At 46.4% G+C, this 72089-nt stretch overlaps 3 protein-coding genes across 6 annotated transcripts in view; 2 read left to right on the top strand and 1 right to left on the bottom strand.

Annotated features, from left to right (window-relative positions):
* Positions 1 to 27804: 27804 nt before the first annotated feature.
* On the top strand, positions 27805 to 28933 carry LOC125552168. The gene has a single exon (XM_048715648.1). The coding sequence runs from the start codon at positions 27820 to 27822 to the stop codon at positions 28609 to 28611; it is 792 nt and encodes a 263-aa protein (XP_048571605.1). The 5' UTR covers positions 27805 to 27819; the 3' UTR covers positions 28612 to 28933.
* A 127-nt stretch (positions 28934 to 29060) lies between these two features.
* Positions 29061 to 32520, bottom strand: LOC125552166 (uncharacterized protein At1g76660-like). 3 transcript variants are annotated; one of them, XM_048715646.1, is made up of 5 exons: positions 32455 to 32520; positions 32103 to 32317; positions 29851 to 31102; positions 29367 to 29624; positions 29061 to 29314 (listed from the first exon to the last, which is right to left on the bottom strand). In XM_048715646.1, exons 2-4 carry the CDS (start codon positions 32235 to 32237, stop codon positions 29398 to 29400), a joined length of 1614 nt encoding a protein of 537 aa, XP_048571603.1. In that variant the 5' UTR covers positions 32238 to 32317; positions 32455 to 32520; the 3' UTR covers positions 29061 to 29314; positions 29367 to 29397. The 3 variants fall into 3 exon arrangements, with proteins under 3 accessions (XP_048571603.1, XP_048571602.1, XP_048571604.1); XM_048715645.1 differs by having other exon boundaries at positions 29061 to 29624; XM_048715647.1 differs by having other exon boundaries at positions 29061 to 29624; positions 29851 to 31099.
* Positions 32521 to 71204: 38684 nt separating this feature from the next.
* LOC125552165 (protein PSK SIMULATOR 2-like) overlaps positions 71205 to 72089 on the top strand; it is a 2044-nt gene continuing 1159 nt past the window's right edge. Inside the window, exons 1-2 of one of the 2 annotated variants that reach the window (XM_048715644.1) lie at positions 71205 to 71481; positions 71564 to 72089. The exon at positions 71564 to 72089 is cut by the window's right edge and continues 1159 nt beyond it. In XM_048715644.1, coding sequence (XP_048571601.1) covers positions 71678 to 72089 — 412 coding nt within the window. In that variant the 5' untranslated portion in view covers positions 71205 to 71481; positions 71564 to 71677. The remainder of the gene's footprint in view (positions 71482 to 71563) is intronic. The other variant, XM_048715643.1, reaches the window with a different exon arrangement.

The raw sequence follows: 72089 nt of genomic DNA, 5'->3' as shown, positions 1-72089 counted from the left end.
CGTATTGCAATGAACATGATCTAATCATATTCATGCTCAACGTAGACACCTGATAACATTTATCTAGGTTCAATACTAATCCCGAAGGCAGATGGAGCGTGCGATGGTGATCTCATCAACTTTGGAAACACTTCCAACACACATCGTCACCTCGCCCTTAGCCAGTCTCCGTTTAGTCCGTAGCTTTTGCTTCAAGTCACCAATAATAGTAACTGAACCGGTATCCAATACCCAGGTGCTACCAGGAGTACTAGCGAGGTACACATTAATAACACGTATATACTTTGTTGAAGTTGCCAGCCTTCTTATCTACCATGCATTTGGGGTAATTCCGCTACCAGTGATCGTTCCCCTTACAATAGAAGCACTTAGTCTCGGGTTTGGGTTCAACCTTGGGTTCCTTCACTGGAGCGGCAACTGGTTTGCCATCCATGAAGTTTCCCTTCTAGACCTTGCCCTTGTTGAAACCAGTGGTCTTGTTAAACCATCAACACTTGATGCTCCTTCTTGATTTCTACCTTTTGCGGTCTTAAGCACCGCGAACAGCTCCGGGATCAATTCCATCCCTTGCATGTCATAGTTCATCACGAAGATCTAGTAGCCCAGTGATAGTGGCTAGAGAACTCTATCAATCACTATCTTATCTGGAAGTTTTAACTCCCACTTGATTTAAGTGATTGTAGCACCCAGACATTCTGAGCACATGCTCACTAGCTGAGCTATTCTCCTCCATCTTGTTGGAAAAAGAACTTGTCAGAGGTCTCACACCTCTCAACACGGGCATGAGCCTGAAATCCCAATTTCAGCTCTTGGAACATCTCATATGTTCTATGGCGTTCAAAACGTCATTGGAATCCCGATTCTAAGCCGTAAAGTTTGGTGCACTAAACTATCAAGTAGTCATCAGGATGTGTCTGTCAGGTGTTCACAACATCCACAGATGACGTTGTAGGGGTTTGCACATCAAGCGGTGCATCAAAGACGTAAGCCTTCTGTGTAGCAGTGAGGACACTCCTCGGACTACGGACCCAGTCCGCATCATTGCTTACAATATCTTTCAACTTGGTATTTCTCTAGGAACGTATTGAAACAGGGAGCTACAACGTGAGCTATCTATCTACAACATATTTGCAAATACAATTTAGACTACGTTCATGATAATTAAGTTCATCTAATCAAATTATTTAATGAACTCCCACTCAGATAGACATCCCTCTAGTCATCTAAGTGAAACATGATCCAAGTCAACTAGGCCATGTCCGATCATCACGTGAGACGGACTAGTCAACACCGGTGAACATCTTCATGTTGATCGTATCTTTTATATGACTCATGCTCGACCTTTCGGTCTTCCGTGTTACGAGGCCATGTCTGTACATGCTAGGCTCGTCAAGTCAACCTAAGTGTATTGCGTGTGTAAATCTGGCTTACACCCGTTGTATTCGAATGTTAGAATCTATCACACCCGATCATCACGTGGTGCTTCGAAACAATGAACCTTTGCAACGGTGCACAGTTAGGGGGAACACTTTCTTGAAATTATTGCGAGGGATCATCTTATTTAAGCTACCGTCGTTCTAAGCAAATAAGATGTAAAACATGATAAACATCACATGCAATCAAATAGTGATATGATATGGCCAATATCATTTTGCTCCTTTTGATCTCCATCTTCGGGGCTCCATGACCATCGTTGTCACCGGCATGACACTATGATCTCCATCATCGTGTCTTCTTGAAGTTGTCTCGTCATCTATTACTTCTACTACTATGGCTAACGCTTTAGCAACAAAGTAAAGTAATTACATGACGTTTATGTTGACACGCGGGTCATAAATAAATTAAGACAACTCCTATGGCTCCTGTCGGTTGTCATACTCATCGACATGCAAGTCGTGATTCCTATTACAAGAACATGATCAATCTCATACATCACATATATCATTCATCACATCCTTTTGGCCATATCACATCACAAGGCATATGCTGCAAAAACAAGTTAGACGTCCTCTAATTGTTGTTGCAAGTTTTTACGTGGCTGCTATAGGTTTCTAGCAAGAACGTTTCTTACCTACGCCAAAACCACAATGTGATATGCCAATTTCTATTTACCCTTCATAAGGACCCTTTTCATCGAATCCGATCCGACTAAAGTGGGAGAGACAGACACCCGCTAGCCACCTTATGCAACTAGTGCATGTCAGTCGGTGGAACCAGTCTCACGTAAGAGTACGTGTAAGGTCGGTCCGGGCCGCTTCATCCCACGATGCCGCCGAATCAAGATAAGACTAGTAATGGCAAGTAAATTGACAAAATCGACGCCCACAACAACTTGTGTTCTACTCGTGCATAGAAACTACGCATAGACCTAGCTCATGATGCCACTGTTGGGGATCATAGCAGAAATTTAAAATTTTCTACGCATCACCAAGATCAATCTATGGAGTAATCTAGCAACGAGGGGAAGGAGAGTGCATCTACATACCCTTGTAGATCGCTAAGCGGAAGCGTTCAAGTGAACGGGGTTGATGGAGTCGTACTCGTCGTGATCCAAATCACCAATGATCCTAGCGCCGAACGGACGGCGCCTCCGCGTTCAACACATGTACGGTTGGGAGACGTCTCCTCCTTCTTGATCCAGCAAGGTGAGAGGAGAAGTTGAGGGAAAACTCCGACAGCACGACGGCGTGGTGGTGATGGAGCTCGTGGTTCTCCGGCAGGGCTTTGCCAAGCACTACGGAGGAGGATGAGGTGTTGGAGGAGGAAGAGGGCTACGCCAGGGGAAGGGTGCGGCTGCCCTCTCTCTCCCTCACTATATATAGGGGAAAGGGAGGAGGGGAGGCTCCCTAGGGTTCCCTAGGGGAGGGGCGGCGGCCACAGGGGAAACCCTAGATGGGTTTGGGCGCCCCCACCCCCTAGGAAACTTTCCCCCCCAAGCCGAGAGGGGCGGCTGCCCTAGGGGTGGCGCCCCCACCTCTCCTAGTTACGTGAGATGGGGTGGGAGGGGCGCTCAGCCCCTTAGTGGGCTGATGTGCCCTCTCCCCTTGGCCCATAAGGCCCCCCAATGCTTGCCGGGGCCTCCGAAACCCCTTTCGGACACGCTGGTCATCACCTGGTACCCCCGGAACAATTCCGGACTCCAATACCCTTCGTCCAATATACCGATCTTCACCTCCGGACCATTCCAGAGCTCCTCGTCATGTCCGGGATCTCATCCGGGACTCCGAAAAACCTTCGGTAACCACATACTATTTCCCATAACAACTCTAGCATCACCGAACCTTAAGTGTGTAGACCCTACGGGTTCGGGAACCATGCAGACATGACCGAGACAACTCTCCGGCCAATAACCAACAGCGGGATCTGGATACCCATGTTGGCTCCCACATGTTCCACGATGATCTCATCGGATGGACCACGATGTCGAGGATTCAATCAATCCCGTATACAATTCCCTTTGTCCAGCGATATTGTACTTGCCCGAGATTCGATTGTCGGTATCCGATACCTTGTTCAATCTCGTTACCGGCAAGTCTCTTTACTCGTTCCATAACACATCATCACATGATCAACTCCTTGGTCACATTGTGCACATTATGATGATGTCCTACCGAGTGGGCCCAGAGATACCTCTCCGTTTACACGGAGTGACAAATCCCAGTCTCGATTTGTGCCAACCCAACAGACACTTTCGGAGATACCTGTAGTGTAACTTTATAGCCACCCAGTTACGTTGTGACGTTTGGCACACCCAAAGCACTCCTACGGTATCCGGGAGTTGCACAATCTCATGGTCTAAGGAGATGATACTTGACATTAGAAAAGCTTTAGCAAACGAACTACACGATCTTATGCTAGGCTTAGGATTGGGTCTTGTCCATCACATCATTCTCCTAATGATGTGATCCCGTTATCAACGACATCCAATGTCCATGGTCAGGAAACCGTAACCATCTTATTGATCAACGAGCTAGTCAACTAGAGGCTTACTAGGGACATGGTGTTGTCTATGTATCCACACATGTATCTGAGTTTCCTATCAATACAATTCTAGCATGGATAATAAACGATTATCATGAACAAGGAAATATAATAATAACCAATTTATTATTGCCTCTAGGGCATATTTCCAACACTAGCTAGCATATTTATCTTTCTATTTATCTGTTTCTCCATCAACCTTCTTTCTCGCCCTCACTCTTGATTCCTATCACGCACACTACATATGTTTCTCTCTACATGCAGTCAAGTGCCCTCTCACACACATATATAACTTCACCCTTTGAACCACCCGACGGTCATCTCCAACACCCAAACTAGCGGATGTCCCTCTAGCTAGCATCTCCATCTCTGTATCTATCTGTAGTTTCTCCGTCAACATTTCTTTCTTTCACGGAGTCTTGCTTCCTATCACCCACACTATATATGTCTCTCCATACATATGCATTTATAGGTTGGTCTCTTTTGCACAATCCTTGCGCCTCACTCCCTCTGCTCGCCATAGATGCATGCTCCAGCCCACGCCACTATCTCTTAAAGACAAAAACACATGCTCAATTGTCGGGACTTCTTCCATGCATTCTCACATGCATGCATATTGTCATACCGATCCGTCTCTCCCATGGCGTTGATCTTATGACTTATGTCTTCTTTCTTTTATCTCGATCATGCGCGCGCGCACACACACACATCCCACATATACATGTATACCTCTCACACATGCACGTTCAAGGTCTCTATGTCTCCATACGTACTTAATTACCCTCAATCCTAACGCCACATCGAATCGTTCTCCTCTTTTGTGCACATAACTTCCGCCTAGATGGGTAAAACACACACTCACACTTAACAATCTCCTTCTAGCTACCCCCCCCCCCCCCCCCCCCCCCCCCCCCCCCCCCCCCCCCCCCCCCCCCCCGCCTCTCACTCTTCCCCTAGATCCCCGAAACCAATAAGACCATCCCTTAGTTTAATTCCCGCCTACATGCACCATCGATATATAGTAGTCTTCCTCGGTGTCTCTCAAACAAACACGTTCTCTCGAAGTCGACTGCTCTCATGCATATAGGTCCTAATGCGTTTTTCGAGGCTAACTTTGACCAAATGTTAGAGCAATAATATATGACATGCAACTTACACAAAATATAACTTTAATTTTGTATGTTAAAGGAGCTTCCAATAATATAATTTGCATAGTATACATCTCATGTGCTATTAATCTTGTCAATAGTCAAAGGCTGTCTTGAAAAACACATTAGGCCCTATATAGATGGAAGGAGGGAGTAGGTCCCATGCAAAAAATGAGAATAGAATTCAAACATCTGGGCATCGTGGCTCGGTCGATAACATTGAGAAACTTGGTTTTAAAATCATGAAACTTGGCATGGTGTCATGTCATGGTAGCACCATGCCGTGGTAAAAAAATTGGCCGAATAGGAACAAATTTTGGTATAAGCTTCTTGCAAATTGGAGCTTCTCTCAAGAAGGCTCGTGGTTCTGGGAGGGAACGTGTCACCTTTGTGTGTATAATTCAAATTTGAAATACAAGCACATGTTCCAGTGCACTAAAGTTGGTTGAAAAATCACATGTGTGTCCTCGGGTAAATTTCCAGGTTCCATGCAAGAAATGGGAATGAAATTCAAAATTTTGGGCATCGTGGCTGGGTTGGAAACATTGAGAAACTTAGTTTTTTAATTCCTATAAATCCAAAACACGCATGAAAATAATGAAACTTGGCTTGGTGCCATCACATGGCACCAACATGCTGTGGTAAATTTGCAGTCCGATTTGCGAAGGCGCACACATTAACAATCAACAAAGTCATTTTGGAAGAAGTGCTGTCACGTTACAATCGGAAACTTAAGTATTATTGAAACCGTGGGCGTTCTACTTACTAGTACCATTTATGTGCCGCCACGCATCCCCTTTTTTATTAGCTAGGAGGCGACGTGCAGGGTAGCTATTTGAGTACGAGAGGCGTGCGATCAAACCCCTGTGCGTGCTTATCGGGAGGAGAGCCCTTTGACCTCCATCTATCGTCCACCTCTCTCCCAAGGTCTCCATTAATGGTGCCCGAGCCTCTGTTTAATGGCATGGCTATGTCTCACTCGATTGAGATTTAAGAGAGAGAAAAGAAAATCTGAAAGCACGGATTTTGATGTAAGATCCGATGGACCTATATAGCATCTACTGCGACTTATAGCAAGACTGATGAATATATAAGGACGATTAAATTTTTTTTGATCAAAGAAGGGATTGCCCCTTCCGATTTTCATTACTGAAAACCACCACAATTCACAAGAAGTTCAGCACAACTCCAGCCTAACACGGAGGACTAAAAGCTACCAGATTGAAATCGTAACATCCCAAGAGGCCAACAAAGGCCAAACATCCGCGCTAGAACCCAACATTTCACAACCGACGACACAATCCACATCCTAAACCGATTATTACATCAAAAGAAACCAGGAAACTAGTCTCCGCAGCGAGCGGCAATGAGCTCTTTCGTGTCCTCAAGACGCTGCTTGAGAACATCCATGGATTCCTCCACCAGCCTTTGGCGCTCGTCGCGGAGCATGTCATTCTCGTCCATAAGTTTCTTCAACAAGGCACTAGTCTCCTCCTGCAGGTCTGCACTTCGGACGATCTTCTCCCTCAGCAGGTCGCGCTCGTCCTGGAGCCTCTCATTGCCCTCCCTTAGTTGCCGGATGACGCTGGTAGCCTGTTCAAATGAGGCTATCATGTCGTCCTGCAACCTCGCCGAGCGGGAGATATAATCCATCTGGCTATGGACGATCGCATGCATGCGCCTGTAACAGTCGTCGCGTGCCCGCGAGAAATTTTCCCAGCCGCCGTGGCACGGCAGGACATCTCTACTGCATTCATGGCGCGGCGGGACATCTCTACTGCTTCCGCGGCATGGCTGGACCAGTCCGCTGCATCGACGGCATGGCGGGACCTCCGTGCTGCTACTTCCGCGCGACGGGACATGTCGGCTGCTCTCACAGCGAGGCAGGACATCTCTTGTGCTTCCGCTTCCATGCTCACCTCTCCCTGGTGGCAATCTCTCGACCCAGAACTCACGCTGGCCATGGCAGACGCAAGGGAAGGATGCTGAATGACTTGTTTGTTTTTGTGGATGAGGAGTTGACGAGGAATGTGCAGTCATCTTGGCATACTAGTATTTATAACCGAGTACTAATACGCTCCTAAGTGGGAAACCGTTTAGGTTGTGATCGGTGTGAATAGGTTTGTAATTCAATATAGCATGGAGTAATTTGGAATATGACGAGACGCAAGCTCAAAATTTATTGACGGTTCTAGTTTCGAAGTGTGGCACTATTCCCGGATGGAGTACTTCTTTTTCTACTCCCTCCATTCCGGTTTTTTAGGGCTTATCTCAAAATTTTAGTTTTTCCATTTTACAAGGCTCAATTTGGTTGTCCCCAACACATGTTCAGATTCCAAGGTGCATTAAATCATTGCATGCAAGTATTAAGAGAAAATTGACCAATGCATGTACTTTATGCATGCATGCATTGCAATTAATGCATTAAACCTATCTCTCGGGACTTCTCGCACACACCATCGTGCCACCCACAAAAACTTGTACTCTGAGTTTAGTAGTACGTTATACAGGAAGAGAAGAGGTGCACGCACGCACTCGTCCCCTCACACACGCGTCTATTTTTTTCTCGAAAAGGAGGATGATGACCCCCGGCCTCTGCATCTGGGAGTCACACACGCAAATTATTGAAATATATTGAGTGTACTGCTTTGATGTGTCGCGTCAACTCGTACATCAACGAGAAGTTTGATTATCCTCTCCCTCGCGGACTTAACTGCACATGCCTTTGGCTGTATGACAGGTTGGCCACACACCTGTAGGGCCCACCTATCATACACGCAAAGGCAGGAGCGTCCCTCCCTCGCCCATGAGCATGGTGGCTGGCAAGACTAGGAGAAGCTTTCGCTACACGCTCTCCTTCCCGCACGCGGTGGACATGCAGCAGTTCAATCGGTGTCAGATGGCCAGAAGCGTACTGTAGTACTCCTCAAGTGCAGTAGTATTCCATCATTGTTCGACTTCCCGAAGAGGCGAAGAGCCAAGCGCAGCCCAGACGCTCGTGTGGCAGTTTCATGTGTATAGTAGTCTAGGATAGCGTGTACCGTGCCTGTAAGCTTAAAATCGTTGGGGTCGGCTCCTTGCTATGTGGCCGTCTCAAAGTTTAAAAAAATTAAAATAGTCTTCTGGCCCTACCAGAAAACTGTCGTGCGTACTGCCCGGGAAAAGCCCCGCCCTCAACTTTTAACTACGCGAAAACAATTCGAGCTTGTTCATTCTATATAAATATAGTACTTACTGTATGTTCATTCACCCGTGGGGTTGTTCAATGAATGGAGGGGCGGGGAGCACAAGTGAACAATACTGTAGTACTACTAGTAGTAAGTAGGAGTCGTACAGTAGTCACCTTAAATAGAGAGTTTCTTTTCTTTAATGCCACATACACAAATTGAAACGCTTGTTGTGGAGAGAAAAAAGATAATCACTCCACTATATATGGATGCAGGGGCCTGAGCGCTTGCTTTACTAGGGTTGCTCTCTTCATTCTCTCATCCTCTCCAGATATAAACAAGATAGCGGTAGCGACATTTTCTCTCTGCTCACCGCTGGTCACAGATCCGGTCGGATCCCTTCGGCCGATATGTGTAGAGGACTAAAAGGTGCATCGTTCACGCGGTCATCGCCGCCGAGGGAGGAAACCCACAGCTGCCGGAGGGGCCCGATCCTCTGCCTGTGCCGTTCTCTCCGACACATGGCCAGCTCGGGAGGTCCTCCGACCCTTCTTCCTCCCTGCCGTATTGTCCGCAGATCCGACCTGCCGCCGCCGACATCCCGGCGACCCTCAGGTATAAGTTCTTCGAAAGCGGCCTTGCTCTACTGCCCCAGCTCCCCACGTGTCTGCATGTGCATCTTTTTCTACTCCCATCTGCTCTTCCAAAGCCACCTAATTTTTTAGTATTATTAGAGGTAAAGCTACTTCATGCATTCGAATCTAGGGCTTTGTTCAAACAATGAAGAAAGGGGGAAAAATTGTAGCATGAATCTAGGACTTGATTCAAAGAGGAAATAATATGGTGAAAGTAGTAGAGACCGGATACCGAACCGGTCTCTTGGTTGAAAAGGGAAATAATGGGAAAACACAATACAAACTGGATAAGGAACAGATCTATTATTGGTTGAAAAAAGGATAGAAAGTGGCGGCTGGTGGACAAGTCAACAGAGTATGTCCAGGATTAGATCTGCTGCCATCACATAGTAAAAGGTCTCCAGGATTAGATTTGCTGCCCTCACATAGTAAAAGGTCTCAGGATTAGATTTGCTGCCTTCACATAGTAAAAGGTCTCCAGGATTAGATTTGTTGCCCTCACATAGTAAAAGGTCTCCAGGATTAGATTTGCTGCCCTCACATAGTACAATGGCACTCCTGCTATTTTCCCCAGTATGATAAGTAAGTTGCTCCTTTACGCTGCTGAGTGTCCTGGTGTCCCCATGGTCCCATGCCCTTAAACCAACTCTTTAGCTGCTGTTGATTTACTATGTCTGGTAAACAAGCAATGCCACCATTAAAGTAATCCCATATTTGAGGAATCTCATTGTTGATCGTAATGCTTCTAGTAACATGAAGCATCGCTGACGTTTTAACATTTCTATTGTCCTTGCGTGATTGCCATGAACATAATTAAGATGCTTCTTTTCATTTTGTATATGTTTCGTATATTCTTATTGAACAGCAACTGTTTACTTTCTATCTTTTTGTGCAGATAGGGATATCCATTTCACCTTGTTACTATTGTGACCTTTTGGTGAACTGCAGAAAACACGTTTTTTGGAATGAGTGTCTTGTGTAGTTCAACTAAAATGTCACGTGGGCAACATCTCTCAATTTTGGTGGAACTGCACAAAAATGGTGATTGGAGTTTCCAAAATCTCCGTCAAGTTATGATGGTAATCTCGTGCAACATTTTATTAGCCTTTGCAAGATGGAGCCGTCACTGTCACCACAATGGCATTTTATTTTAGTGGAACTGCACAAAAAGATAAGAAAATTATAGTTGCACCTTACATGAGCCGGACAGCCAACCTTAATGTTCCTCAATTTTAGTGCAACTACTAAAGAAGAACCTGCCAGCTCACAAGAGCAAGTACTTCTTGCTAGCTGAATGATGCAATCTTTGCTTCATTTCAGGTGAACTGCAGAAAAAGGCGCATGAATTGAATCATGGAACTCCAGGCAGACCTCATCCAAGTAGAGCTAGAGGTTGAGTTCAAGGAGGCCGCTATTAAAGCGAAATCATGCTCTCCTGTCTTCTTCTTTGTGCTGTGCAAACATTTTGTGCAAACAGGAATACTCAACTACAGATGTTGTGACAGTCAAGAGCATTCGCCAAATTCTTTGATTGTATGACATGGCTAGCCAAGATGGATTTAATCCCGATATTCACTTTATCAAAAGGCTCTAATGGATTGGTTCTGAATCTTGCAAGCTGGGAATCAGTGAGATGTGTAGGCATCTTTTTGTTGTACTTATTATTTGGATCTTATTCGTTGGTTCTGAATCTTGCAAGCTGGGAATCAATGAGATGTGTAGGCATCTTTGTTGTACTTATTATTTGGATCTTATTTGTTGGTTCTGAATCTTTTAAGCTGGGAAACACGGCATGATGATGCAGAGGACAACAACCATAACAAACAGTTCAAACTTGGTAGTATTATCTTTTGTGAAAGTGCGACAAATGTGATGATCGTGTGCGTCCTGAGAATAATAATTCTAATTGTTGTGCATGTTGATCCTGTGGCACTGATAGAACGAGCGAATGCATTGCTTGCTTTAAGTACAAATTTCTAATAAAGCTAATTAAATTTAAGTAAAGTGACCACTAACTCCTGTTATTACAGTACCAATACAGACCCGCTCGTGAACCGACGTCTGCCGAGGGTGCATCTTCTGCCGGGCGTGCAGCGGACGAGGGAGGGGTAGTAACTGTTGTCGTCTGTACACACTCGGCTTACTGTTGAATCCAGTTCCCCAAGAGCTGAAAAACGAACTGCTGCCGCCGCCTACACACTCGTTCACTTGAAGAGACTCCAATGGCGATCCGAGGGGTGAGCCTGCTGGATATGGACTTCAGCAAGGAGTTCCCCTTTGAGTTTGCCGTTCATTCCTATGGCTGCACCAAGTTGAATGTGATGTACACCAACGATACGGACTCGGTGAAGCTCTGCCTCGCCTCAGTCCTATGGCTGCACCAGGTTCTAGAGCATTCGCCCATTTCATCGGCAGCGCCGACTACACCTTCGCTACGGTGGAGAGAAGGAAGAACGCGACGATTCAGCCATCTGGTGCAACAAGCTTGTCGACATCCAGAAGCAATACAAGATCATCAGCAACGGGCAGGAGAAGGACTCCGTGGTTGACCTCGCTGAGACCATCATCGACCCCTGATATGCCAACATGAAAGAAGATGACCTGAACATGTGGGAGGTACCTCTGAATCTAACCTACATAACCTACGCAGCCAAGGACGCATACGCATGCTACGACATGTACATGCAGATCTTGGACATAAGGGCGTGTCTGCTTCCCGTAACAGACGAGTACACGGACAGCCGCAGCGTCATGATCAAGCGTGCCAGGAAGGTCTAGATGTTGAACTTTATCTGTTTATAAGCACCTTTATCATGTGAGTGTTTCATGCATTAGCCTATGTGTCGTAGTTATCTGTTTTGTATGAAATATTTCTTTTAAGAACCCATTAACCTGATTGCTTTTTTAGTGGCAATTTGCTTATGTATGTAAACTAGTTCACTTGTCCGTAAAAAAAACTAGTTCACTCGGCTGCCGTGCTTTGAATCTCCTTCCTCCCAGCATATTCCCCTCCTCAGGTGGACCCAGCAGGTCTCTGAATTTTCTCCCACTTTCTTTTTCGATGTAAACTGAGTTTTCTCCCAGTACTTTCCCCTAGAACCAACTCAACTGTCCCACGTCTAGCCTAAAAAATAATAATACCCACGTACTATTAACTCATCAAATTAAAATGATATTTTATTTCATAAGTTGAAAGTTCTTACAAAATAATAATAATAATTGTTTATATATAACTTGGCAAGTTAACTCCTAGTGATTGCCTACATAAGCTTGCAAAGATTTTACTGGCGTGCAATCATGTGTTTATGTTTTTATAACATTTCTCCGTCTAGCTCAACATGATATTTTCACCCAGCCCACCAAGTCCGCGGCTTTCGAGAAAAATGCAAATGGGATTTAAATGGGTTGCATAGATGCTACATCATTGTTTCACCCAGCCCACCAAATGGACTAAAAAACAAATGGACTGACAGCTGGGTCCACGGCAACAGCCCAGTTTTTTGTGATTTGCCAAGTAAGTCGCTTGTTAGGCCTGTTGGGCTGCAAATCTTTCAAGACGAGGAGAGCTTTCATTCGGCTGGCCGAGAAAATGGCCCATCAGTAAGGAGAAATGGCCTGTACATTTTTTAAACACATAAAACCGGCAATTAGTTTCAAATATCTTTTTTTCATTTTGAGATTTTAAATTACATTAATTTTTATGTGTGGAGAATTTGTTGGATTTTATATTGATATATATATTTATTTTTTAAATCAGTTTGAATGTGAGTCGAAATTTCGGGATTAAAAACAGTTCGGACCGCACCGAAATATGCAAAATTTTGTATAATTTTTTAACTGTGGCCACAATATGGGCTGTAATGCTAACAAAAAGAATATGGGCTCCAAAAAAACCTTAAGAATTAGCAAATGGGCTGTATGCTGTTTTTCACAAATTTGAGACTTTCCTAAAAAAAGGTTGACGCACAAGCAGTGACTGTTGGATGGCCATCCAACGGCCGTCGTGCTTCTTCAATCTCTGCTCTTCCTGCTCCAGCCACTCAAACAGGCGCCGGCGGGACTGTCTGCTCCCTCCTCCCCGCGGCCGGCTCTGCTGCTGCGCAGGCCTCACCGCCCCACCGTACTCCCATCGCTGGCCTAGCCATCCCTCTACTCACCCACACCTGTTGTTATTCTCTGGCGACGGCAGACGAACCATTAAACCCTCGTACAGTCGTACTCCCCTCCGCGTGGTAAACAACTGCCGACTCTTCCCTGCCTCCGTGTCGTTCCCTTCCTAGGCCTCGCCGTCGTCCACCGCCCTGGTGCTCTCGGCGCGGCCTGGTCAACGTGGTCAACGACCGACATGCATCTGAAGTGGACTTTACGTGGAGAGGCCGACAGATGAGTCCACGGCCGCACGCAAGGAAATGCCTCCTTATTACGTGCAAAATAATGATTCCTCCACCTGACATCAGGGACCCACCGAAAGGGCCTCTGTATTTCGCGAAAAAAACGTTACCGCCGCTGACAGCTGGGACCCACCAGCTATATCTTCGCACGCAAGGAAGTGCCTCCTTATTACGCACAAAAAAATGAATACTCCCCCTGTTAGCTAGGACCCAGTATAGTGGCAAGCTGACTTGTGGGCCTACTAAGTTGACGGGGACGGAGGGCTTTGTCAACTTATTCAATATGCACGATTCTAGCTCCAGTGACCGTACGATGTCCATCCAACGGCCGTAGTGCTTCTTCAACCTCTGGTCTTCTTGCTCCAGCCGCCCAAACCAGCGCCGGTCGTGCCTCGTGCTCCTGCCCCCCGTGGCCGGCTGCGATGCGGCGGAGGCCTCTCCGCCCCCTACTACTCCCACCGCTGGCCAGGACATCCCTCTACTCACCCACACCCCCTGTTATTCTACGGTGATGGCAGCCTCACACCGCAGCGAACCAGTGAACCCTCGTACTCCTCTACGCGTGGGCATCCACTGCCGCGTCTTCCCCGGCTCCGCGTCGTCCCCTTCCTAGGCCTCGCCGTCGTCCACCGCCCTGGTGCTCTCGGCGCGGCGTGGTCAATGTGGTCAAGGAACGGCTTCCATCGGACGTGGACTATACGTGAAGAGGCTGACAGCTGGGTCCATGGCCGCAGCAAGGAAGTGCCTCCTTATTACGTGCAAAGTAATTATTCCTCCACCTGACAGCAGGACCCACCGGATGGGCCACCATATTTCGCGAAAAAACGTTTCCCCCTGACTGCTGGGACCCACCAGCTACATCTTCGCACACAAGGAAGTGCGTCCGGGCAAAAAGAACAAAACGATTCGCCCCCTGACTGCTGGGACCGACCAGCTACATCTTCGCAGGCAAGGAAGTGCCTGACAGTCGGGACCCACCTGGTCGAAGCGTACGTAGCGTTGTCATTCTGGTCGCGAACGTGTACGTACATACTGGTCGATGTAGAGGCGCGCACGTGTCGTAGTAGAGGCGCGCATGTGTCGTAGTAGAGGCGTGCACGTAGCATTTACACGTACGTATAGCGGCCAGGGTGCAAGAAAGAAAATACGGCCACGTATGTGTACATACGGGCGGGGTCTTGAACACCTACTCGCGCATATGTACGGCGACGGCTCGTGTACATGGCTGGGTCGGAACGGAGAAACAGCGTCGTCGCCGTGTTCATGGGGAGGCAACGGAATGCGTCGTGTTCATGGGGAGGCAACGGAATGCGTCGTGTTCATCGGGAGGGCTTGGACGGAACAGGCGATGGAAACGAGGCCTGGCGTACCGCAGAACAGAGGAAACGGCCTTGTGTTCGATCGGCCACGTTCGAAATGGGATCCTGTTCATCGGAGGGGTCTGGCGTACCGCAAAACGGAGGAAACGGGCCTCCTACGGTCGAAACGGGGGTCCTGTTGATCGGGAGGGGTGTGGCGTACCGCAAAACGGAGGAAACGGACTTGTGTTGGAGCGCTACGGTTGAAACGGGGGTCCTGTTCATCGGGAGGGGTGTGGCATACCGCAAAACGAGACTCCATGGGATACTGTTCATCTCCACCGTCGACCTCCTCCAGCCTCCACGGGCTCCTGTTCATCCAGCCTCCACAGGCTCCTATTCATCCAGCCTCCACCGCGCGCTACTCCACTGGCTACTGTTCAACCACCCCTCCACCATCTACTGTTCATCCAGCCCTCCACACCACGGGGTCCTGTTCAACCACCCCTCCACGGGCACCCCTCCACCGTCTACTGTTCATCCAGCCCTCCACACCACGGGGTCCTGTTCAACCACCCCTCCACCGTCTACCGTTCATCCAGCCCTCCACACCACGGGGTCCTGTTCATCCATCCCTCCACGGGCACCCCTCCACCGTCTACTGTTCATCCAGCCCTCCACCACACCACGGGGTCCTGTTCATCCAGAAGCAACGCCACCGCTCATTGTTCATCCAAACCCCCCGCAATGCTCACTGTTCATCCCATCGATCGGCTTTAGTTAGCAGCAGTAGCGAAGGAATCGCTCGATCGGGTTCAGTTAACAGCCATCGATCGATCTCTCGGGTTCAGTAAGGCGTAGCCTGTAGTGCAATCGCTCGGGTTCAGTTAGAGCCCAATGCCTCACTCGGGTTCAGTTAGAGCCAACGCCTCGCACACACGCGTGTACGTGTACGAGAGAAACGCGCATCGCTCGGCCCCCGACCTCCCACCGTAACCGGGAACTCCCCGAAATTTTCCTCCCCCTCACTTCTACCATGATTTTTTCCGTCATGGACGGCCCAAAGAATGTCATGCAGCTGCGTCTCCGGCCCGCCCAGGATGAAAAGCCCATTTTCTGTCATGATTTTTTGTCATAGAAGTAGGAGCCCACCACATCTATGATGATACCGGATTTTGTCACAATTATCGTCATAGAAGTGTCATATGTATGACAGGAAAAAATTTTGTTCGGCCCAAAATGTCACGGATGTGTCTTTTTTTTGTAGTGTAGGGGGTTTCTTTCTGGCGAAGCTATTCCGAACTCTTTTAATGACACGGTGATTGTGATGATCCCTAAAGCGAGCTCACCTGAACTTCTTTCTCAGTTTTGGCCAATTAGTTTATGTAACGTGTTATATAAGATTGCCACCAAGGTGCTTGCTAACAGGCTCAAGGTGATTCTTCCTGTGCTGTTTCTGAGGAACAAAGTGCATTCGTTCCGAGGAGACTTATGACAGATAATGTTTTGGTGGCATATGAATGCACCCATGCGATTAGGACGACGAGGAGTAAGACGTCGCTGTGTGCGGTGAAGTTGGATATGATGAAGGCGTATGACAAGGTGGAGTGGATTTTTTTGGAGCAAGTGCTAGCCAGATTTGGGTTTTCTCACCTGTGGATTCGCATGATTATGATATGTGTCACTTCAGTTAGGTTTTCTGTTAAACTAAATGGTGGTTTCTCGAGAAGCTTTCTTCCCTCTAGAGGCTTGCGCCAAGGTGATCCGCTCTCTCCATATCTGTTTTTTGTTCTGTGTGGAAGGTTTTTCGGCGCTGTTGAAGGCGGCCCAGCAAGATAACAATATTAAAGGAGTGTCATTTGGGACCACTGGCCCCCACATCACACGTCTCCTTTTTGCAGACGACAATATTGTTTTCCTCGAAGGAAAGAGCAGTAACTTTGAGGTGCTAAGGGATATCTTGCAGGTATATGAGGAGGCCTCGGGACAGAAAGTTAACCTACAAAAATCATCGATATTCTTTGCGAAAGGATGTGGAAATGCACGCAAGACTGAACTTCAAGGTATCATTGGAATCAACTCTAAAGCACTGATTGAAAAAAATCTAGGACTGCCAACACTGGTTGGTAGATCCAAAGATGGTACGTTTAAATATGTGAAAGAAAGTTCAGCAAGTAAGGTCTCTGGATGGAAAGGACAAGGGTTGTCTAAGGCGGCAAGAGAGGTTCTTGTTAAGTCAGGCCTACAATCCACATCAACTCTCACTATGAGCTGCTTCCAACTCACCAAGAACATGTGCCGGAACTTGACTTCGATCTCGTCTAACTTCTGGTGGGGAGAAGCGAATGGAGAGAGGAAGGTGCATTGGTTGGCTTGGAATAAAATGTGTAAGGCAAAGAGAGAAGGAGGAATGGGCTTTCGGGATCCGAAGGTGTTCAACCAAGCTCTTCTTGCGAAGCAAGCATGGCGAATACTTCAGTACCCGAACTCGTTTTGTGCGCGTGTGCTTAAGGCAAGATATTTTCCGGAGGGGTCAATCCTGAATGCAACTTGCCCGACCGGTGGTTCCTTCACTTTCTGAAGTATTATACACGGCCGAGAGATCTTAAGGGAGGGCATTGTGTGGAGAGTTGGGCATGGTTTATCCATCAAGGTCCACCATGATAACTGGATTCCGCACCAAGGTAGCCTTCAACCGCTCGGACATCAATATGTCCCAGGTATTACGCATGTGCGCCATCTGTTGAACGAGCTGGGTGATGCATGGGATATGGAGAAGCTGGAGATGATGTTTACACCGGGGGACGTTGAGGATATCAAGCATATTGTGGTGGGGGCCGAACATGCAAGATTATATTGCATGGAACTTCACCAAGAACGGCGAGTTCACTGTCAAGTCCGCCTACCACTTCGGCATGAGCTTACAGGACCTGGAAACCGGACAACCGGGATCGTCGATGCCCAGCAAGGAGCACAAGGCTTGGCTCGCTTTATGAGACACTAATGCGCCGGGGAAGGTCAAGATTCATACTTGGAGGTTGCTGAAGAATGGCCTTGCTGTCGGAACCGAACTGCACCGTAGACGAATCAAACCGGATGTGTTCTGCTGCGCTTGTGGCAGGGAAGAAACCTTATACCATCGCTTTTGGGCGTGCCCCCACTCCGAGCTCTTCTGGAAATATTTGTGTGAGGGAAAGGGGGAGCCTGTTGTCAGGCCGCCGGCGATGGACGGTTCCCTGACTGGCCTGGTGGCGTGGCTCAAGGCCTGGTTTGCGGAAGCGTGCGGGGTTGAGCGCGAAACGATGGTCCAGGCTCTGTATGGTATTTGGTGTGCAAGAAATGATGCTAGGGACGGGAAAAGGATCCAAGATGCTCGAGAGTTGGCAGAGAAAGTTCACTGTTATATCCAGGAATGGCGTCTAGTTCACTCCAAGGAGGCGTCAATCAAGGAGCCAAGGCGACCGGAAAGGTGGCTTCCACCGGAGCCGGGATGGACCAAGGCAAATGCGGATGGAGCAATGGCCCGAACGGACGACAAGGGGGGAGGAGGAGTGGTTCTCAGGGATCACCATGGTGCTTTTAGGGGAGGAGCTGCGATCTGCTTCCCAGGTGCTGGCCACCCCCAGCTCTCGGAGATTCTGGCGGCGAAAAGCGACATGCAAATGGCAATTACTATGGACGTGCAACGATTCCACGTTGAGCTAGATAGTCAGGAGGTGGTGGCGATGCTTCAAGGCGAAGGCAGGAACCTTTCGACGTTTGGCCCGGTTGTGGAGGAGATTAAGGAGCTTTTGAGAACTCGGCGGGAATTCAAAATCTCATGGGTGCGGCGCTCGGCAAATGGTGCGGCGCATGGTTTAGCTAGACAGGGGGTGTGCAATGGTAGTACGATTTATTTTGATTTTCCTCCAGACTGCATTATTCATATTGTAGCGGACGAGGTCCCAACCTTTGCTTAATTTAAATAAATAAAGTTGCAAGTTCCCCTAAAAAAGTCCCTTTTTAGGGGCGGAGATATTTATATACCGTAAAACAAACACCACAACAGATTACTGATATTACCCTAACTAGTAAGTGTGCACGTGCTATGCACGTCACCATCAATTCAATCAAGTACTATATGTGATCATACCAAAAGAGTGGTTCATCCATCTAAAACAATAGTTTTTAGAGGAAGGTTTTCATTTATTGATCATCAAAATTACTTATCACATAGATAAGAAAAAGGCTGCCCGGTGCATGTAGCTCCCGATTATGCAGGGTTAGGGGAATGATCCGACCATTTTGGGTCTTTTGTATGCAGTATTCCCTGCAATTTTTGTAATAAATGAAAATAAAATAACTGAACCAATGAGTTCACAAAAATAAAATGACATGTAGTAAGCTTCAGATTTCTTTTGACCCTAAAAAATTCAGTTTTTTTATTGTATGCTTCACACATTTAGTTTTTTTTTCTATTCGACGCAAGAAAAAAATAAAAACTCCTAGTTGTTTTTTGAGATGCTTCAACTCATCACGCCACTAAACCAGACACACACGTAGCCCATGTTCGCGTAGCCCAACCCAACAGGCAAAAAAAAGGCAGGCACCCATCTCTCGCATTCGTCTTCACCCGATCCACTTTCCTCCTCTAGTTCTCGATCAGGGTTGAGTTCTCGCCCTCTCTCAGATCGGATCGACGCAAGTTCGTCAGCGTTTATATTCAAAACACCACCGGCAGCAATAACCAGCGTCGCCGCCTCCTTGACTACCACCTCCGCCACCCTCGTCTGCAGCGCCTTCCCTCCCGGGCTGTACTGCTATGGGCGAATCCTATCTCGCCGCCGGTCTACACCTCTGGGCGAGAAGCCGCTGCTCGCCCTTCGGTCGGCTGCTCAGGGACAACGCCCCCCTCACGTGGACTTGGACGACAACCGAGGGTCATGTGACCTCTCCGTGTGAGGCATGGTATTGTTCTAAAAGTAATTTAACATTCTAAATTTCAGGTTGTTAAAGGTTGCAGGAACTGTTTGCACTTTTTACTACCGCGTCACGCCACCTGCCATCCCGAAGCCAAGCAGAGCGCAAGAAGTAGTACCTCTGGCTGGCTCATTCTGAAGCACCTTGAGTGTGGAGATCGGACCACCACACTGTCGGATGATACAGCAGAGGGCAAGGGGTTTTGAAGCTTACAGAGTTACAGAAGTGCTCCTTATAGCTGAAGTTTTAACGTTTCTTTTGTGTGCGTGGGTTGTTTCTGCGTCATGTGGAGAATTACTCCAAATATGCAATGAAAGAGAACTGTCATATGCACTACTCGCAATGAAGAAAATGGTAATAATTTACAAGTGTGGTTGATGAGTCATTAACGTCATCCTACTCTGTAATGTGCACTGAAAATACCAGTGATTCTGCCTATACGTGCAATGTGCTTGGTGTGTATTGTTCATATTCAGTGGAACATGACACAAGAAAGTTTGCCCAGTTTGGGATTTCACTCACATAAAGTAGTTTGACCAGCATGGCAATGCCACTCAATAATAAGAGCAGAAGGTTAACTATTTTTTTACACAAAGGAGAAAGCTTTACTACAACACACTGCTAAACATATTACAATCTTCAAAGACAATGCACCTGGTGCCATCAGGGATGTCATCTAGTACAAGAAAAAAAATGGCACATACAGAGCTAAACTATTCCTAGCTCCAAAAAGCACGAAAAAGTGTCAAGTGCTATTTAGGAAGAACCTATTGCTTTGCATTGGTTCACGTTACCCTCACCAAGACTCCGGCTACACTAAAGATCATACTGTACAGGTTCACACACGCTGCATCATTTATTATCCTAAAAATACATCTCTTCCTGCAAATCCATGGTTCACACACGCCCAAGTACCTGAAGCGCCACCCAGTCCAAGATCAGCTACTCTGCAATTTGCAAAAACATTCAGAAGTAATATCATGTTAAAAAATTGAATGGAAAATGAATAGAATGCTTCCTCCTAGTCCAAAGTTAAATGGTGATCAACATACCTATGCACGTTAACAATAGGGTGTAATGAAACAAAGAAAACCATGCTCGTGTACTTGGAGCACTTTGTGGATTTAACATAACAAAACATCCTTATAGACAATATTTTTTGTACTTTTCCCTGATGGGTCGATGTCCTTGCTTGGCTTGGCAAGTATTCTTGTTGTATGCCTTGATACTCCTCTAGACAAAGCAACATACAGTTGGCCATGAGAGAACACAGGTTCTGGAAGGTAGATGCCAACATTTGGAATGGTTTGACCCTGTGCTTTATTGATTGTCATTGCAAAGCTAAGGCGGATAGGAAATTGCTTTCTTTTAAACTTAAAGGGAAGCACATCATCTTCAGAGGGGTAGAGAGGAATTCGGGGAAGAAATACTCGCTTTCCAGCATGGTGTCCTCCTATAATTTCTACATCAATAGCATTATCTTGAAATGCCTTAATAATAAGCCTCGTGCCGTTGCATAGCCCATTAGATGGATCCAAATTGCGAATCAATATCACAGGACAATTGATCTTCAATCTGAGTACATGTGGAGGCAGGCCATTAGGTGTGAGAGAATTCAAGAATTCAGGTGGGTAGTGATTTTGTGTGTCATCCACTGCTGAATCAAAGCTATAGTAGACTTTTTCTTCCCCGGGAAACCGCTTTATAAGCATCCCGTTTAATTCATCGACATACTCATTTTTAGTGGAAAGAATAGCACGGGAACTAATATAAGAAGTTAATCCTCCATTCTGGTAAAGTGAAGGAAAGACATCATCGATTAAGTTGTTGATGGAGGTTTTTGAATCTGTATATCTCACAACTATTTCTTCTGGTAGACGCACATAATCTTCACCAATCGATTCTTCAGTGCCATTTCCAATTCTCATAAGAAAATCTGAGAACCATGGATCAGACTGTGCTCTCATATTGCGGCGGAGTTTTATTTGTTTTATATCCTTCCAGAGATAAGACTTTTGGAGTGTAGCATTTATAATCTGCGCTTTAGTGCCATGCCTAACAACAGGAAGGACTTGTCTGAAATCTCCTCCAAACACTACTACTTTTCCTCCAAATGGTGATGTACAACCTGTAATATCCTGGAGGGATCTATCAAGTGCCTCGACAGCTTGTCGTTTTGTCATAACAACTTCATCCCAAACTATTAGAGATGCTCTTCGAAGTAATTCTGCAGTCCCACTTTGCTTACTAAAGTTGCAAACAGTATCTTCTTGAATATTTATTGGTACTTTAAATCTGGAATGGGCAGTTCTACCACCGGGCAAAATAGAAGCTGCAATACCAGACGTTGCTGTTGCGATGGCTATTAGTCCCATAGAGCGCACTTTAGCCAATAAAGCTTTATATAAATATGTCTTTCCTGTACCTCCTGGACCATCGATAAAGAATAATTTACACTTGTTGTGCAATACATGGTCCATTATCTCATCAAAAGCAAGTCGTTGCTCACTATTTAGGCTTGTGTACAACTCTAAGTCCTCTTTAGCAACTGTAATAGATAGTTCCTCGGATAATTCTCTCCTATTTAAGCTCTCCAAATCATCAGTATCCACTAATTTTGGAAGGTCAAATATCCTGATGTCCTTCCCCATAGAATATAGCAAATCACCAATATCTCTAAGGACCATTTGTTCAATTGATTCATTAGTTATGCCCTCTTTTTGAAAATCATCACACATCGCCTCAAAGTGTTTTTCCCATAATGCACGAACATTTGTCACCTCACAGAAAACCAAAATGGTTGCAAAGAGTCTTCTAAGTGCAGATGGAATCTGAAATGTTGCAGCTTCAGTGAGACAGTCAGAAATACTTTCATCTGCTTCAATAAGGCCTCTCTTTTCTGCAGCCTCTCTGAATGTTGAGAAAACAATACCTCCAACAGTACGCAAATCCTCAAATGACGTAGGCCCCCTCACATGATTTAGCAACACTCTCAAGTAATAACGCTCTCCTTCTGCGGGGTGAGCAGCCACAAGCCTACCTACTTGAGTTCTCTTCACACGACGTTTCCATCTCTTATGGGCTTTGTCCCATACATAGAACTCAGGGAATTCCTTATATAAAAAATTTCTAGCATAATTATCAATTGTATTCATCCTGAAAAACTCAGTAAGCATGGTCTTAGAAGATGATTCCCGCCTTATCACACTCTCTAAGTTATCAGAACCCTTATAACACAACACATGCATGTTTGGCAAATACACCTGTAATTGTAAAACAAAAGGATGCATCTCACTGAGATTGAAGGAATAAATCCTCCATATTGCCTCCGGAGGTGATATAAATCTTGCATCTCTATACTCACGAATTTCATCAATAACTACATCTCCTGCAGCTTGTACGATAAAAGAGGCACGGTCATGACCCTTATAGATGTACTTGAATAAATATTTTACAGCCTTGATGCTGGAGCAAACTTCAAGATTTATATGGCAATTGTATCTCATAAGTAGGTACGGATTGTATGGCACAACCCATCTATTATCCAAAAGAGCACCCCTGATATGAACTCGATGACCATCATCCCTACGTCTATAGACTAGATATGAGTCCTCTCCCTGGAATGTAGCCTCTGAGAACGGACGGGGATAATGGTATCTACACTTTCCATCTTGCATGCAGAGGTTTTTACTGTTGAGAACACCACATGGTCCATGGAGCATGTGTTTAATAACTAAATCATGTAACAAAGGGTACTTATCTCTATCAGGGATCTCAGCTGAAATAATCTGATCATACTGGTCAGGGTTATTTAGTTTGTAAGACGACTTTAGAATTATTAAAAGATGTGCGTGTGGTAGCCCTCTCTTCTGAAACTCAATCACATGAACATGAGCGGCAACTTCACCCAAAAAAATTCTTCTTGAATATAAGGTCCTTAAGATCCTCTAGTTTAGCCTTAAAGACTCGTGCCACTAAATCTGGTCGATCTTGTGGTAACTGGCCTGGTTCCAACTCTTTTATTATCTCTTCCCAATTTGGATTGCATGTCATTGTAAGAAATATATCTGGTTTTCCAAATCGTTGGACCAAAGCCATGGCGTCTAGATACCTCCGACGCATGTCCCGTGGACCCCCAATGAAAGTGGGAGGAAGCACAATGCGCTTGCCTATCATGCATGCACGTGTCTCGCCAGCTACAACACTATCAACCAGTCCTTGATACAAATCTGCTCGTATGAGTCTCTGATTTGATGGCTTCAAATAAAATGCTAATCTTATGGATTCAATCTTAATGTACATATCAACAATATATTGTTGCATAAGTCGCTTTCCATAGAGTAAGACATTAAATTCCCCATCCCGAATTTGCAGTTTATAACAATAATATTCCCTTGGTGAAACACATGGACCAAAATTGCAATCCAGCCCTATATATAGGGAAAAAATAATATTTATATTAGATACATTATTTTAAAACATTAATTTTAGAATGACTACTCGATTATCATAAGAAAATGCATTTTACCTTCTTCGCTCAATTCTTTTTCTTCATGACTAATATTAATAACAGAATGTGCTCCCACTTTTGGAATACTCAAGTTCCACCCAACTTCCCCGTTAGGGAAAAATAGTGGGTAAGATAGTGGATCATAACAACCATGGTACCCTCTTATGTATTGTGGATTATCTGATTTTCCATATACCATAATGCTCCTGTCAAAATGGCATTGGGGGTCATTTCCCTCTACCCAGATTGCTGCTACTTGTGACGCGGTAGGTGCATTATATACCCGCTGATCTAAAGAAATGCTTGTGTTCAGCTCAATTTTGTACTCATCAAGACTTGACACTGAACCAAGGCTTCGAAATGTTTGGGCGTATGGATTTGATGAAAGTATACGCACCCATTTTTTAATAAGAGCCCTATCAAGATTAGGCGAGTGACAAAACCTATGCTACAAATCTGCATCTGTGTCATAAAAGTATAACTGTAAATGCTTGGGCCCATCTTCCATTGGAACCAATTGGTCGATTCGGTGATAAATTTGTCCTTGTGCACGGAAAGTGTATACACCAGACCTTTTATTGCAATATCGTTGGTCCAAAATAACACCAAGTGAGGTAAAAGAGAAGTGAGAATTGAAGTACCGTATGTTATCTTGGAAGTACTTTGCTTCTGGATCTTGGCTCGTGTACAGTCGACGCATTTCAGCAGGAACATGGGGTATTACTATCTTGACCCTTCCGCCCATGCAACAAAATGTTGGTTTCTCAAACTGGAACCTTTTAGCATTGCAATGAATGCAATTAGGCATTGGCTTCAGAACATGATGACCAGCGGGTAAATTTTGATATATACGGTCGTACAGGTCAACTTGTGTTCCACAAATATCACGGTTTAGTTCTCGATATGAAAGATATTCAAAACCTGCCATTGTTTTAAAAATAAAATATTAATACAGTGATGATAAATATATTATATTGTTTTTATCAAATAATATACACATACTTATTTTTTTACCTTGTCCAAGGAATACATTTCCTTCTTCATCTTCATCACTGTTTTCAGCCATATCTTCATCTTGCCTAGTTTCATCTATAATATCATTTCACGGAAATTAGACGTGTTAGTTTATATAAAAACAGAATCAGAAATATACAATATATCAAAGATAGATACAGAAACCAAAATTGTTGTTCCATAGCTTAGAAGTTACTTACCCTGTACAGCAGGAAAATTATCCCTTGGCATGTAAATGGTGTTGTCATGGTCTTCTTGTTCTCTGGTGACATGGTGTTGCATTTGCACAGGAACATATTGGTCAAGCAAGTCACATGTATATCCATTTTCCTTTTGTGCAGTGATACAACATGCAGTACCACACGAAAATTGTGAAGCACTGCTATAACCCCCATTAGACAGTCTTCTTCTCTTATAATCATTTCCCATGTCCAAGTATGTTGCTGCCTGCTTATCTTTACCAACAATTGTCGACACATGACCACATCTCCTTTTTCTATACATAGAAGATTGTGTAGCAGTGCTACAACTCGCACCATCAGACGATCTTCTTATATTGTCCTCACCACTATTAATCAAGTATGTTGTCGGTATCTGCTTTTGCAAAACAGTAGTTTCAGAAGTGCAATGTGATGTCGATAAGACAGATGGATTTAACATGATCTGCCTTCCAATAACTGGGTTGACTAAACTTTCTTGAAAGATAATTTTATCAGATGGAGGCATGCTTGGATCTCCAGTTGCGGCCACTGTATTGATGTAAAAAAAGTTGCATGGTGAGAGAAGGATTAAATATTGAAGCATACATGTTTTGAAAGTTTTCTTGGACATAATTATCATTTATTAACTCGTTAAACTGTACCCAGGAAACACCGGATTACACCATTTACAATGATATTATCAATAAAGAAATAATACCAATTAAATTAAAAAAATACCTTTTGTTTTTTTACTTGTTTGAGTTGATGAGTTTGTTCCACCATTGCTACTTCTACTGGTATGGCTAACTGCAGATTGCATACCATCGCTATATGTATCATGATTTTGCCTCCTACTCCGTTTGTACTCGCGATTTCTTTGCAGATAGACATTACGCTGTTCTGGAGTCATACGCAAGTATCTTTCCCGATTATTATAATGCTTTTTCTCAAGAGCATTTGTTGGCCCAGCACCTCTACACTCAATTGAGGAAGTATTATGATCACTATATACAGCAAATGGATTTACCGAATGCTGAGTTCTAGCAACAGAATCGCCCACAGACTGAACAAAACCTTGTGCTGAAGAGGATGCTTGGACGCAACCTGTGAACACTAATTTACTAAGTTATAATTGTTCATGTGTACATACTTTCAGAAAAAAAAAAGTATCATATGAGACAAACTCCATACCAGATTTATCTTCCAATGATTGTCGGCAATCAGCCACGTTAGTGATATCTCTAAATGGATCATGTGCTTGTAATCCAAGCGACCTTGGTAATTGATTGTTTAAGTTTTCCTTGCCTGCCCTCACATATGAGTTCTGATCTTACATAAATTAAATCGAGTCGCTGCATAACAAAGTATACCATCAAAAAATTGTTCAATGTGAGATTCTCATAGTTTTATCTTGTATGGCAACATATAAGATCGGACTTAAAAAACCGAAAAGCTTATAGACATAAACACAAACACTTGAAGGTCGAAATTTAGGATATTTGCATTATTTGATATCCCCTTGACTCGATTGTACAAATCATCAATGTAGAAAAACAAAAGGCTTTGTGCACATAAACACAAACAGTTGGTGGTCAAAAATTATAATGCGAAACATTATTTGATTTAAGTAGGATCGGAAGACACAAATCAATAAGTCAAGAAAAACTGGCTATAATACCAGAATTATTATACGATACCTGTTCCTCAACTTGGTGAAATTGAATGATATATGGCCAGTACGGCAGTGCGTGGTCCAAATTCCAGTAGCACCCGTGCAGCTCTCCAACGATCCCTCCTATATCCACGGGATATTGTAGTGGGCGAGAAGACACCCAGCACACCGGATTTGTGTTCGAGAATAAACGCCTAGAGCAGCTCAATGATGACAGGAGGTTAGCGCGAATTGATGCCCCGGCTGGAGTGGCGAGGTAGAGGGAGGAGCGTAGCGCGATCTGCTGACCGGATCCAAGGATCGGATTGGTGAGGGAGAGGGAGAGGGAGAAGGAGAAGCGATTGGAAGGGTGGGGATTAAGGTGTGACGAATGTGCGATTGATGGGGTGGTTTGATTCGGTTTAGGAAACGCGGATCGACAAAGGGGATGAGCTTGGTGGTGGTATGAGCAGTCACGCGGCGGAACAGTCGAGGTAATTTTGTCGGTGGAGCTTCCAGTTGGTTCCAGATTACAGTTGCGCGCCTTGGAGTCCCTATAAAGCGCGCGCGGGGCGAATTCAACTTTTCACTCATGTCCACGTGGAAGGATCTTGTGCAGCACATGACTTGATCTGACGGCCAGCAGCTCCTGGATTTGCCAATTCACAGTCGTCCGATTGAGCACATCCAACGGCTGATAGCAAAAGTTATTCCCACACTATATAGGGGTATAGAAAAAACAGATTACTGATATTTCCAACGTTTCAAGACGATCCGACGGCTGAAACACCTCATCCACAACGGACTGGAGAAGCCCGAAACCGTGCCACCCGTTGCACCGCACACATCTTCGGCTGAGAATCGGATGCAGTTGCGGTTAAAAGGAAGGAAAGGAAAAGGAACCACCGAAACGCAGCGATCCCTCCCCACCGTCCACGCGCGCGCGTCCTCCAAACCCGGCCGCCCCCTCGTCACGCGCCGCACTTTTATAACCCTCCACGCGCCCCGCATGCGCGCATCACGAGATTGCAGAGAGAGAGAGAAGAAGAAGAAGAAGAAGAAGAGCGCGATCGCGGGTCAGCCGAGTCCACCCACGTACGCGCGCGCGCGCCGATCCATGGAGATGAAGCTGTCGCCCGGCACCGGCGAGGTGCTAGGCTGCAAGGACCGCCCGCCGAGCAGGCTCCAGAGGAAGGCGCCCGCGTCGCTGCAGCTCGAGCAGGCCGGCCCGGGCGCGGCCCATCCTTCCCCCGCCGCGTGGGGCGACGGGAGGACGCCCATACCGCTCCTGTCGCCGCTCGTCGCGTCCCCGGCGCCGGCGTGGGAGCCGGACCAGGGCGGGAGCAGGAGGGACGCTGCGCAGGCCGAGACCAGGAGCGGCGGGGACGCTGACGGCATCCTGAGCCCGATCCGGCGCGGCGCGCACGGCGTCAGCAACGGGGCAGACGAGACGGCCACGACGCCGGCGCTCGCGCCCAGCGGCGGGTGGCGGCACCCGGCTATGACGACGCCGACGCCTACGCCCGCTTCCAACGGGGGCGGGGGGTGGCGGCACCCGGCGATGCCGTCGCCGGTCCCGGAGCCGGCGTCCCTGACGCCGCTCTTCAAGTCGCAGTGCGCGTTGGAGCTGCACAACCCGCAGGCGCAGGCGCAGTAGCGAGGATCCAGGACCACTTGAACCAGGCGACCGGCCGTCGGCGTGCGCAAGGCTTCGCGGTGACTGCCAAAGCCAGCACGTGCATGGACACTCCGTGCGTGCGTGCTCTCGTGTGTGCCTGCCTCATGCGTGCCCTCCTCGTGAAGTCGTGATCTTGCTTGCACAACTAGTTTTACTCCATTCTAGCTTGGTCATGTATAGACGTGGTTGTGGTTCTCTGGGTCACTGGACTAAATTAACTGGTCATTCTCAATTGTAAAACAATGATCCAATAAAGCAAATGGCAGAACCCCAATGTCCCTCGTTGTAGGCTTTCGATGAATCGGTGGCTGCAGAAGGAACGTCGACAGGCAGGCCAACCACGCAGAATTCGCACTGCCTAACCAGTCGTTGCAATGTCAGACTTCTAGATATTTCAGGGGAGAAACATGAGACTTCTAGCATCAGAATTCAAAGTAATCATGCACAGCCTTTCATTTCATTGCTCCGCCTAACGATTAGAGAGTTTATACAAAAGAGGAACATGGTGATCTTAAATAGGAAGTAGTAGAATACAAGCTGTTCATCACATACCCACAGCAATCTGGCTGTGTAAATCCCCAGATATATATAGTAGTAGATGCCATTCGTTTTTTACCCCGAAGTACAGGCTACTCTTCGGTTACGGCTCGGCTCGACTTGATGCATACTAGGCTAAGGGAACTACTCCCTCCGTAAAGAAATATAAGAGCGTTTAGATCACTATACAAAGGGAGTATCAAACTTGTCCTGCATACCAGAGCACCATTACTGCAGCTGTCTTGACAGTGTACTGCGCCATGACAGAACACCGTTGGCTTCTCTCAAACTCCTCGCCCTTCTGTACTCAATTTCAGCGTCCGAGCATGCCTGGCCAGGCGGAGATCTCTTCCTGACCTCAATGGGTTTTAGAGATATTTCATCCCTCGCCATCCTGAAAGGATGGCAGTCTTTCGTGGTTGCGTCATCCTCAGACAGATGCCCCGCTTTCGTTCCTGAGAGAAGTCAATTAAGGACATCATTAGGGCATTGTGCAAATCAAAATCTGGGTGTAGCTTGATGTTGATGAAAGACATTTGTGTTCAGGTTACAGAATGTTAGTATAGTATAAAAATTACTGAACAATTGGTCTGCGCAGCAGTTCATGGAGATCTAAATGATTATTCTGGTAAATCAAGATATAACAGAATGGCTGGGGTGAAAAGTCGGGAATTTGTTTACCTTTGAATATATCCAAATGCAGTACTTTCTGTGGACTGCCACCAGAAATCTGGTCTGGCGACTTCTTTGGGCTTGTGATCATGTTTGCATTGAAGAGTGATTTATCCATTTTATCAACTTTCTGAAACTCATTAGGCACATCGTTAAATGGGGACACCTCAGTAGCAGGGGCATTGTTTCCAAATGGGGATATGCTGAACCCATCATCCAGCGCGTCTGGTATTTCTACATAATGTTGAGTTGTAACAATCTCATCCGCACTGAATCCAAATGATGCTCTGTATGCTTCAACCTCATCAGCATCTTGCTTATCCCTTGAGACACTAAGCCTTCCACCATTATACGGAAATGACTGTTGAGCCTGATCCAGGTAGAACTGAGCAGATGCCGCTGGACGGAAAAAATTGGTATCTAGCAGACAGTTTCTAGGGGCAGCTGAATCAAGTCCAAAAATATTTGATGGCGATGTATTGGAATACGGTGTGTCACAAGCAGATCTGGACGTCTTCCACTGTGCAGTAGGGACCTCTTGCTCAGGAATGGGCGATGCAATGGAATATGGTGTGTCACAGACAGACCTAGATGTCTTCCAGTGTGCAGTAGGAACATCTTGCTCAGGGATTGGTGAGGATAGACCGGTCCTTGGAGTTACTGAGGCAGGAGATATGAGGCTGCTAGAAGGGCTCCCTGGGTAAAGTGGATAAGATCCCTGGAGTCCTAAACCACCAGAGTATGTTGTTGACACGTAATGCATGTTATGCTCCTTGCCAGCAGTTTTAGGACCCGTATATGATGAAAGAAACCGAGCATATGGAACATCTGGAGAGGACGGAGTGGTCGCATGAGCTAGTTCAGGAGGAGGGGTCAGTGGTGCTGTAGAGGGCTCAGTTGTGAAAGTTGAAAAGGCTGTTGGAGGTGAGACAAGTTGAGGTTCATTGGCATATGGCCCAACAGCGAACATATTAGACGTTGGGCCACCAGGAGAGTTTGCAGATATTGACAGGAAGCGGTTAGGTGACTGAGCAGTCGAAGGAAGAGCAGAGTTCGAGAAGGATGCAGGCGATGATGGTGGTGCAAGCAGAGATAAATTCATAGCTCCATTTTGGTTGGAATTTCTACCAGATTGAAGAGCATTTCCACGGTTAGTTGACGCATTCCCATCAAGCATACGTGCTGCAGGAACTATACGCTTTCCACCCTTCTGCGATCCAAAACATGACAAGCCAGAAAAACAGCCAGCCCATCTACTCTGCTGTTAAGAACATAGAAACATGCATTGTATTAGTGCAAGTAAATGATTTTTTTAGGGAGCAAGTAAATGAATTTGGTTGTTCCTGGAAGCAGAGATAAAAATCATCCTGCTAATTATTGGTAAAAGATACACAATATTGACTCCACAGCTGAAGGAAGGCCAAGTTTAGAATTGACAACACAATGTACTAGTTAGGTCAATGAGGAAACTGCAGATGACTATTAAGCTCTGTACATAAAGAAAAAACACTTTGCATCATAAATAACCGTGCAAGTAAATTAGCCAGAAATTCACAAGCACAAAATGCTGTCGCACATAGAACATATAAATTGTGTTATCAGTCATCACAGCTCGTATCTCACGAGTCTGAAAAAGTGAAAAATCTTCAGAAGGAAAAAGATCCTAACTGATCACAGCATGTATTTCACAAGAGTCTGAAAAATCTTCAGAAGGAAAGAGATCCTAACTGATCACATCGTGTATTCCACACGAAGTCTGAAAAATCTTCAGAAGGAAAAATATCCTAACATGAAAAACACCAAATGAGTTTGTGCTTCTAGCATACAGTAAGTGCTTTCCAAAGTGAAAAGCTACTTTTCCCTAACCTCAACCCTAAGTAAAATGTAGATATAAAGAAAAAACGACCAGCTATACCTATATACTGATATATACAACATCTATGAAAGGAATGAAAGAGCAACATACTCCAGGTGATGCTGTAGCATGACAAGGTATGTGGTTTTGCAAATTACCAAACTAGTGCAAAATGCATGCAAATTAGCATGGACCAACACCAAGATGAATAGTCAATTCAGCTCATTATGCAAATCTGCATGAAGCAAGCAGCCAGTACTAAAGCATAATTATTAGGGTAAAGATGCCCTTGCAAGTGTCCGGTACAGTTCGTACTTCTTATGCAGTGATGGATGTGTTCATCTAAAGCGAAAAGCACAAACGACTAGCTAAGCTTAAGTAATTGAGCGCACGAGTATACCCTAACCTGATGTGGTTGTTGGGAGCGGAATCTGGCATCGGCCGAACCGACCGCCGTCGCAGCAGAATTGACGGCAACTGCGCCATTCACCGGCCTGGTGCTGCTGCTGCCAGCCCCAGCACTGCTCCCTGGTGTGGCCATTTCTGAATGAAACCGTGGTTGCTTCCAATCACATTCTCCGTAGCTCGGGGAGACCTCGCTTTTGGATCCCTGGATCCTACCTGAAAAGAAACCAAGAGCAGTCAGGATCCAAATCAGGTGCGGATCTACATGGTGTGCAGGAAGGGAACCGGCACGCCCAAAATTTGTCGAGGTTAGTTTGAGGTTTATTAGTTTCTGGATGATTAGAAGCTCATACCTTAAAAAGCAAGGTCCAAGGTTGCGGACGAGGTGGGGACAGCAGCGACGCGAACATTGGGGTCGGATTGGAGCTCGAGTAGACCCGAGCATAAGATGGGTTCAGGAGAGGGGGAGGGAAGTTACGGGATGGATTGAGAGGGCAAGTCGCTGTGGGGCTCGCGGAGTGGTGAGGCAGGGGGGAGGACCGCAGACGACGACAGGCCTGACGGAGGGGCGGAGCTCGGGGCAGGGCCGGGCGTCGGCGGAAGAAGGGGGGCGTGGCGGCGGCCGCAGCCGGGTGAAGTCCCGGCAGAGTGGAGCGACAGAGGTCAGGGAAGTGCCGAATGGGAGAGGTCGGTGGGGAGGCGCGGCGGAGGGCGGCTGACGTCTGGCCGTCTGCGGTCGTCGGCGGGAGGGGCGGCGTTGTCCGCCCTCGTCGGGCGCTGGGTGAGTTCGCGGGAGAGGATGCGCACGGGCTGGCTGAGAGTGAGAGCCGACTTCTCTCTTCCCTTTTCCTTTCTATACTCTACTAAATGAAACTGCTTCCGGTTCGATGATTTGGACCAAGGGTCCCTGGGTGCTTAGAGTTTTTTCTTTTTTGAAACTTTCGACCCATAATATTTTTGGGGTGAACTTTTGATCTACGTATATTTATCAAACATCATGGCAGTTTAAAGAACACAAAAAGTTACTTCTCCTAAAGAAATTACATCAATGTCCGTAGACCATCTAACGAGTAGCGACGACTATAAGCATTGGAGCGAGCCGAAGGTGCGCCACCTTCATAAGTTACATTACCAAGGCCCCAAAAGGACCAGCGTAGGAGAACAACAACAGCTGATAAAGAAAAGCATGGATCGGAAAGATCCAACCTATAGACACTTGAGCGAAGACGAACGAAGATCGGATCTACATAGATACACCGAAGACAAATACGGGAAAACATTATTTCATCTTCAGGGGATCTTCACCGCATCGCGCTCAAGAATGACATAAACCCTAAACAGACTAAAAACACCTAAAATGAAGCATGAGCCTTCCCGCCGGCAAGGGTTGGGATCCACCGCGCCTCCATGGCCCTGAGGCCACAGGAGATCAGGCAGATCGGCGGCGGCATCGGCAGGAGGTGAGGAAACCATAACACCTTGGGGCTTTTCTTTCTTTGTGGGGAAGAAACAAGTTATATTTTCAGGTGCCTAGAGCATCTTTAACCGTAGCTTTATAATTTGATTGTCCAAAATTGATTTTACATGTGAAGAGACAAGTTTTTTGGTCATAACTTCTTTTTGGATCCAAACGTTAAATTTTTAGGCATGGCAAAATGAACATTTTTCATGATAAATTATGTTCGTTGAGTATGATAAGTTTCATTGACAAGCATGACAAATCCGTCTCAATTTAATTTGTTTTGCCAGAAAATTACCGTGCTTGCAAATTAAATTTGGCATACTTGCGCTAATATAAATTACCATGAAAAACTTTTGATTTGCCATGTCTAAAAATTTGACGTCGTATTTTTAGCATTTCCGAAAAGAATCTGCTTTACCGGTAAAGCATATAAATTCATTACATATTTTGAACTCTATTACGAAAAGTTGCACACTAAACATGAAATGACATAAACCTAAACAATACTATGATCATAATTCATATATACCTAATGCTACATTGAGATAGGCCTAGCTCTATGGACAGTTGTAGTAGTCATCGAAGTCCACGTCAAAGGAGATGTCCATCACCCCAACGCTGGTGGGTCCAGTCTTGTGGTCATTGGCGGTAGACCTGCTCCTCCTCCTCCTCAGAGAGCTCAGCCTCCAACTGAACAAACATATCATCGATATTGGAATTCTTCCTTTGTTCCTCCCCGACTCTTACAATTTCTTGCGCTCTAACTCCTTCGACTTGAAGATGTTATGTTATCTATGAGGGGCTATGAATCGCCTTGATGGCGTTCGTGAAGGAAATATGCCTTAGAGGCAATAATAAAGCTATTATTTATTTCCTTATGACATGATAAATGTTTATTATTCATGCTAAATTATATTAACCGGAAACTTGATACATGTGTGAATACATAGACAAACAGAATGTCACTAGTATGCCTCTACTTGACTAGCTCGTGAATCAAAGATGGTTAAGTTTCCTAGCCATAGACATAAGTTGTTATTTGATTAACGGGATCACATCATTAGGAGAATGATGTGATTGACTTGACACATTCCGTTAGCTCAGCACTTGATCGTTTAGTTTACTGCTATTGCTTTCTTCATGACTTATACATGTTCCTATGACTATGAGATTATGCAACTCCCGATTACCGGACGAACACTTTGTGTGCTACCAAACGTCACAACATAACTGGGTGATTATAAAGGTGCTCTACAGGTGTCTCCGAAGGTACTTGTTGAGTTGGCGTATTTCGAGATTAGGATTTGTCACTCCGATTGTCGGAGAGGTATCTCTGGGCCCATTCGGCAATACACATCACTATAAGCCTTGCAAGCATTGTAACTAATGAGTTAGTTACAGGATGATGTATTACGGAACAAGTAAAGAGACTTGCCAGTAATGAGATTGAACTAGGTATTGAGATACCAACGATCGAACCTCGGACAAGTAACATACCGATGACAAAGGGAACAACGTATGTTGTTATGCGGTTTGACCGATAAAGATCTTCGTAGAATATGTAGGAGCTAATATGAGCATCCAGGTTCCGCTATTGGTTATTGACCGGAGACGTGTCTCGGTCATGTCTACATTGTTCTCAAACCCGTAGGGTCCGCACGCTTAAAGTTCTGTGATGATCGATATTATGAGTTTATGTGATTTGATGTACCGAAGGTAGTTCGGAGTCCCGGATGAGATCAGGGACATGACGAGGAGTCTCGAAATGGTCGAGACGTAAAGATCGATATATTGGACGACTATATTCGGACATCGGAAAGGTTCCGAGTGATTCGGGTATTTTCGGGGGTACCGGGGAGTTACGGGAATACGAGGAAGAAGTAATGGGCCTCATGGGCCAAGTGGTGGAAGAGAGGAGGCAGGCCGCGCGGCCCCCCTAGCCCAAACCTAATTGGACTAGGGGGCCGGGCCCCCTTTCCTCTTTTTCCTCCCTCTCCTTCCTTCTCCTCCTCCTTCCTTTCCTCCGGGGAGTCCTACTCCTACTAGGAGGAGGACTCTTCCTCCTGGCGCGCCCTACAGGGGCCGGCCGACCTCCCCCTTGCTCCTTTATATACGGGGGCAGGGCCACCCTAGAACATACAAGTGGAGGAAATATGCCCTAGAGGCAATAATAAAGTTATTATTTATTTCCTTATATCATGATAAATGTTTATTATTCATGCTAGAATTGTATTAACCGGAAACATAATACATGTGTGAATACATAGACAAACAGAGTGTCACTAGTATGCCTCTACTTGACTAGCTCATTAATCAAAGATGGTTATGTTTCCTAACCATGGACAAAGAGTTGTCATTTGATTAACGGGATCACATCATTAGTTGAATGATCTGATTGACATGACCCATTCCATTAGCTTAGCACCCGATCGTTTAGTATGTTGCTATTGCTTTCTTCATGACTTATACATGTTCCTATGACTATGAGATTATGCAACTCCCGTTTGCCGGAGGAACACTTTGTGTGCTACCAAACGTCACAACGTAACTGGGTGATTATAAAGGTGCTCTACAGGTGTCTCCAAAGGTACATGTTGGGTTGGCGTATTTCGAGATTAGGATTTGTCACTCCGATTGTCGGAGAGGTATCTCTGGGCCCTCTCGGTAATGCACATCACATAAGCCTTGCAAGCATTGCAACTAATGAGTTAGTTGCGGGATGATGTATTACGAAACGAGTAAAGAGACTTGCCGGTAACGAGATTGAACTAGGTATTGGATACCGACGATCGAATCTCGGGCAAGTAACATACCGATGACAAAGGGAACAACGTATGTTGTTATGCGGTCTGACCGATAAAAGATCTTCGTAGAATATGTAGGAGCCAATATGAGCATCCAGGTTCCGCTATTGGTTATTGACCGGAGACGTGTCTCGGTCATGTCTACATTGTTCTCGAACCCGTAGGGTCCGCACGCTTAAGGTTACGATGACAGTTATATTATGAGTTTATGCATTTTGATGTACCGAAGGTTGTTCGGAGTCCCGGATGTGATCACGGACATGACGAGGAGTCTCGAAATGGTCGAGACATAAAGATTGATATATTGGAAGCCTATGTTTGGATATCGGAAGTGTTCCGGGTGAAATCGGGATTTTACCGGAGTACCGGGAGGTTACCGGAACCCCCCGGGAAGTATATGGGCCTTAGTGGGCCTTAGTGGAAGAGAGGAGAGGTGGCCAGAGATGGGCCGCGCGCCCCTCCCCCCTTGGTCCGAATAGGACAAGGAGAGGGGGCCGGCCCCCCTTCCTCCTCTCTCTCTCTCCTCTTTTCCCCCTCCGCGAATCCTATTCCAACTAGGAAAGGGGGAGTCCTACTCCCGGAGGGAGTAGGACTCCTCCTGGCGCACCTCCTCTTGGCCGGCCGCCCCCCCTCCCCTTTGAGCCTTTATATACGGAGGCAAGGGGCACCCCTAGAGACACAAGTTGATCCACGTGATCATATTCTTAGCCGTGTGCGGTGCCCCCTTCCACCATAGTCCTCGATAATATTGTAGCAGTGCTTAGGCGAAGCCCTGAGACGGTAGTACATCAAGATCGTCACCACGCCGTCGTGCTGACGGAACTCTTCCCTGACACTTTGCTGGATCGGAGTCCGGGGATCGTCATCGAGCTGAACGTGTGCTAGAACTCGGAGGTGCCGTAGTTTCGGTGCTTGATCGGTCGGGCCGTGGAGACGTACGACTACATCAACCAAGTTAACACTTCCGTTGTCGATCTACAAGGGTATGTAGATCACACTCTCCCCCTCTTGTTGCTATGCATCACCATGATCTTGCGTGTGCATAGGGAAATTTTTGAAATTACTACGAAACCCAACAACAAGTTGATCTGTTGATCTCTCCCAGTCGTGTGCGGTGCCCCCCATCTACCATATTCAACCTCGGTCATATCGTAGTGGTGCTTAGGCGAAGCCCTGCGTCGATAGCAACATCATCACCGTCATCACGCCGTTGTGCTGACGGAACTCTCCCGTGAAGCTCTGCTAGATCGGAGTTCGCGGGACGTCATCGAGCTGAACGTGTGCTGAACTCAGAGGTGCCATATGTTCGATACTTGGATCGGTCGGATCATGAAGACGTACGACTACATCAACCGCATTGTGCTAATGCTTCCGATTTCGATCTATGAGGGTACGTGGACAACACTCTTCCCTCTCGTTGCTATGCATCACCATGATCCTGCGTGTGCGTAGGGAAATTTTTGAAATTACTACGTTCCCCAACAGTTCACCACATAGACCTTATTGTCGACCTCGGTATTGCCCTACATCTCAGCCCGATGGTGCTGTTGGGGAACGTAGCATGCAATTTCAAAAAAATCCTATGCTCACGCAAGATTTATCTTGGAGATGCATAGCAACCAGAGGGGGAGAGTGTGTCCACGTACCCTCATAGACCGAAAGCGAAAGCGTTTAACAACGCGGTTGATGTAGTCGAACTTCTTCTCGTTCCGACCGATCAAGTACCGAACGTACGACACCTCCGAGTTCTGCACACGTTCATCTCGATGATGTCTCTCAAGCTCTTGATCCAAAAAAGTGTCGAGGGAGAGTTTAGTCAACACGACGGTGTGGTGATAGTGATGGTGAAGTTATCCGCGTAGGGCTTCGCCTAAGCACTACGTGAATATGACCGGAGGCTTAAACTATGGAGAGGGACACCGCACACGGCTAACAATGTTTGGTGTGTGTTTGTAAGTGCATCTAGTGCCACCCCTAGTTGGTTTTGGAGTATTGACGACAAACCTAGTTGAGGGACTAATGTGTTTGTGAGAATTGCAGGATAACACAGGTAGAAGTCTCTCATTGATTCGGTTTTCCTACCAGAGATGACCCCTAAAAATGTATGAAGACATTGAAGTCAAAGGTGGTATATGAAGATATTCACATTGAAGACTATGACAAGAGAAGACACCACATGAAGCCTATGGAGCTCGAAGACTTAGATCTTTCGTAGTTCTTTTTCTTTTGTGTTGAGTCATAGGAACCACCGTACTGTTAAGTGGGGTCCAAGCGAACCAGTCAGACTGACTGAAGTGATGCCTAACCAAAAACCTATGTCTTCGAGTGAAGACTATGAGAGCGAATCTTGTCCAGAGTCGGATAAGTCAGCTTTGCTTGTAGCCCAAGTAAAGTTGCCGTGTGAGTTTGAAATCTGACCGTTGGAACACGTGTCAGTTCCTTAGTGACCCAGGGTCATTTCGGACAAATCAGGTCCGGTTGCCAAGTGGCTATAAATAGCCCACCCCCCACAACCATAAACGGTTGGCTGCTCAGATTGAGAGTACGGCTTTTGTCGCTTGAGAGCAACCTACCTCGAAGCCTTTGAGAGAGAATTCCTTGCGAGGATAAAGCCCTAACCACCCAGAGCCAGAGAAAATTGGGCATCACTTAAGTCTTCTTGTCTGTGTGATCTGAAGACTTATTACACTTGAGGATTGTGCATCCTCCATCCGGTTAGGCGTCGCATTCTGAGCATCCAAGAGACATTGTGGATTGCCGGTGAACGAAGTCTGTGAAGGTTTGGGAGTCTACCTTGAAGACTTACCAGAGTGATTGGGCGAGGTCTGTGTAACCTTAGCTCAAGGGGAATACGGTGAGGACTGGGTGTCCTGAGCTGCGTGTTCAGGACTGGGTGTCCGGGACTGTGTGTCCTAAGGTTTAAATACCTAGCCGCCCTAACCAGACGTACAGTTGTCACAGTAATTGGAACTGGTCCAACAAATTATTGTCTTCAACGAGTCACTGGTTTCATCTTCCCTTCCCTTTACTTACTGTTGCTCCTTGTGAAGTCATTGTATGTTTGCACTATCTTTTGTCTTCACTGAGTGACTGCATGCTCTGTATGGCTTCATAATATCTTCCTACCTGATCCTTACTACATTGCTGCTATTAAGTCATTGTGCTTTCACTTCATTGAACACTTGACTATGGATTGCCTAGTGTAGTCTATCTTCCGCTGCATGGTAATAGGTTTATTTCAATCGTTTGTCTTCATAACTTCCACGTTTTGAAGACTTTCATAAAAATCGCCTATTCACCCCCCTCTAGTCGATATAACGCACTTTCAATTGGTATCAGAGCAAGGTGCTCCCTTGTTCTGTGTGATTCGGTTTAACCACCTGGAGTTTTAGCTATGTCGACTGCAGGGATAATTAAAGTCTCCGCTGCATGCCCCGTCTTCGATGGAACTGAATATCCCTACTGAAAGAATAAGATGCGCATGCATCTTGAAGCCATTGATGTCGACCTATGGTATGTCGTCGAAAACGGCATTCCCAAGGCTAGAGAAGGTGTCACTGCTGCTGACGTCAAGAAATTTGTTCAACTGGACTCTACTGCCGAGAATATCATCTGTGGTCACCTGACCAAAGGACGGTATGGCCGTGTGAGTGCTTTGAAGACATCTAAGCTGGTCTGGGACTGGATCTCCAAGGTCAATGAAGGCATCTCAACCCAGAGAGATCAGAGAATCAGTGTCCTTCGCAACCTCTTCAACCGCTTCAAGCGAAATGACAATGAGAATATCCAGCACACTTTTGACCGACTCACTGACATCACAAATGAGCTTCAAGCCCTCGGCGCTACTGAGATCACCAAACATGAAGTCGTCAAGACACTACTGAGATCACTTGATAGTTCATTTGACATCCTAGCCCTGATGATTCAAGAACGTCCTGATTTCAAGACACTCGATCCATCTGACTTACTTGAGAGGCTCAACACACATGAGTTTCAGCTTTCTGAGAAAAGAGATATCTACGGTCCAAACTATGGGCGAACTCGTGCCTTGAAGGCAAGAGCTGTCTCCTCATCTGAAGAAGAATCTGACAGCAGTTCTGATGATCCTGAAGACATTGGAAGAGAACTTGCTATGCTTGTGAAGAAGTTCCAAAAATTCACCAAGAAGAAAGGCTTCAGAAAGTCTTCCCGATCAAGCTCAAGGAATGATGAAGTTTCTGCTCACGACTACAAGAAGAAAACATGTCACAAGTGCAAGAAACCTGGCCACTTCATCTCTGAGTGTCCACAGTGGGACAATGAGAACAAAAAGAAGAAGAAGAGCAAGGAATATGACTCTGACGACAAGAAGAAGAAAAAATACTCAAAGTCTTCGTCCAAGTCTTCCTCAAAGTCTTCATCACACAAGAAGAACTCATCTGGCAAGGCACGTGCGTTTGTTGGCAAGGAAATGGACTCGGAGGAGGAGTCTGCTTCTGAGGAGGCGGAGGTGGAGTCTGAGGAGGAGTCCGATTCAGGCGTCGCAAGTCTGGCTACAGCATACGTTGCCAAGTCCATCTTCAATACTGAAGACAATGACCTCGTCACCGACACCGATGCAAATGACAAGGACTACTCCGCTTCTACCTACTGCTTCATGGCTCGCGGTGCCAAGGTAAACACACACACTACTCACTATCAAACATCTAGTGACGATGACTCTGATTGTGATTCAAAACCCAGCTACAAAACACTTGCTAAAATTGCAACTGAACAGCAGAAAGCTATGGAACATATTCAAAAACTGTTAGACAGAAGCGATGATCTGTTAGGTGCTGAAATGACTCGATCTGAATCCTTAATTGAAGACATAAAAAATCTTCACGTTAAGTATCAGGAACTTGAAAATCGTCATGAAACTCTCTCAACAACTCATGAAAAGCTTTCCTATGATTATCTTCAAAGGAAGCAAGATCTTGAGAAATTGAGAGCGGTTCATGAAGATCTTCAAAAGGAAAACGAGTCACTTCACTCCAAACAGATCAGTCCCGCTCAGGAAGGATTTGAACCACCATGTCTTAAATGCATTGAGCGTGATAATGCTACTTCTGTTGCTGAATGTTCTACTGCTACTACTGTTGCAATATCTTCAACTGTTGATGTGGTAACTAACCCCTCTACTGAGGATACCACTGCTATTGCTAATGAGAATGCTAGGTTGAAGATATTGCTTGAAACAGGGATGTACAAAAGTCTTAAAGGGCATCAGACACTATGTGATGTCCTCAAAAAGCAGATTCTGAACTGAAACCCGAGGAAAGAGGGTGTTGGGTTCGTAAGGAAAATGAATGCTGATGGCTCTTACTGGAAACCTGAGCAGTACCCCAAAACCATGTGGGTTGCTGCAAAGGAACCTTCAGCAGACCCATCCAATCTATCTGGCTTCACCTGTGCTAACCCCATTATCATTGATGAATCCTTTGATGCAAACTATATACTGTTTAAGAATCAGAATGGTGAAGTGTTTGCCAGGTACATTGGTACTAACTACAGGAATGGACCGCCTATGAAGAAGATCTGGGTTCCGAAAAGGTGTCTGGAGAATCTTCCTGTGAATGTCATCATGACACCTCACGTGAAGAAGACAAACCTCAGACCAAAGGCTTCATACGGTCCAAAGGCTTCATACAGACAGAGGACTCACCTGAGTCGCACTAACGCAAATGTTTTGCAGGGAAACCATACTCAGGCATATGAATATGAGAGCGGTTCATCAACCGCCATGTTCATAAGACCAAGAACTATTCTGCTTATTCTTATGAGTACTATTGTCCGCCTGCAAGACTGTTTGCTAGGGCTCCAAAGCCAAAATTCTCAGATGCTGCACTTAGACTTATTGCTTCTCATCCACCCTTGAAGATGTGGGTGGCTAAGAAAGCTTAACTCTCTTTTGCAGGGAAAGGTCTCCAGTAGAAAACCAAAATCGTCTGACGCCATTTCTGGGGACCTTAAACATCTTGTAGGGCGCAAGATCAAATGCCCGAATGGTGTTACTATGTACTTCGTTCCTGAATCGCTTGCTACTCTCCCTATTAGTCCTAATCTGGATCTAAGCTTTCATAACCCATTGGTTCGTCAAATGTTTTTGCTTCACAATGCTCTTGGTGAAGCCTATCCCCCTAACTGCACTGTAGGGTACGACACCAGCATCTTTAGAATGGATTATTGATAGTGGGTGTACAAATCACATGACTGGCAAAAGAAGTCTTCTTATGGACTCAACCTTACGTCCATCCGACAAGAGCCACATCACATTTGCTCACACTGGTAAAAGTAAGGTATTGGGTATAGGTAGAGTTGCAATCTCAAGGGATCAACACATGGACAAAGTCATGTTTGTTGAATCCCTTGGCTTCAACTTAATGTTTGTCTCAATGCTTTGCGATTTGAACATGATCGTAATATTTGGAAAATATCGTTGCCTTGTACTAATGGAATCTGACAAGTCTCTAGTGTTTGAAGGGTATCGAAAAGATGATCTGTACGTAGTAGATTTCTCAGCAGGACCACAGCTTGCCGTATGTCTTCTAGCAAAAGCTTCAGAATGCTGGCTCTGGCATCGGAGGCTTGGGCATGCTGGCATGAGGAACCTCCACACCCTGGCAAAGAAGAAGCATGTCATAGGCATCGAGGGCATCAAGTTCAAGAAAGATCACTTATGCGGTGCCTGTGAAGCAGGGAAGATGACGAGGGCCAAACATCCTTCGAAGACAATCATGACCACTACTCGACCCTTCAAACTGCTTCACATGGATCTTTTCGGTCCCACTCATTACTCAACTCTTACTACTACTGCATGCCTCTATGGCTTCGTTATTGTTGATGATTACTCTAGATACACTTGGGTGCACATAATCCTTTACAAGACTGAAGTGCAGGATGTCTTCAGACGCTTCGCCAATCGAGCTATGAACAATTATGGCGTCAAGATAAAGCACATCAGAAGTGACAATGGCACTAAATTCAAGAACACTGGCCTTGATACATATCTTGATACCTTGGGCATCACACATGAATTCGCCCTATAGTGAGTCGTATTACAATTCACTGGCCGTCGTTTTACAACGTCGTGACTGGGAAAACCATTGAGATGGCCAGAACGATGCTAGATGAATACAAGACCCCAAGAAAATTCTGGCCTGAAGCCATTGATACTGCATGTCATACAATCAATCGTGTTTATCTTCACAAGCTTCTGAACAAGACATCTTATGAGCTCCTTACTGGCAAGAAGTCAAATGTCAGTTACTTCAGAGTATTTGGCGCAAGGTGCTGGATCAAGGACCCACATCACACCTCAAAGTTTGCACCAAAAGCACATGAGGGTTTCATGCTTGGATATGGAAAGGATTCGCACTCCTACAGAGTCTTCAATCTCTTTCATTACAAAGTGGTTGAAACAGTGGATGTGCGGTTCAATGAGACCAATGGTTCACAAAGAGAGCAACTGCCAAATGTGCTAGATGAAGTTCCATCCAGTGAATCAATCAAGCTAATGGGAACTGGTGAAATTATACCTTCTGAAGCTCATCCTGAAGAAGAACTTATCATCTCAGCACCTAATCAACATGAAGACAATGCTCAGCCTGAAGACATTCCTTCTAACAATGACAATGATCAGCAAGAGCAAAGTCTTCGCCCTGTACATCCTCGCGTTGCCAATGAAGTGCAGATTGAAAGAATAATTGATAGCATCAATGCACCCGGTCCACTCACTCGTTCAAGGGCAACTCAGCTAGCAAATTTCTGTGGGCACTTCGCATTCGTCTCAATAACAGAACCCAAGAAAGTTGAAGAAGCCTTCATGGAATCTGAATGGATTCAAGCTATGCAAGAAGAGCTTCAACAGTTTGAGCTAAATAATGTATGGGAACTAGTTAAGCGTCCTGATCCATGGAAGCACAATATAATAGGCACCAAATGGATATACCGCAACAAGCAAGATGAGCATGGTCAAGTTGTCAGAAACAAAGCTCGCCTCGTTGCTCAAGGATATACTCAAGTGGAAGGCATTGACTTCGATGAAACATTTGCTCCTGTGGCTAGACTTGAAGCCATACGCATACTGCTGGCCTATGCAAATCATCACAACATACTTCTATATCAAATGGATGTGAAGAGTGCTTTTCTCAATGGCAAGATTGAAGAAGAAGTGTATGTTGCACAACCGCCTGGCTTTGAAGATCCAAAACATCCTGACATGGTATACAAGCTCAACAAGGCACTGTATGGCCTCAAACAAGCCCCTCGGGCCTGGTATGACACACTCAAATACTTCCTGAAGAGCAAAGGCTTCATACCTGGTTCCCTAGACCCCACTCTCTTCACGAAGACATATGATGGTGAACTGTTTGTGTGCCAAATATATGTGGATGACATTATGTTCGGCTGCACCAATCAGAAGTACAGTGAAGAGTTTGGATATATGATGCAAGAGCAATATCAGATGTCCATGATGGGAGAGCTGAAGTTCTTCCCCGGTCTTCAAATACGACAACAACGCAACGGCATCTTCATATCTCAAGAGAAGTATCTCAAAGATTGCCTGAAGAAGTTCGGTATACAAGACTGCAAAGGCTTCACAACACCAATGCCAGCCAAACATCATCTGGGTCCCGACGACAATGGTAAAGAGTTCGATCAAAAGGTATACCGCTCCATGATTGGTTCTTTACTTTATCTATGTGCATCTAGGCCAGATATTATGCTTAGTGTTTGCATGTGTGCTCGATTTCAAGCGGCACCAAAGGAGTCGCATCACTTAGCTGTGAAGCAAATTCTTCGATATTTGGCTCACACCCCAACTCTAGGATTATGGTATCCAAAGGGCTCAGAGTTTGATCTGGTTGGATTCTCGGATGCTGATTATGCTGGTGACAAAGTTGATCGCAAGTCTACATCAGGTACATGTCACTTTCTGGGACGATCACTTGTATGTTGGTCTTCAAAGAAGCAGAACTGTGTATCTCTCTCCACTGCTGAATCTGAATACATTGCTGCTGGATCTTGTTGCACTCAGTTTCTGTGGATGAAGCAAACACTCAAGGACTATGGCATTCATCTGAAGCAAGTGCCACTTTACTGCGATAACGAAAGCGCCATCAAGATCGCCAACAACCCAGTTCAGCACTCGAAGACAAAGCACATTGAAATTCGTCATCACTTTCTCAGAGATCATGTTGTGAAGGAAGATACTGATATCATACACGTCAACACTGAAGAGCAATTGGCAGATATCTTCACCAAGCCCTTGGATGAGAAGAGATTTTGCAAGTTACGGTGTGAGCTAAATATCCTGGAATCCTCAAATGTCCTGTGATCAGGCACACATCCTAACCCTTATGCATATTGATGACTTAGATGTGCAACACACGAAGTAAAGTATATCTTCAATCAATGAAGACATACATTCTAAGTGTGAATACATTAATGTGGAATTTGACTTCGGAGCGCCACGATAATTGTGCGTCGTGTCTGGGTCTAATACTTCCTATACGGTGGATAACGCCACCACCAAATGTTCTATTTTGAAGTGTTTCACTCATGGCGTTACCTTGCAATGTCTTCACATTTGGTTTGGCTTCGATCTCAACATATCTTCATGATTATCTTCACTATGTTGATTATATATATATATATTAGTGTTCTGTCCTCTACAGCATTCACTTATAGCTATGTCTTCATTGTTGAATCTTTTGAACTAAGTGAATGTGATCGGACCCTAACCTCTCTATGCTTTCTATCTCAAATTCTATCTCTCCAAATCATATGCATTCTATTGAAACTGTCGAATGTCTTCTCTGTGTCCTTGTCAGCAGAAGATACAGAGACAACCATTAAGTCCGTTTTCAATGCTCATTCCTCCACATGAAGTAGGAACGACCACCCGACAATCAAGGCGTGCGTGGGACGTGGAACAAACCCCAAAATTCCGCATAATGGCCACGTGTTCCTCAGATGCGAATCGCCAGGGGCACCTGTGTAATAGCGCAGTGCCGCCCATGTACCTATAAATACACACTTCACAACGGTCATTATCTCTTCTTCCACTCCCGCACGAACCCTAGCGCCACCGCTAGCCCTCGACGACGCCGGCGACGAAGCGCTTCGCTGCCGCAACCTCTCCGACGCCGTCTTCACGCTGACCGCGGACATCGTCCTCTCCGCCGTCACCGTAGGTGTCCTCCGTCGCCAAGTTAGGGCACGGAAGATCGAACTGCTCGGCCTCATCTTCCACTTCGTCTAGCAGTTCTTAGTGTGGTAAATAAAACTTCCTTTTTACAGCACCATTGATCCTATGGATTTGTCACTTTGTACCACAAGCAGTTTCTATTCACACAAGTTAGATCTTTCTCATACTGCATCTCATAACATGCCTAGTATATTCACTTATGCTTCACAAAGTAGTTAGATTCCTCACTTGTACTGATCTGTGGATTCGTACAAATCTGAAACCAACTCCTTATCTATGAGTGAATGTCTTCGCAAAATGAGGTCAATGTCTTCTAAACTGATTTATCTTCAAAATCTTCTGAGAATGCATATGACCTCTTCCCCTTCCCTCGCACCTTAATGCTGTCACAGGTACATGTCCGTGGGAGAATCCTTTGGTTCTCATAGTCTGCATTCATTTGCAGAATTCTTACAGCATCACATTAATTCTCCCGAAGCCAATTCCTGTTGGTCCAGCAAGCGAAAACCTTTGAAGCCCTTGAACGTGTTGAAGCCTTTCAAGTTAAAGTTTATGGCTTCAGAGAAAGCAGCAAGGAAGGGTGGCAGAAAGCGTCGTGGAGAAACATCCAGAGATCTGCCAGATGAACTCTCAGAACTGTACAAGACAGATCCTGAAGAGGATTACAATCAGCGCAAGACCCGAATCCAATGGATTCGAAGATATTGGGCAGAACAATGGTTCAAATACCGATTTGTAACCCAAGAATATGCTGAGAAAAATGCCATCAAGAGACCATGGGGAGACATCCAATATAAGAATCTTCTACCCAGGTCCAGAGATGAAGCCATTGCTCAAGGCTTCTATCCCTGCATGGTCCGTGGGCCATAGCCAGCTGATGCACACCCATCGTCACTACTATGGTGTCGTGACGACAATCTGTTCAAGCGCAACTTCCAGTTTGCCCAGAACTCAGCGAAGCAGAACAAGAAGACTTTGGGGTTAGACTTCAACCCTGGTCCCTCAGCACCAAGGGCAGATGGCACACGAGATGCAGAACCCAATGTCATCGGTCCTTTCTACAACCTTGAAGGCCTCATCACCCGCATCTTAGTTCAAGGGACTGCAGTGAATGAGCCTGCAGCTGACGCTGAATCAGAAGAAGCTCCTGCAGCGCCGAAGACAAAGAAGATGAAGAAGCCTAAAGCTTCAAAGCCTGCCCCCTCACCAAAAATCTCAAGGGCGAAGCCACTGGCAACTGCACCTCCTGAAGACAGTGTGCAGTCCGAAGACTTATCTCGCATCTCCAAGCCCCAGAAAGTCAAGATGCCTCTGCCTCACACCAGACAAGAGCTAACTGCTGCTGCCATTCTGCGCAATGACGACATTGATCTGTCAAGTGATGAAGATCTAGCTGATGACGCTCTTGAGCAACTCATCAAGAGCAAAGAAGAAGCAGAAATCTTCAATGATCTGCCTCTCTTTGATGTGACCATCATCCACAACTTCATTGACGAGTGGTTTGACACGCCAAACATCAGCTTTGAAGATCTGCAGATACCAATTGGCCTCAGTGTCGCCTTCCAAGGTGCCATTGCTTCAGAACTCGCTATTGCCCAGCGCATTGTTGAACTGAAGCAAAAGATTGACTATGAAAAGGCTCAGTTCAAGAAGCATATGGCCAAACTCAGCGTGCAGGAATTGAAGAACTTCAAGAGTATGATGCATGATCTCAAGGAAGCCTTTGTAAAGAAACGTGCAGAAGCTCAGGGTTCGCGTGAGCGCATGAAGACTCTGGCTGACAGATGTGTGCAAGCCTATAATGAGGCTGAGAAGCGCAAGGCCCTTGGGCGTCCTGGCATCGACCCCAGGATGGCCGCAAAGAAGAAGAAGAAGCCTGCTACGGCTGAACCTGACGCACCAAGGCAGGAAGCAGTTCCTATTGTCTTCCCAACTAAAATGACTGGCTCGAAGCCAAAAAGCCGGTCAACAGCTTCAGAGCTCAAGAAGACAAGGACTGTTGAGGCTGAAGCTAGCAAGAGGAAACATTCTGAAGCCTCTCCAACTGCCCCCTCCAAGAAGAAGAGGAAGACCAAGAATGATCGGGCTGCTTCCACAGAGCCCTTGATAGTTGAACCCATTTCTATGGTCTATTCTGAAGCTGAACGCCAACTGACCATCCATGAGCCTGCTTCCACAGAGGCTCATGAAGCTGAAGACTTTCCAGCAGCTGATCCCATCACTGCTGAAGACATTGGTCAACATGACAATGTAGAAGATGGTGCAGTCCTTCCTCAGAACAGCAAACTCATCAGCATTGGTTGTCCACTGACGCCAATTGCACAGGATGCTTCATGGGCGGATCGCCCACAAGAGGAAGAAGACTTTGAGGCCCAGCCCACTCCAACTCCACAGGCGTCGCCCGCGTTGTGCAGGCTTCGCAAAGGTCCAAGGCCTCAAGTCTCTGCTGAAGACAATCCGGCTGCATCAGCCGCGGAAGATGAAGTCCCACAAGTTCCCACTCCCCTGTCCCAACAAGAAGCAGTTCTCAAGGAGAACGTGCCTGTGACCGACCCTCCAGCTCGTCAAGTGGAGGATGAAAATCTTGTGGCTGCCACAACCACCAATGAAGCTAATGTGGAGCCCTCCCCAACGGAAGAAGAAGACAGCGAAGCCACTGATCCCGTCACTTCTGTTCCTGAGTCTGCTGCCGGTCCCCAGTTCGACTATCATGTTGAGCACAGGCCTCAGGTACAGAAGCCAATCCCAAGACTGCCAAGGTTCCCAGGTCCTGCATCAGCACCTGACTCCTTCAATATCAATGGCTTCAGAGCAGACAACACATTCTTCGATAGCTCCAGGAACCCCTACTCAAGGGAAAGAATATCATCTGATCGGTTCTGGAGCTATCCTCAGCGAAGCTATTACTCATGCATTCTTTACAACCAAGGTCGCATCTTCCCACACAAGCGCCTTGACATTGAAGCCATAGCTGGTCTGCCCTGTCTGGAAGAAGCTTTGAATTGCTTCAAGGAAGTTGGACTGCTGCCGTTCGTTACTGACCAAGAGCATTGGAATAAAGAGCTGCTGCTCCAATTCTATGCCACACTTCACATCCGCACATACAGCAGAGATCCGAAGACTTGGGTCCTGGAGTGGATGACCGGAAATGTTCATCACGAAGCCAATGCATTTGACATCATTGAGCTCACTGGTTTGCCCACTCCTGGCGATCTCTACGAGCATGGCTGTCAGCTGCATAGTGAAGCTATTGAGAGCATCTTTAAGAGGCCGGAACCTGATATGAGTCAGATGCTCAGCATGATGAAGCCATTGCCCCAAGATGCTGCTTATCCAATAGAGTTCTTTGTTGAAGACCTTGAGTATCTGCCATGAACCATCTATCACATCATCAAGCGAACTCTCTGGCCCATCAAAGGGCACTCTCGAAATGCCAAGCTTGAGGGTGCAATGAAGACTTTGGTCTTCTATATTCTTCATGGAAAATGCTTCAATGCACAGGACTTATTCATCCGCCAACTTGCTGCATCGGGCTCTGATCTGTTTGGCTTGAAGTTCTACGCCCCATGGGTAATGCGGCTAATTAAACTTCACTCCGATATCTCATATCAGCCATCTGCTTGCAATCATAGGATTTTTCTGCCTGATGTGGATATCTCTACTGAAGCCATCTATCCTGAGCCTGCAAAGGAACCTCTAAGTCTTCACAATGCAGAGCATCAGAGTTTCTCACAGAACATTGAAGGAGTTGAAGCAGTCACTCGGGTGTATCCTTTGGCTGGCACTACACGTGCACCACACCCTGCGTCTACTGAAGCCACTGATAGTACAACTGCTCCAAGACCCAAGAAGCGCACTCGTGTTCTCAATGACCGAGAGCTCCTTGTGGCTCTTCATCAGAAACGGGATAGGCATCATGACTGGCTAAAGCGTCAGATGAAAAGCCTCTTGGTGGAAGTTAATTGCATTCGCAATCTTGCCACCAAGAATGCTTTCGTTGCCCATGAAACCTGTCGCCGTACATGGAAAGGGCTAACGATGATGTGTTCTGAAGATGATCTCCAAGAGGATGGCTTCACTGAGCGATTCAAGTTTGACTCCACACCTCCTCGAAGAGCTGTGCTGCTAGGAACTCCACCCCTTGAAGACTCTGAGTTCTCTTCATCTGCTGCAACAGTGACTGCCAGAGTTATCGAGGATGAAGATGATGCTACTTCACCACCACCTCCTTCAGCACGCGTCAACTCTGCTCCAAGTTCTTCAGCACCGCCAAACACCACCAACGACCCTGCTACTTCACCTACTCCGCATGGGAACGAGTAGATGCTCTATATCTTCAAACCTTTTTGGTCCTTACTGACAAAAGGGGGAGAAGCATATGAGGTTGATAGTCTTCAAGCGGGTCCATATGGGCGAGTGCTTTATATTTTGCTTCGTTCTTACAACTCTCATTTTGCTACATTTGGTTCTTTGAGTTGTAACACTTAAACTCGATGGTCGTCTGCTACTTATCTGCCACTTTGTTTTGCGATGATAAACACGCATGTGCGACGATAAATTCCGCACTTAGATCATTCTGCAGACGTCCATTTTCCATTATGCATGTCATTATCTTCATATACTTTCACATGCATAGTGGATTGTCATCATAAGTTGAAGTGGATCTCCACAAGTACAACCTGCCATGTGCATTTGCATTCCAAAAGCAAATTACCTATATGCACATCTTCAGGGGAGCCCTTGCAACTTATGAAGACAATTCCTTATCCTTTACAATTTCACAGATTATATTCCCCGTTGAAAACTTCAATTGGTTTGTCATCAATCACCAAAAAGGGGGAGATTGTAAGTGCATCTAGTGCCACCCCTAGTTGGTTTTGGAGTATTGACGACAAACCTAGTTGAGGGACTAATGTGTTTGTGAGAATTGTAGGATAACACAGGTAGAAGTCCCTCATTGATTCGGTTTTCCTACCAGAGATGACCCCTAAAAATGTATGAAGACATTGAAGTCAAAGGTGGTATATGAAGATATTCACATTGAAGACTATGACAAGAGAAGACACCACATGAAGCCTATGGAGCTCGAAGACTTGGATCTTTCGTAGTTCTTTTTCTTTTGTGTTGAGTCATAGGAACCACCGTACTGTTAAGTGGGGTCCAAGAGAACCAGTCAGACTGACTGAAGTGATGCCTAACCAAAAACCTATGTCTTCGAGTGAAGACTATGAGAGCGAATCTTGTCTAGAGTCGGACAAGTCAGCTTTGCTTGTAGCCCAAGAAAGTTGCCGTGTGAGTTTGAAATCTGACTGTTGGAACACGTGTCAGTTCCTTAGTGACCCAGGGTCATTTCGGACAAATCAGGTCGGGTTGCCAAGTGGCTATAAATAGCCCACCCCCCACAACCATAAACGGTTGGCTGCTCAGATTGAGAGTACGGCTTCTGTCGTTTGAGAGCAACCCACCTCGAAGCCTTTGAGAGAGAATTCCTTGCGAGGATAAAGCCCTAACCACCCAGAGCCAGAGAAAATTGGGCATCACTTAAGTCTTCTTGTCTGTGTGATCTGAAGACTTATTACACTTGAGGACTGTGCATCCTCTAGCCGGTTAGGCGTCGCGTTCTGAGCATCCAAGAGACATTATGGATCGCCGGTGAACGAAGTCTGTGAAGGTTTGGGAGTCTACCTTGAAGACTCACCAGAGTGATTGGGCGAGGTCTGTGTGACCTTAGCTCAAGGGGAATACGGTGAGGACTGGGTGTCCTGAGCTGCGTGTTCAGGACTGGGTGTCCGGGACTGTGTGTCCTCAGGTTTAAATACCTAGCCGCCCTAACCAGACGTACAGTTGTCACAGCAACTGGAACTGGTCCAACAAATCATTGTCTTCAACGAGTCACTGGTTTCATCTTCCCTTCCCTTTACTTACTGTTGCTCCTTGTGAAGTCATTGTATGTTTGCACTATCTTTTGTCTTCACTGAGTGACTGCATGCTCTGTATGGCTTCATAATATCTTCCTACCTGATCCTTACTACATTGCTGCTATTAAGTCATTGTGCTTTCACTTCATTGAACACTTGACTATGGCTTGCCTAGTGTAGTCTATCTTCCGCTGGATGGTAATAGGTTTATTTCTATCGTTTGTCTTCATAACTTCCACGTTTTGAAGACTTTCATAAAAATCGCCTATTCACCCCCCCTCTAGTCGATATAACGCACTTTCAGTGTTCTAGCGGTGTCCCCCCACATATATATAGGTTGGAGGGGAGGAGAGGCAGCCAAGGGGGCGCGCCAAGTAGGAGGAATCCTACTTGGGGTCCTCCCAATTCGGCCTCTCCCCTTTCCCATTCCTATTCGGAGTAGGAAGGGAAGAGGGGGAACGGGGAATCCTATTCCCTTTTTCCTTTTCTCCTTTCCCTTTTCTACTCCAATTTGGCCAGCCCATATGGGGGGCGCACCAGCCCCTTTGTCGCTGGTGTGTTTCCCCTCTTGGCCCATCAGGCCCATATCTTTTGCCGGGGGTGCCCGGAACTGAAGAAATATGACCTAGAGGCAATAATAAAGTTATTATTTATTTCCTTATATCATGATAAATGTTTATTATTCATGCTAGAATTGTATTAACCGGAAACGTAATACATGTGTGAATACATAGACAAACAGAGTGTCACTAGTATGCCTCTACTTGACTAGCTCGTTGATCAAAGATGGTTATGTTTCCTAGCCATAGACATGAGTTGTCATTTGATTAACGGGATCACATCATTAGGAGAATGATGTGATTGACTTGACCCATTCCGTTTTCTTAGCACTTGATCGTTTAGTATGTTGCTATTGCTTTCTTCATGACTTATACATGTTCCTATGACTATGAGATTATGCAACTCCCGTTTACCGAAGGAACACTTTGTGTGCTACCAAACGTCACAACGTAACTGGGTGATTATAAAGGTGCATTACAGGTGTCTCCGAAGGTACTTGTTGAGTTGGCGTATTTCGAGGTTAGGATTTGTCACTCCGATTGTCAGAGAGGTATCTCTGGGCCCACTCGGTAATGCACATCACTATAAGCCTTGCAAGCATTATAACTAATGAGTTAGTTGCGGGATGATGCATTACAGAACGAGTAAAGAGTCTTGCCGGTAACGAGATTGAACTAGGTATTGAGATACCGACGATCGAATCTCGGGCAAGTAACATACCGATGACAAAGGGAACAACGTATGCTGTTATGCGGTTTAACCGATAAAGATCTTCGTAGAATATGTGGGAGCTAATATGAACATCCAGGTTCCGCTATTGGTTATTGACTGGAGACGTGTCTCGGTCATGTCTACATAGTTCTCGAACCCGTAGGGTCTGCACGCTTAAAGTTCGGTGACGGTCGGTATTATGAGTTTTTGTGTTTTGATGTACCAAAGGTAGTTCAGAGTCCTGAATATGATCACGGACATGAGGAGGAGTCTCGAAATGGTCGAGATGTAAAGATAGATATATTGGACGACTATATTCGGACACCGGAAGTGTTTCGGGTGATTTCGGAGAAAACCGGAGTGCCGGAGGGTTACCGGAACCCTCCCGGGAGAAATAATGGGCCTTATGGGCCTTAGTGGAGAGAGAGAGGGCTGGCCTAGGGCAGGCTGCGCGCCCCTCCCCCTCTGGTCAGAATTGGACTAGGAGAAGGGGAGGGCGGCGCCCCCCTTTCCTTCTCCCTCTCCCCCTTCCTTTCCCGGAGGAGGACTCCTCCTCCTGGCGCGCCATAGAGGGCCGGCCGGCCTCCCCCTTGCTCCTTTATATACGGGGGCAGGGAGGCACCTCTAAAGACACAAGTTGATCAGTTGATCTATTCCAGCCGTGTGCGGTGCCCCCTCCACCATATTCCACCTCGGTTATATCGTAGCGGTGCTTAGATGAAGCCCTGCGTCGGTAGCAACATCATCATCGTCATCACGCTGTCGTGCTGATGAAACTCTCATGTGAAGCTTTGCTGGATCGGAGCTCGCGGGATGTCATCGAGTTGAACGTGTGCAGAACTCGGAGGTGCCGTGCGTTCGGTACTTGGATCGGTCGGATCGTAAAGACGTATGACTACATCAACCGCGTTGTGCTAACGCTTCCGCATTCGGTCTACGATGGTACGTGGACACACTCTCCCCTCTTGTTGCTATGCATCACCATGATCCTGTGTGTGCGTAGAAAATTTTGAAATTACTATGTTCCCCAACAGTGGCATCCGAGCCAGGTTTTATGCGTAGATGTTATATGCACGAGTAGAACACAAGTGAGTTGTGGGCGATACAAGTCATACTTCTTACCAGCATATCATACTTTGGTTCGGCGGTATTGTTGGATGAAGCGGCCTGGACCGACTTTACGCGTACGCTTACGCGAGACTGGTTCTACTGACGTGCTTTGCACACAGGTGGCTGACGGGTGTCGGTTTCTCCAACTTTAGTTGAACCGAGTGTGGCTACGCCCGGTCCTTGAGAAGGTTAAAACAATACTAACTTGATGAACTATCGTTGTGGTTTTGATGCGTAGGTAAGAATGGTTCTTGCTCAGCCCGTAGCAGCCACGTAAAACTTGCAACAACAAAATAGAGGACGTCTAACTTTTTTTTGCAGGGCATGTTGTGATGTGATATGGTCAAGACATGATACTATATTTATTGTATGAGATGATCATGTTTTGTAACGGAGTTATCGGCAACTGGAAGGAGCCATATGGTTGTCGCTTTATTGTATGTAATGCAATCGCCCTATAATTGTTTTACTTTATCACTAAGCGGTAGCGATAGTCGTAGAAGCAATAGTTGGCGAGACGACAACAATGCTACGCTGGAGATCAAGGTGTCGCGCCGGTGGCGACGGTGATCATGACGGTGCTTCGAAGATGGAGGTCACAAGCACAAGATGATGATGGCCATATCATATCACTTATATTGATTGCATGTGATGTTTATCTTTTATGCATCTTATTTTGCTTTGATTGACGGTGACATTATAAGATGATCTCTCACTAAATTTCAAGATAAAAGTGGTCTCCCTGAGTATGCACCGTTGCCAAAGTTCGTCGTGCCGAGACACCACGTGATGATCGGGTGTGATAAGCTCTACGTTCATCTACAACGGGCGCAAGCCAGTTTTGCACACTGTTATTTGCAAAGTGAGATGTGATAGAGATGGATAAACAGTAAAGTAAATATTTTTGGTATTTTTGGTTTATAGATCGGAAAGTAAATGATTGAAAAGGAAGTAAATAGGAAACTAAAATTGTAGATCGGAAAGTTATATGATGGAAAATAGACCCGGGGGCCATAGATTTCACTAGGGGCTTCTCTCAAGATAGAAAATATTACGGTGGGTGAACAAATTGTTGCTGATCAATTGATAGAAAAGCGTAAAGTTATGACAATATCTAAGGCAATGATCATGAATATAGGCATCACGTCCGTGTCAAGTAGACCGACTCCTGCCTGCATCTACTACTATTACTTCACACATCGACTGACTCCTGCCTGCATCCAGAGTATTAAGTTCATAAGAACAGAGTAACGCTTTAAGTAAGATGACATGATGTAGCGGGATAAACTCAAGCAATATGATGAAAACCTCATCTTATTATCCTCGATGTCAACAATACAATACGTGTCGGTTACCCTTCTGTCACTAGGATCGAGCACCGCAAGATTGAACTCAAAGCTAAGCACTTCTCCCATTGCAATAAAAACCAATCTAGTTGGCCAAACCAAATCGATAGTTCGAAGAGACTTGCAAAGATATCAAATTATGCATATAAGAATTCAGAGGAGATTCAAATAATATTCATAGATAAGCTGATCATAAATCCACAATTCATTGGATCTCGGCAAACACACCGCAAAAAGGTATTACATCGAATATATCTCCAAGAACATCGAGGAGAACATGGTATTGAGAATCAAAGAGAGAGAAGAAGCCATCTAGCTACTAGCTATGGACCCATAGGTCTGAGGTGAACTACTCACGCTTCGTCGGAGAGGCAATGGTGTTGATGTACAAGCCCTCCATGATCTAATCCCCCTCCGGTAGGATGCCGGAAAAGGCCCCTAGATGGGATCTCACGGGTACAGAAGGTTGCGGCGGTGGAAAAGTGTTTTCGTGGCTCTCCTAGTAGGTTTTGGAATATTTGAGAATATATAGGCGGAAGAAATAGGTCGATAGAGTCATGAGGGGCCCACAAGGGTGGGGGCGTGCCCTACCCCCCGGGCACGCCCTCCGTCCTTGTGGCCACCTCGTGGCTTTCCTGACGTGTATTCCAAGTCCTCTGGATGTCTTCTGGTCCAAGAAAAATCACCGAGAAAGTTTCATTTCGTTTGGACTCCGTTTGGTATTCCTTTTCTATGAAACTCCAAAACAAGGAAAAACAGAAACTAGCACTGGGCTCTAGGTTAATAGGTTAGTCCCAAAAATAATATCAAATAGCATAATAATGCATATAAAACCTCCAAAACAGATAATATAATAGCATGGAACAATAAAAAATTATAGATACGTTGGAGACGTATTAGAGTCTAGTCGATGGAGAATGAGAGCCTACAGGCCCAGCCCGAGGACCATGGGCCGACTAGGTTGGCACCCCCTAGCTAGTCCAGGACACCGTCACCAGGTTTGGAGGTTACTTACAAAGCTAGAAAGTTTATGTGCACGTCTCTTGAAATCCCGCTATTACCCTATTGGGAAGCTTGAGGGCACGACCTTCTCGGGAAATGCCTCCTCATCATGGACGGCGACATCATATGGTCTTGACCTACTCAAGAAGGGCCTGATATGGCGGATAGGTAATGGACAAAGCGTTCGTATATGGCGTGATAATTAGATACCAAGACCATTTTCTTTCAAGCCAATTTCAGCACAGGGTACATGCCGGGTGAGGTTTGTTTCACAGCTCCTGAACCATAATGGTTCTTGGAATATTGATCTTCTACAGTCAATTTTATTGCCCTGTGAAACTGCTGAAATTTTAAAAATTTGTGCGTCTCTGAGGCATCGAGAGGATGTACTGGCGTGGGGACCAGGCATGCTGGTAGTTTTCTCACTCAAGTCCGTGTATCAGATGGCCTTTGATGAAGCATCGAGAGAAACGGCTGCCGCATCTAGTTCATCACCAGATTGAAGCCGATCTTGCTGGTAGTTGATATGGGGTAGCATGGTCACGCCTACTATTAATAACTTTGCCTGGAGAGTTGCTGTCAATTCTCTTCCAGCATGGCAGAACAAGAACAAGAGAGGCTTAGAAGTTTCATGTATTTTCCCGGTCTGTGGCAATGAGACATAGGACTGCTTTCATGCACTGTGTCGATGCCCTCTTGTTGTCCAATTATGGGACTATATGTGTGAAGTCAAGAGTCTATCAAAAATCAAAAGTGTGGCAAATATGGGAGTGGAGGGGCTGCTTGATGTATTGCATCCGCTGGGAGAAGTTGAACGTGCTATGGCATTATTCACATTCTGGAGATGTTGGCACAACCATAGTGAGGTGGTTCATGACAAGATACCCCCGCCAATGGATGTTTCCGCAGATTTCTTTGTAGCTTGCTGGATTCACTCATTGCAATAACCCAAGACACCGTATGTAATCCGGCAAAAGGAAAGGCAGCTATATCTTATGAACTAGGTGAAGAGAACACATGGAGTTCCAGCTGCAACGCCTCCTGTAAAGTGGAACCCGCCACCGGTGGGCTAGGTAAAGCTGAATTCTGATGGGTCTTGGACAAAGAATGGAAAGGCAGGATCCGAAATGGTGCTCCGTGATCATCTAGGCAACATTATATACTCATCATGCAGAGAACTATTCTCCTGTCAAGACGCCATGGAAGCAGAGATAGGGGCATGCATGGAAGGCCTATCTATTGCAATACATCCATCAGAAATTCCCAGTTCTCATTGAGATGGACTCCCTCTCGGCGGTGAATATGTAGAATGCAAGGGACGCAGATCGTTCTGTCTATGCGTCCTTGGTGGCCGAAGTAAAATATCTAAAGCCACTTTGTATGACTCGTATTACTCATATCATCCGGTGCCAAATTTAGTTAGTGATTTCTTAACTAAGTTTGCTTGTTCTGAGAGCAGAAATGTAGTCTGGCTAGGATCGGGTCTTCCGGAAGTGATTGATTTATGTAAGAAAGACTCTAAAGTTGATGACTGAGTAATACAAGTTTTACCCACACAAAAAATGAACGGCTATTAAACAGTGCTGTATAGGAATTTTACGGCAAAAACCATACATAGCAGTGCTCTTAATTAAAAGGGCACTTAGAGCGGCATTAGAGACATCATCACATGATGATACAGTCATAGAGAGCGAGCTTAATAGTCCTCACCCCTATCATCAGGAACAATGATGGATGCGACAGAATTATCAGTCTAAGTAGGCCACAACAGCCAAACGGAGACACCATCAACGTTCTGTACTGGATCAACGTATAATCATGGACATGGCAAGTATGCTACTCAGCTCTTATCTGTTAATGGTCCTACCAAATCAGAAGTATTGCTAGTACTAGTGCTTACATCCGAGAGACCAATCCTGGTCCTTACAAATCACAAGCATCTTTTTTTGCAGGATCACAAATCACAAGCATTGCTAATTAATACCAATGTTTACATTTTTTAGGGCCAAGTCAAGTTTTATTCATCAAAACACACAGAATGTGTAATACAATCGTTATGGGTTGGCCAAATGAAACATAACGTCCTAGACCTAGCGAAAGAGCGAACTTCGCTAAACTATGTACTTCAACATTGATCGCACGACATTCGAAAGTAAGGATACAATCAAGTAAAGATGCTTGAAGATTGATCTCACTAATAATAACTCCATAATTACCTTGACTAATTTTGTGGATATCTCATATCATCTGCTTTGCATCAGAAGCGACAACAAACTTTTGAATATGAAGATCTTCTGCTAGTGCTAAGGCCTCCCTGCATGCAATAGCCTCTATAAAGATGTGAACACCAAATGTCATTCCAAAATGTCACCATAAATTTATTTATTTTCACCAATGAAGCACTATTGCTCCATTCCGCATGAAAATTGTCAAGCATGCTTACAACGAACATCTAAAAAAATATCAGATTTTTCATTTTCTTTACAAAAAAGTAGTGTTCATCCGGAAACAAATGCTTCCCGGAGTCAAAACGGTCCTCGACAGACAAAGGTCAGATGTGTTCAGGCCTTTATGAACTCCTCTCTCTTTTCCTGAATGATGTGTACTGAGAGCATCTCTAGCCGCCCACCCAGAAAAGCCTTTCTAGGCGTTTTTTTTACGCCGACGCTGAAAAATCGGCCCAATCGCACCCCCAGAAGCCCGATTTTTGCTGGCCTGGACCGAATTTAGCGTCGGCGGACCCAGGTCGAACCCGGCGCGCTGGGGGACGCTCGGGGGCGCCGGGGCAAGCGGTTTTGGCGCGAAAGAGCCGCGGGTCCGCCGCGTCAGCGACACCGCGCGTCATCTTCCCCGAACGCCTCGGTTTCTCGCGGGGAATTAATGGCAAGGCTGCCGCCGGTCAGCATTACCAGTGATTCCTCACAGGCGGCGCGCCGACGCCTCCCCCCTCGCACGCGTACACACGGGGCGTCACCGCTATATAAGCCAGTGGCCTCCCTCGCCTCTGGCTACACCAGCCACACCCGCCCTAGCCCGCCCTCTACCTCTCCCGAGCGCCGCCGCCGAGCCCTGCCTCTCCCGAGCGCCGCCGCCGAGCCCTCCCTCTCCCTCCCTCCCTCCCTCTCCCGATGGCCGAGCGGTTCCCCGGCGATGAGGCCGCGGCCAACGGCTCCGGTCGCCGATCGCTCCACGAACAGGAGTCTTGGCTCCTGTTCCAAACGAACATCCCGACGCCGCCGGACATGCGCGCCGGGCCGACAGGCTGGAAGCTCAGCAACGGGGGAGTGCCCATTCCCCCGTTACCCGACGCCGTGGACAAACCCGGGTACTTCGTCGAGGAGGTCGACGTCGTGTGCGCCTCCCTCACCGCCGCTCAACTCTCCCTCCCCCAGTACGCCGCCAACAACCATGCGGCTTGGGTGGCGTACTTCGAGCGCCGTCAGCAGCAGCGGCTGGCGTCCACCAACGGCGCGGCAGTCGTCGGTGGCATGAAGAACAGCGAGGAGCGCCGCCTATGGTGGGGCGTCCCCGGCCGCACACTTGAGGGCGTGCTGACGCACCTCGAGGGCGGCAACAACCCGCCGTTGGCGTACCCCCCGGCGAGGGCGGCCGCCACGGCCACGGCTCACCGCCGACGCGACGGGCCATGGTTGCCCAGGAGGTTCGGCGCCTCCTCTTCTTCCTCCTCATCACGGTCTTCTTCGCACTGCTCCGGCTCTCCGGCGTTGCTCGGCGTCAAGGCCGAGCCCGCGGCGGAGACGCCGCTCGGACGGCGCACTCGCAGCACCGACATCGTCATCAACGAGGGCAGCCAGCGCGCCTCCTCGTCGGCTCCTCCTCCGCTCTTCGTCAAGCCCAAGACGGAGCCGGGGCTCACGCCGGTGAAGACGGAGCTGGGCCTTCTCCCTGCGGTGAAGACGGAGCACGGCGGCGACGTCGAGCTCGACGACGACGCAGCCCTGGAATGGGCACGCGCGGACTCCCTGAAGATGACGAGGGAGCGCCAGTGCGCCGCGCTGCAGTGCTTCGCGCAGCGCCGCCGGGGACGCGGCGAAGGAGGCGTCATCGTCATCGAGGACAGCGGCGACGACGACGCGCCGCCGCCACTAGCCCGCGTTGGGACGCCGGTCAGGGGTCCACCAGGGACGGCCGCGTCAAGGAGGAGAAACCCGACGACGGCGGCGACGATGGTGGCGACAACGGCGGCTACTCGGCGTTCAGCCAGTTTCTTTTTTAGATTAGTTATCTATTTTGCTATGTAATGAAAATCCGCGAACATGTCTAATATATGTCCAAGTTTGCCGAAATTTAGTCGTGTTTAGCCGAACTTCGCCAAACTCTGCCGAAATTTGCTATACTTTTTTTTAATCGCGTCTAGGGGCGGCCCTGGGCCGGTGGCTGGGGACCAACTCTTTCTCAGACCCATCTTTTACGCCGGCTCATCCCCAGACGGCGATTTTAGGCACCCCTTGAGGGCCAACGGCTGGAGATGCTCTGAGCCCCACGCCCTGGGCGTCTCGTAACCAAGAAAAACAGCCATGTCATTGTCTCACGCAGCATCGCAACGGTTTCCAAGTGTGCGAGACCGGACGATACATCATACTCGTGTTGGTACCGAGGCAAGTGCGCAAAATGAAAAGAAAAATAATGCTAGCTGACCTTAGGGCGCGCGCGACCGCAAACTGGACGGGCACCGCACGATCATCATTGCCCCGCCGTGGCAACAGCACGGGCAGAGAGAGAGGACGAGGTGCGTACGCTGCGTTCTAGTGCTGTGGTCAAAAAGGCGCGGCGCATCTTCTTTTCTGAGCGGGCGATGCACGGGACCGGGTGGTCTCCACGTGACAGCTTTAATTTACTCTCGGCTTTTGGTTTCGTCCATCACTTATGACGAAGCATCTCAGGTAGCATCGGGGCCTATTGGATTTATGGTGTTTTAGGGCATCTCTAACACCAAACTGTAAATTTGCTCCACCGCCGTTCGTTGCAGTAGCGAAAGACCAATTTATGAATATAGATGCCGGAGGCGACCATCCAACGCTGTCCGTATATATTTCAAACAACTTTTATCTAATCGGACGAAATTCATGCAAACACGTGGATTTTTATATAAACTGAACGAGATTCATGCAAACACGGCGAATATCATATAAATCGGACGAGATTCATGCAAATACGGCGAATTTTCATTACATTTCAAACATGTACAGGCAAAAAAACCGGTTTGACCCTAAACCTATCCTACAGCAGCGGCCGCCGTTCACTTCCTTTGTATTCTGCATCGGCGACCACGTCCTCCATCTGCCGTCTTCATGAACGGCGACGGGGTTCAAGACCCATGAAGTGGAGGTGCACTTTCTGGCGAGGAAGAGTGGAACATTAGAGACGAACCGGCCCACTTGATACACAATGCCATGTCGTCTCCCATGCCATACTCATCCTCGCAGGATTTCGCGACCTGTCCATCGCCGGTGCGGGTGGAGATGAGGTCGATGATGGCGTGGATGGCCCGTCACTGTCCACCTGCCACGTGCGCCCCCGAAAGTTGGACGGCGGCGCGTAGGACGTGCAGCTGGCGGCCGCGGCCGACTGAGCCAGATCTTTGTTGCGACCGGCGTGCGCGGCCTCGTAGAGCGTGCGCTGCTTCGCAACAAAGTTCGGTTCACCATGGCCACGGCTGCCTGAAAGTGCAACTAATCTCCTGATGGTTTTGATAATTAATAACAACATATACTATGTTTATTCGAAGATAGATTTCAAGAAAGTTCAATGTTGGAATGATAAGGACATGTGGAAGTAGACCCCTCAAAATGCTATGGAAAAATATTGGCACAAAGCTCCAAGACTCTTCATTTTTGGTTAAGTGATCCAAGATCACATTGAGTGCATAGGAAAGTCAATAGTATTATAAGGGGATGAGATTTTGATCATGAGTTAGTTACTCAAGTGCTTGAAAATATTGCTTCAAAACCCTTAGCCACCTTCCCATATGACAATCTGTCAAAACCCTAATTGCCAAACTCGGTCCCACCGAAACTTCCACATCCGGACCCACCGAGTTAATCCTAGACAGAGCCACATCCAAACCCTAGCAATTTAGTTCTACCGAGATGAAGTTCCATAATACATCCATTTTGCATCATGTTTTCTACTGTTATTTATAATGTTTTTTTAATCAATATAACACTTTGTGGAGCAATTCTAATGCCTTTTCTCTCTTAATTTGCAAGATTTACATGAAAAGGGATGGTCCACCAGGTCCAGAAAAAACTATGTCACAAATACCTATTCTGCACATCTCCAAATGAGCTGAAATTTCACGGAGAATTATTTTGGAATAAACAAAAATTACTTGAAGAAAAAAATACCGTAGGGCCCTGGTGGCTCGTGGGTTTCCTGGCCAGCCTCTGGTGCCAATCTTTTGGTATATAAGTCTATCTGCCCTATAAAAAACAAAGAGAGGACTTTCGGGACAAAGGGCCGCCATCTCGAGGCAGAACTTGGGCAATGGCACTTTTGCTCTCCGACGGAGCGATTCCGCCGGGATACTTCCCTCCGGGGGGGGGGGGGATCGAAGTCATCATCATCACCAACAACCCTCTCATCGTGGGAGGACCAATCTTCATCAACATATTCACCAGCACCATCTCATCTCAAATCCCAGTTCATCTCTTGTATTCAATCTTTGTATCAAAACCTCAGATTGGTATCCGTGGGTTGCTAGTAGTGTTGATTAGATCTAGTAGTTGATGCTAGTTAGTTTATTTGGTGGAAGATTATATATTCAAATCCATTATGCTATCCAATACCCCTCTGATCTTGAACATGAATATGATTTGTGAGTAGTTACTTTTGTTCTTGAGGACATGGGAGAAGTCTTGTCATAAGTAATCATTTGAATTTGGTATTCATTCGATATTTTTGATGATATGTATGTTATTGTTTCCCTTAGTGGTGTCATCTGAACATCGACTACATGACACTTCACCATCTTTGGGCCTAAGGAAATGCATTATGGAGTAGTAATTAGATGATGGGTTGCTAGAGTGACATAAGATTAAACCCTAGTTTATGCGCTATTCCGTAAGGGGCTGATTTGGATTCATGTGTTTAATGCTATCGTTAGATTATCTTAATTCTTCTTTCATAGTTACGGATGCTTGCGAGAGGGGTTAATCATAAGTGGGAGGCTTGTTCATGTAAGAACGACACCCAAGCACCGGTCCACCCACATATCAAATTATCAAAGTAGCGAATACGAATCAAACAAATATGATGAAAGTGATTAAATGAAATTCATGTGTGCCTTCAAGAACACTTTGCTTATTATAAGAGACCGTCTCGGCCTGTCCTTTGCTACAAAAAGGATTGGGCTACCTTGCTACACTTTTGTTACCATTACTACCTATTGCTCGTTACAAATTATCTTGCTATCAAACTACTCGTTACCGATAATTTCAGTTATTGCAGAAAATAAGAGGGGGATGATTTGGATCCATATGTTTCATGCTATGGTTAGATTTATCTTAATTCTTCTTTCGTAGTTGCTGATGCTTGCGAGAGGGGTAATCATAAGAGGGTAGTTTGTTCAAGTAAGAACAACACCCCTACACCAGTCCACTCACATATCAAATTATCAAAGTAGCGAACGTGAATAAACTAAACATGATGAATGTGACTAGACGACAATTACCATGTGTCCTCGAGAGCAGTTTGCCTTATATAAAAGAACTTTCCGGCTTGTCTTTGCTATAAAAAGGATTGTGACACCTTGCTGCACCTTTGTTACCATTGCTACTTGTTAATTGTTACAAATTACCTTGCTACCAAACTATCTGTTACCGTACCCTCAAAAAAACTATCTGTTACCGCAAGTACTTGCAGAGAATACCTTACTGAAAACCGCTTTACATTTTCTTCTGCTCCTCGTTGGGTTCGACACTCTTACTTATCGAAAGGACTATGATTGATCCCCTGTACTTGTGCGTCATCATCGGTCCCACCGAAATGCTGTGACCAAGTTTCTATAACCCTTTCACTCCATTTCGGAATTATCGAGTTGGTTTGATCAGAACTACCGAAATGAGGTCTCACTTAGGTCATCACATATCGGTCCCTCCAAGTTGATCTGTTCGGTCTCACCGAGATGCCTAATGTTCGAATCTTTTACACAAGTCGGTCTCATCGAGATTTTGTTTCAATGTCACCGAGTTGGGTCAAAAGGTTATAACAGTTGGATTCTTCGTGAAGGATATATATACCTCTCCAACCCCACTCACTCTTTAAGGGAGCCATCATAACGAAACTACACTTCCACCATTCATTTTCTGAGAGAGAACCACCTACTCATGTGTTGAGATCAAGGATTTCCAATCCAACCATTTGAACCTTGATTTCTAGCCACCCCAAGTTGCTTTCCACTCCAATCCTTCTCCTACCCAAGCCAAGTCTATGAGAGAGTGATGAGTGTTGAGGATACTATCTTTTGAAACACAAGAGTAAGGAGTTCATCATAACACACAATCTATTACCTTTTTTAGAGTGGTGTCTACTAGATTGGTTAGGTGTCACTTGAGAGCCTCGAAGATCATGTGGAGTTGAACCAAGGAGTTTGTAAGGGCGAGGAGATAGCCTGCTTCGTGAATATCTACCCCGAGTGAGGCTAGTCCTTCATGGGCGTAAGCCTTGGCGGAATATACAAGGTTGCTTTATGGACCCTTCATGGGTGGAGCCCTCCGTGGACTTGCGCTGCCGTTACCCTCCATGGGTTGAAGTCTTCATCAACGTGGATGTACGATAACACCACCTATCAGAACCATGCCAAAAATCACCATGTCTACATTGCGTTTGATTTCTTCGATCCCTCTTTTATGTTCAGATGCAAAATCTTAGTTTCTGCTGTACTACTCTTAGACTTGCATATGTAGGGTGTTGTTTGGCTTGGTAAAATTGCTAAAACTTGCCTACAAATAAAATTGGGAAAAGGTTAAGTCTCATTTGGTCAAGTAGTCTAATCACCCCCTCTCTAGACATACTTTCGATCCTACATTGCCTCGCTTGGCCTCCACCAGTCGGTGTTGCTCAAGGAGGAACATGTTGTCCCTTTGCTCCTCTTGCATCTGACGGAACGCTGACATAGGAGCCGGCGTACACTGCTCCTTCTCCGCCATGGAAACGTCGTAGTGCGCTTGCGCCTGCTCCATGGTCAAGCCGGCATGCACCCACACGGGATCCGGCGTCGTGTCATCATTGGAGCCTGTGGGGTTGTCGTCGAAGACCTCAGACGAGCTAGGCAGCATGCTCTGCTCGATCCGCCTGGAACGATGGGACTACCAGGCGCCTTTAAGGGTGGCCACCTCGTGCTTCATCTCTGGCGACAGACTATCCCACAGGGCGTTTCCGCTCGCTGTCATGGCAGATGTGGAGCAAAGGAGGAGGATGTGTTTTTATGTGGAGTAGCCGGGTGTGGCCGCCTTTAAATAGCGGATTCCGGCGATGCCAAGCGTCCGGGTGTGTCAATGCGTAGTGCCGGAATTGGTTCCTCGGCCGGCAAGCTTGCTTAATGGTGGCATACAGATGGACGAACATTGAATGGGCGTGGTAGATATCTGCCTCGCCCCGTACATCAAACGTCGCTCCGGCATTGAACATGCGTGGACACCGGGGACACAGCGTGGGTGGCTCTCTCGGCCGGCAGGGTGCTTCATTGCCGATGCCAATGAGAGGTCGCATCTGTTCTACGCCGGCGTCATTGCGAAGCGGCTGCTCTACATTGACATGAATGCGGGCAGCTGGCTCCAGGTGAATTTTTTTTGGAAATATGCCCTAAAGAAAATAATATAGTATTATTATATTTTCATGTTTATAATTAAGGATTTTATATTCTATACTATACCTGCTATGATCTTGGAATATGCGGTTAAGTGGAAAACTCATATGTGCGTGTGAAATAATAAACGGTAAAATATGATTCCATGTGTCGCTTCTAAGATTAGCTCAAGTGTTTGGTGATCATATTTACCAGATGTTAGGATATCGTTAAGTGTAACGATAGTGCTAAAACAACTTTGAGAATATAACATTGGAAGAGCAATCATATTTAATCAACCCAAACTTGTTTGTTATACTTTCATATGCAATCGTCACAAGTCAACTGTTATAACACAGAGAGTTAACATGTGATTTAGTTTCTTGGAGCATGAGAGTATCGCAGTCACTTCTTACTGTAGGGGCATACATGTTCAAATGTGTTCACTAACATCCAATGTAGTGAATGTCATTCAGTCGGATCATCAAATATTCGCTCTTATCCAGGCTTCTCCCTTTGAGAACTTTTATCTATATTTAAGAGAATTTTGGTCTCTCAAGTTCTCCAAAATTATAGACTTGGTCCCTCAATATTTTTTGATAGACATTTGCACCTTCAAGTCTCAAAATGGGGCAAGTTTTGCCCAAAACCAGATTTTGACCATGTTGACAAGTTTGTGCACCAGAGCATCTTGAACGCCAAAAAGTCAGATTTTTTTACGAATGTACTGTTGACCTAAAATAGATTTACAGTTTTTATTTTGCCATGAGGACGTCGAGTGTCCAAAGACCACGGAAATTTGCACATAGCTTGCACACTTGACTATATTGGATTTTTGCCTTTTAAAAAAAATTGTTGTTCATCAAAAGCAGATTACGTGGTGGTATAACCCGGTTAACGTGGTCAAAATCTGATTTTGGAAGAAACTTATCTGGTTTTAAGACTTGAAGCACCAAATGTCTAGAAAAGAATCATAAGGGATCAAGTCTATATTTTTGGAAAAATTGAGGGACCAAAAACATACTTTTCTTTATAATTAATAATTGCAAACCAATGCAACAACTACCAAAAGCATTGGATGTTCATCAAGCTTTATACGTTCATCAATCTCAAAAGCCCAATATGTCTGTCGGTTCAAAAGACCTCAAGTTTTGGCGTCCTTTTCACCATCCTTTTGCGCAAAGTGTTTGTACATGAAAAGTCTTGAACAAACTTCGCTACGTCGAGATCCAAATTCATCGTCTTCACGAACAACTTTTGCTCCTCGAGAGTCGCTTTGGTAGCAGTCTTCATATCCTAGAGCTTAATCTTCTTATTTTGCATCTCCATTAAGATGTCAAATATCCTCCTTCACCTCATTGCACTTGGAACATGCCTCCTCCTCCTCCATGATGCCCTCAAAGTTTTCCGGCATCTTGGTCGACCCCCCTTCTCGCTTCCCCTTCTCCGTCTCCCACTTCCTCCCCCTCGACCTAGCCACACAGGTGGTCGATGCAAGCCTTCCAGCGGTTGGATCAACAACATCGTCCTCACCAGTGCCTTTCGAGTCGGCGATCTTGGGGGGGGGGGGATGGGCAATGCTTGCCCACTTGCTTTGTTTATTCAACATGACCAATAATGCATCAATGTGAATGACTTTTCCCGAACTTGTGGTACTAGGCACATGCCCTATTTGGCTAGCAATAAGACAACAACATGATCAAGAACTTGCAACATAGAGCAAAAAAATCCAATGAAAACACATAGAGCAACACGGCGCGAAACTTACGAGCTCGAGGATTAACATGCCACTTTGCCACCATTTTTGCGTTATATGTGCCTCAATACTTGTTGATGTCAAGTTGAATGATGCATCATCGATGGCCTAGCGACTTACATTGTGGTCATGGATCACTTCGTTGTCGGGGGAGGGGGGGTATAGTTATTTTGCTCATGATAGAAACCATGCACGGTTTGGCAAAAACCCGAGCCTTTTTCCTCAGTGCCATGCATCAGACCAACACTCATGCCCAACCACGCGTCACATAATAATTCATCTTCTTTCAGTGAGTACGACGAGTGTCCTAATCTTCTTCTCGTCTCGAACGGGTACGACCGACTCCGCCTACTGGGTGTTCGGATCGGGCGCCTCTTGCTCTGGCTGCAGTGAGTAGTGTCGTCTACTTGTCTATCCCTGTGACCACCGCCATCATGGATCATGTTCATCATCTCCTCACCGACGGTCGCCGTCGAGCTTGGGGAGGCGTTCCATGGAACGGTGGCCAGGCACCGCTGGACGAGGGCTCCTTAGAAGGAAACCATGACCGGAAGAGCTGTGACGACTACGTCTCCATGACCGTGTAGTCCGTATTGATGTCGATGGTGTATGGTGGAAGGCGTCCAAAGGTGGTGGAGTGTTTCGGCGACTGTGTCTCGGGCTAACTGTTTAGATGGCCGACGTAGTAGTACATTAGCTTGAACTGGGGAGAGGGGGGGAGGGAAAGATGCTGACGGCCGGGCGGTAGCTGCATGAGTGGTCAGGTCGCCGCCTTCTTGGCGGCCCTCACTCTCTCGTAGGCCGTCCTTGCCATTCCGCAGCTAGGCAGCGGACGGGCTTGTGTGTGTCTTGCGGGATGATGAACATCGTGAACGGCTCCAACAGATCCATCTCGGCGGTGGCGGAGGAGATTAGGGTCGAGAGGAAGGCTTTGGCGCGAAAAGGTTACAACCTCTAGTAGATGGTTTGAAAATGACTCTAAAGGAACATATTTCATCGAGTAGTGCTAACTTCTCCCTTTTTAGAATGGTTCCAGTGGCTAAATTTATGTTAAGTCTGGTCGCTTAGGCCGTTGTACCTTTTGATGTGGCAGGATTATGAAAATACTCGGGTTTCAAGTGGGGTTTTAAGTGGCGGGGGGCCCTACTCCCCAAGAGCTCCCCTCTATTTGAAGCAGGGCTGCAGGGTTTCAGACGTCTAGAGGGGTCCGGCCCAATTTTATGTTCGTGTTGAAGACCTGGAAGTGTCCGGACTGTTCGTCGTTAGAGACAATTTATGATCGTTTTAGTGATCCATGTTGGAGATGCTCTAACATAGCTCCTGCCATATTGTGTAGGGAACAGGCAGGTTACTATCAAATCGTTCAATGAGCCCTCCTGGTGGTAATTCAAATATGTGGAGAACGAGCACTTACCGTGGCACTGATTGAAAACCGACGTTTAGCGTTCCAGCAAAATAATAATTCAAACTACAGTTATTAGCCGAGAAAAAGACGTACAGAAGGCGTACCATGGTACCACTGTTGTAGCAAAGCGGGTCCTCCACTATACAACCACATGCGGGAATAGGGATGAAAATAGAGTGAAAACTTTCCGCTTTTCTAAGGAATAATGGAAACGGAGAAGAAATATGAAAACGAAAACCGGAAATTTGCAAAACGGAAGTAGAAGTGAATTGTTTTATGTGGAAATGGAAACAAAAACGGAATGGTATTTTCCGGTCAAACAGGCATGGAAACAGAACTTTCCGTTTTCGTGAATATGGAATTTTCGTTTTTACTATAGACATATGGCTACTTTGTAATTCAACCACTAAACAACACACAAGTATACAATGAGTAGAATGAATCATTTTAGCCCAACATTTACTACTACACGTGTACTCAGCTTGACCCTATACGTAATTGTCCAATACTACTACAATACTACGCTAAGTTACTAACATAATGATATTCTTTTATAGCCATGTTAACAATTTATTAAATTTACTTATGTTTTGTGTGTATTTCTCTAAGGTTTAAGGGTTTTTTTAGCTTCCGGTCAAATGCCCTTTTCTGTTTCCGTGTCCGTTTTGTATTCACTCCGTATCCGTTTTCAGTAGTATCTGTTTCCGTATTCATTTTCGAGGTTTTTGTATTTATTTTCGTTTCTGCAAAAATGTATGAAAACAAATATGGTAGCACTAGTTCCATCCGTTTCCTCTCCGTTTTCATCCTATACGAGAACCACCAGGCCACCGAGGCGACGACGCACCGTGCCTTACCGGTCATCGGACATGCATATTCCAGGCCAAGCGGGAAGAGGGGAAAGGGGCGTCGCCGTCGACGACCTGGCGGGGGCAAGTCTCCGGCTCTATCCACCAGACGGCACTGAACTTCCTTCCACCACCAGTAGTCTAATCGGGACGGCAGGATTGCTGCAGGCACATCGCACATGGGACACTTACTCGTGATTTTCCGGCTACGTGCGTGGACGACTTCTCATCTCCTGACCCGGCCGCGTCGCGCTGCCGACTGCGTTTAGTTAAACACGCACCTTCCCCTAATCCTCCATCCACAGACGAGCACACATGCTTCCTTCGTCTTCTTCGCGTGCTGGCGCTGGCGTAGCTCTTCGCTGTTAAACGCGGTATCTGCTGGATGAGCAAATCCTCTCCGGGTTTATCATCCGTCGTACGCATGATCCTGCGCCGTCTCGCCTCGAACGTTCCTGCACCGATTCTGATATCTTTATCTCTCCTATAACTACTTGCAGGCTGCGGCTGCGGCAACCTCAGTCAGTCAACAGCGAACATAGCTACAGTTTGCTTCCTTCTTTGGTTTTCGATCGGTCTACTGCGCGCGCGCGTTTGTGTGGAGGAGTTTTGTCATGGCCAGGTCATGGCTGGCCGGCCTGCGGTCTCGGCTCGGCGGCGGCGCCAGGCAGGACGGGCTCGGCATCCTGGCCTTCGAGGCCGCGGCGGCCATGTCGCGCCTGGTCTCGCTCCACCTCTCGCTCTCCGACGCGGAGGTCAGGAGGCTCCGCGCCGACGTGCTGCGCGCCGAGGGCGTCGCGCGCCTCACGTCCACGGACCAGTCCCGCCTGCTCCGCCTCACGTGCGCCGAGCTCATGGCGGGCCTCGACCGCGCCGCCGACGACGCCGCGCGCCTCGGGGCGCGCTGCCGCGGGCTGCCGGACGCGCCCTTCCTCCACAACTTCGACCGCGTCTACGCCGACGCGAAGCGGGGAGCCGGCCTCGCGCGGCTGGACGCCACCGTCGGGTTCTCCAGGGGCGCCGGGA

This window comes from Triticum urartu, chromosome 4, assembly GCF_003073215.2.
Source record: "Triticum urartu cultivar G1812 chromosome 4, Tu2.1, whole genome shotgun sequence".
Lineage (NCBI taxonomy): Eukaryota > Viridiplantae > Streptophyta > Magnoliopsida > Poales > Poaceae > Triticum > Triticum urartu.
Note: the sequence above shows the minus strand (reverse complement) of the source record. Positions and strands in the feature narration are given on the sequence as shown.

Excerpts from the sequence above, each read along its gene's own strand:
- LOC125552168 (XM_048715648.1), top strand. The coding sequence starts at position 27,820 with ATGCAGTTGCGGTTAAAAGGAAGGAAAGGAAAAGGAACCACCGAAACG.
- LOC125552166 (XM_048715645.1), bottom strand. The coding sequence starts at position 32,237 with ATGGCCACACCAGGGAGCAGTGCTGGGGCTGGCAGCAGCAGCACCAGG. Across the intron at positions 31,103-32,102 it reads GCTCCCAACAACCACATCAG|CAGAGTAGATGGGCTGGCTG; the intron begins GTTAGGGTATAC and ends TGTTCTTAACAG. Across the intron at positions 29,625-29,850 it reads GCATTTGGATATATTCAAAG|GAACGAAAGCGGGGCATCTG; the intron begins GTAAACAAATTC and ends GACTTCTCTCAG.